Source organism: Miscanthus floridulus, chromosome 17, assembly GCF_019320115.1.
Source record: "Miscanthus floridulus cultivar M001 chromosome 17, ASM1932011v1, whole genome shotgun sequence".
Taxonomy (NCBI): domain Eukaryota; kingdom Viridiplantae; phylum Streptophyta; class Magnoliopsida; order Poales; family Poaceae; genus Miscanthus; species Miscanthus floridulus.
This window is the reverse complement of record NC_089596.1, coordinates 41,842,001-41,914,089: the sequence shown is the minus strand read 5'-3', so window position 1 is coordinate 41,914,089 and position 72,089 is coordinate 41,842,001. Positions and strand designations below refer to the sequence as shown.

Genomic DNA, 72,089 nt, shown 5'->3' with positions numbered 1-72,089 from the left:
CACTGCTTGGAGAATCGTTCTCCTTGGCTACATGTGATTTGCACTCACATACAGTTGAGAGACATTTATTTAGACCTTGCTACAAGGCTCATACTTCACCTTCCAGCAAGCTCGGGGACTACATCGGTACGATGCACCTACCGGTGCATCTCGTATCGCCTGTACGACGATTGGGTTCTCAACTTAACTGGGAATTCTTTTTAGATCCTGGCACCACGTGCCTACGTCACCTACTACTAGGCTCAGGGACTAAGTGGGCACACTTCACCTTGCGGTGAATGTGCTTGTTTTTCGACCACTACGCCTCTGATGATCAAAGATGCTACGCTTCAAGACGCACTTACATTTCTTTTCAGAAATACAAGTGGGCACACTCCCCGGGATAGAAATCTTTTTCTTTTTTCTTAAGAGCACCATACATTCTTCGGACAACCTATTTCTCCGATGATGACGGTGGTCAAGAGACATCAAGGACTCGAGCCTTACTTGTCGGAGAAGGTCGAAATGGCATGTCGCAGCATAATACATGGTGCTCGGGGACTAGCTGTGGGGGTATTAACCCCTATACCCTTACGGCTAAGCTTGGGCCGGCCCGGATCGATGGGTCCGGTCCATTCGAAAGACGACGTGCGGCCCAGCCAACCTGGTTGGAGTCTCGTGCAAGGAGTCAAGGCGGATTTGGTGATCAAGCAGGATCCTAGTCGGTTAGAATAGGAATCCTTATCCGGCCACATATGGCAATTGTAACTGACTAGGAATAGTTTTCCAGGTCTGTAACCCTGCCTCCCGGACTATATAAGGTGGGCAGGGGATCCCTCTAAAAAACATCTCTCATTAACATACAGCAATACAAATCAGACGCAGGACGTAGGTATTACGCCTTCTTGGCGGCCGAACCTGGATAAAACCTCATGTCCGTCTTGCGTCACCGTCTTATTTGTGGCTTGCGCATCTGTCTGCCGACAATCTACTACCTTGGGCATACCCCTAGGTAGACTGCCGACCATATTTCGTCGACAGAAACTATCAAGAAAATGCCTCAATCGGTCTAAAACTCCAATTTAAGGTTTATCGTGATGCTGCTTTGACCAAGGTCAAATAATAGTGTGGAAACAAGTTATGAAGTTTGACCTTAAATAAAAGTTGAAGTTTGAGTGGATTACTACAAACTTTATTTTTGGACCAAGACCTATTTCAACTCCTAAGTGGCTCAAACAGTGGTCTCAAGTTTGAATCAGCTGTTGTGTTCAGCCCCGAAAAATATTCTAAGTCTGAGATTAGTGGCAAGGATAGTTGGCATGTCGCGTTCTCATGTTTTCATTAAGCAACTTGACTTGATCCCAAAATAAAAGTTACAGTTTACATCTTGAAGAAGGACATACAAAAAGTTGGATCCAATTTGTCCATGTTTTGACCAAGTAATTTGAGCTCAAGTAGAGCAAGGCTTAACCTTTGTTAAGTCATTGACACTATCAAATTAGAACTTAATTAGCCACTAATGGAGAGCTCTAATGGCTAGGAACCCTTAATGTGTTTTGTAGATCATCAGGTGGGCTGCAACTTTGCTTTCGGGCCCAAGGTCCAAATCAGCCCGTAGCCAGCCCAATTCAGCTCCCACCTTGCCCACACCGTTGCCCGCCACGTGCTCAGGCAAATGCTCCAAAGGGCAACGCGTGCCCTGTGCGTGGTGACCATGCATGGCTCTGCGCCCCACCTCCACTGTCGTGTGCCCCTGTGGACCTATGTCGATGGGGAGATGCCCAGGCTCACTCTCTGTCTCTCCCACTCGCTCAAGCCCTCCCTTGCGCTCTCCCTCTCGTGCTGCTGCTGCTTGCGGGTGGGGGCGCCATGGCTGCCATGGTCGGTGAGTAGAGCCCTACCGCCGCTGCTCCTGCCCCCTCCATCTTCCCTTCGCCCGACTAGCTCCTCCACCGCCACACGCTACCCTAACGTGCCCCTTCTTTCGGCCTCTCTCGCCGCTGCAGATAGCCGCCGCCGAGGCTGTGCCTCTAGGCACCGCGTGCGTGCATGGCTAGGTGGCCATGAGCCACCTCCAAGAAAGCCGCCGCCTTTCGCTGGTGCATGTAGGCCCATGGAACCTTCCCCGCCATTCTGACGCTGCCACGACTTCCTTGTTCTCCACCACTGCTCCTCTCCGTCGGGCTACCGCCATGGCCCATGGCCGGGCCGAACTGGGGCCACCCCCGGCTGACCGCCACCTTTCCAGGATGCGAGCGGGCCCCTAGGTGCTCCACCGCCTCTTCCCCGCCGCCGAAGCTCCACCAACGCCCTGTTCGTCGGAGTCATCGTCGGGCTGCCACCTGCGCCCATGGCCAGGGAGCCATGGTGGGCCTTAGGCCGGGCTGAGGCCACCCATGGGCGTGTCCCACCATTACGCGGCCGTGACCCTTCCCTGCTGCTGCCGGCCACCGCCCGCCAAGACCGACCGGCCCGTCGGCCATCTCCTCTGCTCTGCCTAGTGAGTTGAAGAAGAAGAAGGACGTTGTGCTCAAATAGAAGCAAGTGCAGGGGGTTAACTGAAGAACCTATAACTCATGTGAATAGTGCCTATAAGGACCTGTTTGATGGAATCCGTTTTAGTGGAAAGTTTGGGTCCTCGGTGCAAATCTGTTTATCTTTTATGGCTGAACTTTGGAAAATTGTAATAAATTGTAAAAAAAACATAAAATAGCAAATGAGGACGTTTTGGAATCCTTGAGAGTAGATCTATGCAGTAGAGTCACAATATGATATGTGTTAGTAGTAGGTTTCTACTGCTTTTATTTATTCTTGCAAAGTGCTTTTAAAAATCCTTTTAAGTTGTCGGATGCATATCTTGAGTTATAGAAGTCCAAAAATGGTAGTTCTAGTTGTGTTAATCTTATGATGACATTCTCTAGCCAATAAAAATATTAGACATGCTAGTTGTGTACTGTTTTTATAATGTTTTGATTTAATCTTGTTAAATAGGCAATTTTAGCTTGTTTTGGTAGTTCCAGTTGTGGTGCTCCAATTGCTGTGAAATTTTTATGGTAGGCTACTGATGCTATATGTGTGTTATGGTAAAAATTTCATATTAATTAGATGCAGTATGGTTGAGTTATTGATTTAACTTTATTAATGCTTGATAAATGGTTTTAAATAAGTTATAATTTTTATGTAGTTGTAAAAATGGAAAATGTGGTTCCACTACCTTTGTATGATGTTGTGCTACCATAATAACATATAATATGGCTATGTGTTTCTAGAAAATAATGATCTTTAGATTTATCTTGCTTTTACTTGTTTTCTTGCAATAGCAATTTGTCTTTTTCATAGTAATTAAATTATAAAACCTGAGTATTTGAAATTCATGTAGTAGCCATGTTTTTATAATATCTACCACTCATAAAAGTCTCAACCCCAAACTAGTTGTTCTCATATATCACTAAAATTATATATATGTTTATTGGAAAAAAAGATTAATAAAAGCATAATTGTAGATAAAGCTTGTAATTGTATTTGGTGGTGCTTTGAGTGATTGGGGTTCAATAAAGTGTTGCTAAGTATGTTAGTGGTGGTTGAAGTTCTTGAATGTCTCATGTGTGCATGCTCTTTGTTAGCAAAACAAGTGAAACATCAAATTGTTACATTCTGAAATGGCTGCATGTGTATTTTCTGTTGTGATGATAACTTTATGGATCAAATGATACTTTATGTAAATGGGGTGAATACCAAAGTTGTAGATAAATTCCTTATATTTCTTGTACTAAAATTTCATGATTTTAGGTCTGATGGTTTAGGAGTTATAGATTTTACAAGTTTGTTGTCAACTTTTGCATGTGCTCTGAATAGATCTAAATGATTGCTTTGGTTGACTTATTTAAACATTGAATCATGTATTGTTCATAATAGGAGAGTTGTAGTTATTTTCCTAATATTTCAAAAATGTCTAATATCACTGTTTTTGGTGGTCTAGAACTCCAGTTATAGTTGTTCAAAGTGGAATGGCAGATTTATGTCCAAATCTAGACAAAGATGTCTTCTTGGTGTTGTTTAGCCTTGTTAGCTATAGAATCATCTTAAGATGATAATAAGAAAGTTATATATAACTTAATAAGCTTTCCATAAAGTTAAGAATCCTGTTTGCTGAATGTTTAGAACTCCAGTTATGCATTTCTGAAGTTAATATCAATTTTCTGTCCTTAGTTGTATAAGCTCTGCTTTATGATGTATTTTGACCTTGTTATTTGTTGAATCAGCTTTTGGTGTTAATAACAAAGTTTTATATAATTTCATTAGCTTTACAGAAAGTCTAGTATCACCTTTGTTAGATGCTTATAAATCTAGTTATGGTTGAAACAAGTGACTACTGTGCTGCTGTCCAGATTTCTATACATGTGTGCTCTTATTTGGCTAAACTTGTTAGTTCATGATTGATAAATGCTTGCAATAGCTGAACTTAAGTTAACGGGTATGTCATGCTTGATATGCTTGTCATATCCACCTGTTGTGCTAGAATAGTGTTTAGTTAAATAACTCTAGGTGCCTATGTCTTGCATAATCTTGTGCTTGTCTTGAACACTCTTATGTGATGCATCTCTTATTACCATTCTTTATATTCATGCACTTGCATCTTGCATCTCATCTAGGTATGCTAGATGCACCATGTGAAGGACATGATGATAGAGTCAAACTAGAAGACAGTGTTGGTGGACCTATCTCAAAGATAGAAGGACCCCTAGAGTACATGCCTGAACAGAAGATGCTCGCCAAGCGAGTGTCGTCTAACAAACACTAACCTAGTGTTGGATGCTAGGCAAACCTTAGGGCATTCTAAGCCTTCTATATTTTTACAAATATCACTTGAGTCTTTTCTGTTTGATGCATTAGGTTATAAGAGTTTATTGGAACCACTTGATGCATAGAACTACCTTATCTAGAAATATACCTTGAACCCTATGTAGGTCCAGGATCGAATGTATGCTTATCAATGCTTAGACTGGTAGAAGTCGGGTGATTTTCTATCACCTATGAGATATAGGTGGATACCAAAGCACGGTTGGCTATATTTGCTATCGTAGAAATAACCATGTGTTGATAAATAAAAGGAGATCGGGCGGGATTGTGATAGAGAAGCAACAAGGCATGGAGGTCTTGGTGCCTATTTATCCCCATCTGTGTTGGTTAAGGACCAATTTGTTGTACATCCTCATATCATGTTGAATGCATGCCTAGCACTTAGTTGGCCAAATAAGTCATTTCGACCACGAAGCCGAGTAGCTCAACTCAGGCTAGGACCCGGTAAGTGAAAGTGCGCACACTAGAGGTAGTAAGGATGTGCGGGGAGCCAGTGGCATGAGTCCAAGGGTAGGCCAAGCCTAAACTTCCTATCAGACTAGTAGTATCCCTGAGGGTGTGGCACTGATCAGGCCCGCAACTGTACCTAAGTTGTACCAAAGGTGACCTAAGATTACCTTGGCGCAGGTATGTCTGGGTTTGTGTTAGGAATAACTCCCTAGCTGGTTGGAATCAATTCGAGTCGCCGTCTCTACCGGATAGTGAGAACTTGACTGAGCAGCGGCAACATAGCATTAATTGATGGAATTTGATAGTTATGGTGAATATGGAAATGTTACATCGGCTATGGTTACTATTGCCTGTTACAAAATGATATTCCACATGTTTGGCACAGGTTAGTTGCTAATCTAGAGATGAATAGCTATAATTAACTTGGTTACCAAATTATAAAATGTATAGCTCAACTAGTGGCTTTTATGCAAAATTTTGTCAAGCTAGCTCCACCTATAAAGCCTTGCATGATCCTTGGAGTCATTTTATTTCTGGTTTATGATGGGTAAGTCTAGCTGAGTACATTCGAGTACTCAGGGTTTATCCCACCATGTTGCAGGTGAAGTTCTCGACCTACTAAAGACGGTGGCTAACCACCGGTGGGCTCCGTGACTCTATATTTATTTCTCATCTATATGCTTTGGTCGGAGGATGTCACTTATGCTAGCAATGTATTTAGAACTTATATTAATATAATCATTTGAAAGCTATGTTATTTTCCCTTAATTGGTTTTGAAACCCAAACTTGTACTATTATTTGTGAACCCATTTGTAATATTATTTCTGCTACAACTCTGTGTATGCGATGTGTATTTGCTTAATCATGTGATCTTGGTTATGATGTTGATTTACCGAGGTCCTTCATGACAGTCGGTGGACTACCGGGTTTATATAAGTGAAAGTATGCGCGTGTCAACATGTTTAACGGGGATAGTCGTACTTAATCTTATATAAATTGGGCGGTTTTGTCATAGCCTACATCCACAAACTCACTGACAGCATAGAGTTACTTAGCATACTTCAAACCATATCCATTAGGGTGCGATTATGCCTCTCAGCTACTCCATTTTGCTAAGGTTAACCAAGAGTGGAATATTGGGCAACTATGCCATTTTCCCAAAGGAAATGAGCAAATGGACCGAGGTTTTGTCCATATGGAGCAACTCTCCCAAAATACTCTCCTCCACGATCTGATCTTACCACTTTGATCTTTAAATTATGCTGATTTTCAACTTCAGCCTTAAATACATTGAACTTATCAAGTGCTTAAGATCGTTCACGTATTGGAAAGTTGTATCCATAATGGGAGTAATCCTCAGTGAAGGTAATTAAATAACTAAATCCATCAACTAATGTAACAGAGAAGGGACCACATATATCGGTGTGAATTAATTCTAATAGTCCTGAACTCTGTATTGCTCCTTTTTTAATTTGTTTCACATACTTTCCCTTAATACAATCAATATAGTGCTCTAAGTCAGAGAAGTCCAATGGATGAAGTATCTCATCTCTAATGAGACGCTCCATTCTCCCCTTCGAAATGTGGCCTAAACGATAGTGCCATAATTTCAACGAAGTCTCGTTGGTGATGCTTCTCTTTCGCTTATTAGTGACATCGCACACATTCATCACAGAGGAATCATTAAGAGGCAATAAATAAAGTTTGTCATGTCTAGGGGCAAGACCAACAATCTCATCATCAAACTTAAGCAAACATTCATTGTTCCCAAAGTTACAATGAATACCATCATCATCCAACACAGAAATAGAAATAAGGTTTCTTCTCATGATAGGAACAAGTAGCACATTATTCAACTTAAGAATGAATCCACTGCTTAAGAGCAATGGGAGAGTGCCAATGGCCTCAGCATCAGTCTCATGTCCGTCAGCAATTCTTAGCTTGTGCTCCCCCTTTACCAGCCTCCGAACGGTAAGGAATCCCTATGATGAATTAGTAATGTGCACGGTGGCACCAGAATCAATACACCATGCATTAGGGGAAACATTAGCATAAAGGGATTCATCAACAAAAGTAATTACATCATGAGTACCTTTCTTAGCAAGCCAGTTCTTGAACCCATCACAATCCTTTTGGATGTGCCCAAAGTCCTTGTAGAAGTGACACTTAGGCCCCTTGGTACTTGCCTCAGTGTTGGTACTTCCCTTAGCGTTCTCAGTATTAGTCTTTTTGAAGTCATGCTTCTTTGCCTTGATGAAGTTCAACTTCTTTTTAGCCTTAGGATCCCCATGGTTCCTTCTTTTGCCTTGGCCAACAAGATTGACTTGATCCTTGTTATCAGCCTTCTGCCTCTTTTCTTCCTGTACACACTTAGCAATGAGTTCACTCACATTCCACTTTTCCATTAGGAGGTTGTAGTTGACCTTAAACACCTCAAATTTGGGACTTGGAAGTGAAGTCATGATAAAGTGCACTAAGAAGTCAGAGATGGTCATATTCATGGTCTTAAGTTTTTTGGCCATATCAACCATCATCATGATATGTTCTCTAATGCCGGTGGACCATGAGTACTTAGTTGAAACCATTTTCATAATCAAAGTACTAGCCTCAGCCTTAGAAGAGCTTTGGAACTACTCTTCAATATTTGCAAGGTACTTCTTTGCATTATCTGAGGTGGGAATAGCCCCCCTGATTGCAGGAGTAATGTTGTTCTTCATGACCTTTATGGCCAACCTATTGGAGCTTCCCTCTTCCCTAGTTTTTCCTCATACTTGGCTGTCCTAGCAGCTAGGGTGGCATCATTATCACCCTCAGTTGTAGGAGCAACTGGCTCATCCTCACGTAATGCCAGGTCCAAATCATTCACCCCAAGCCAAATCTCAAGCTCCTCTTTCCAAGACTTGAAGTTAGTGCCATTGAGAGGAGTGAAGTTGGTGAGCTGACGGGTGAGAGGTGAAGCATTAGCTGAATAAAATAAACCAACACAACATTAGTAACAATTAAATAATGTCATGCATGTAAATAACCCTACATTGGTCTAATTAAAACATGAATGACAGCTCTAATTCGCATTATCGATGGGCAGAAATGAAAAAGAACCCATAATCATAATCATAATCATAAATTTGTGACATATGCATATAAAATCAACGTTGGTCAGAAAATATATACATAGGCCACACTTAAATTCAATTCTCCAATTAAAATTTCCCATTGGTTCCATTTTAATTAGAGAGCTTAAACATAATTCGTAGTGGAAAAATAACATCATTATGGGCATAAATAATCATAAAACAGTGCTGCAGTAAAAATTAACAAAATTCATAATGCACTGAAAACATCAAAGCCCATAAACATGATGAACTAGGCGAACTCGGCCCATAAAACATTATTGGCCTAGAGGAAAAATTCATTAAAATGTTAAATGAAAGAGTGACCCAAAAGAGTTCGCATTCGGCCTAGCCCACCATAGCTTCACGCGCTCCCGCATGGGCTTTCAGCAATGCAACCTGGGCCTAGGCCACCATTTCACGAGCACGCGCGCATCCCACGGCCTAGCTAATGGCCTGGTCAATCTAAGCCATTCTCACAGATCGGACGGTTGCTGTTGCACACGCCTAGAACAAAAACCAGGAAATTTGGAAACCCTAGCTCATTCTATTTCCTCTCCTCTGACTTTCATGCTCGGCCACCACCAGAGAAAGTGAGGGCGGTGGCGGTGACTACAGCGCTCGTGCGATGAGTTTTAGGCGGCACCGGCGCGGCGAGAAATGGTGGGGCTGGCCCGGGCCCACTGTATGGGGCACGCCCACGGCCATGGCTACATGTGGCGCCATCGAGCGGCTCTCGGCCGGCTCCTTCATGGTGACTGGCGTGGAAGTGAGTGCAACAGCGGCGCACGTGAGGCGTTATCACTATGGCGACTCACGACCATGAGTGCGCCTCCGTGCGGAGGCGTGATGGGCAACGACGGCTCATGTGCAGAGTCCTTCAGGCCGAGGCAGACAAGTCACGCGGTAGGCTAAGCCAGACGGCGGCTGTCCTGATGCTACACGCCGTCGTGCCAAATCTTGAGGGCAACGGCGACAATGGCCCAGGGGACATTATCCTAAGCCCGAATTAGGGTTTGATTCATGAGGATTTGGGTTAAAACGTCATCTCGACTTTTGAGATTTTGGGGATTTCATCGCAATTGAACTGATTTGCTCATCCCCTCCTTTCTGATTTCATGATCCAAAACCCTAGCCCTGAATTGCATTAAATTAGCATAAAATCGGCATGAACATGGGAGAAATAAATCATATCCAGGACTTATCTGACTTAAATCAGAGGCATAAACATCATTACCTGAAAAGAATTAGCCCTAATCATGATGATTTCGTTCTACCCGCATAACATAGACATAGATCAAAGACATAAAACTCATAAAACATGATCATCTAAGGCCTAATCATGCATCTTTATGGGTGATCATCATTAATAGTAAGTAATTAGGGCAAAATTAGATTAAAATCGACCTCTAAACATCCCAACCGAGGCAGATCCAAAAGTGATGGATCAAAGACTCGACTAATCGGCTCTGATACCACAAAGTTAGATTGAGATCAACACGAAGGGTGATCTAGCCTAGTCAAATGAACACATCACATACAGCATTATGAATCACAGACCTTGAGGTTCCGCCATCGGTGGAGTAGGGATGTGAGAATGAGGTCGGTGTGGTTGTACGGAGGTGTAGCGTCAACCTTCAGGACGCCAGTGGCACTAGCCAATCACCTTGTCCGGTGCTGGAGTCGAGGAAGAAGGGCGGCGGCCTTCGGGTCGATCCAGCGCCCTCTTAGGATCAGGAAAAGAAAATGTCGGGGTGGTCTATTTCTTAGTTGTGCATTGGACAAAGGAGAAGCCAGGCCACCCTTTTAATATGGTGCTACTCGACTCGAGGCTACAATCATTGGTTGGTTTAGGCGCTACCGATCGTCGTGCATGTGGGGTTTCCTCCGAGCCCTCGACTAACTCAGCTAGGGAAAATGGTCCTTAACCGCGTACCCCTTCGTAACAGCTCGAGCCAAAGATCACATAATTCCAACAGGTCACTGGTTGAGGCTCAGGGCCTTCTCCTCTTTCATGGTGCTACTTCTACGACGATAGGTTCGTTGGCCCAAAGAAGGCGATGACGCATGGGTGCACTTCAATGAAGAGGCGTAGCTCTCACCACCGACCAGGGCCCAGCAAGCGTAGACCGGCAGCTGTGCGGGCAGCGGTGGGTAAGGCAGGAAACGCCTCTACAACGCCTGGCCTGAAGTAGTGACAAGAAAGACGAAGGCGCATGGAAGGACCGACTCATCATGGCTATCTCATGTGTATGTCTGATATTGTGGGCTTAGTTGGGCCACCATATCACACCCATATGGCCTGTTAGATGCGTTCTGCAAGCTTTGTCGTTGTATTCTAATGGAAAAAGTCCATTTTACCTCCCTGAACTATCCTCAGTCTAGTTTTCCTCGCTGAACTCGAAAACCGGATAAACCACCTTCCTCAAATTTTAAAACTGTTTATTTTACCTCCCTGGCCCGGTTATAGGTGGTTTTCAAAGGCAATTTTGCCTTTTTCTTTTTTATTTATTCCGGCTGAATTTTAGAAAAATCATAGTAAATCACAAAAAAAATCAGAAAATAGAAAATTCAATTTTGTTAGACTCCACATGACTAGATCTACACAGTGAATATATAATATAGTATGTTTTAGTACAAAGTTTTTGCTATAATTTTAGATCTATGCTTTTCTATAATTAATTCAAAGCTACAGTTTCTATGGTCCAATTGTGGTGACATTTTTACGATGGGCTAATTATTATGTGATTGAACTGTAGTAAAAATTTCATGTTCATTGGATCATTTATAACTAAATTATAGATTTATTTATTTTTATGCTTGTTAAATAGTTTTAAAATAGTAAAAAGTGTGTAAAAATAGAAATGAGTATGAAATTTTTACTATAGTTAAAGCATACAATAATTAGACCATCATAAAAATTTCACCATAGTTGGACTATAGCAACTACAGCTATGAATTAATTACAGAAAAGCATTGATCTGAAGCTACTGTAAAAACTTTGTACTAAAGTATACCATATTATATGTTTACTGTGTATATATACTCGTGTGGAGTCTAACAAAATTGGATTTTCTATTTTATAATTTTTCTGTGATTTACTATGATTTTTCAAATATTCAGCCAAAATAAAAAATAAAAAGACAAAGACAAAACCACTTTTGAAAACCACCTATTACCGGGTCAGGGATGTAACATGAACGGTTTTAAAAGTTAAGGAATGTGGCTTACCCGGTTTTTGAGTTTAGGGAGGAAAACTAAACTTCGAGGACAGTTTAGGGAGGTAAATGGACTTTTTCCTATTCTAATCGACGGCGCAGATGCAGCAACTGCAGAGGGACTTGATGTGCACGACAGTAGAGGATCTCGTTCGTGCTTACTCATTCATCTACATATTTTAGATTGTGTTCTTTCTCGTTCTTGTATTCTTTGATTCGCAGACAGAGATTAGCTTTTATGATGAGGTCAATTAGGTCATGGCAAAGTCAACTAGACAGTAGATGGTTGATAACCAGAAAAGCTGTGGTGTTACAATTGTGGAGGAAAGTCTTCATGATTCAAAACCAGATTGTGTGTGTGACGCTTCCACCAAATCAATAATTATCTCCACCTGATAAAAGATTGGACACCCCATTTCCATCACTTTATATTTGGGATTTAAAGGCCTTGTTGTTGTTGTTGTATGTAGGGATTAATTAAAAAAACATAATTTTGAATTCATAGATATGCTTAGTACCCCCGCCGTTCAGAAAATATATATAACTCTAGCACGGTAGCAAGTTAAAATATCTTAAATTTGACTAATTATATATATAAACGCATCAATATTTATGACATCAAATAAATATCAATATATTTGTCATGAGATGTATTTTCATAGTATACTTACTTGGCGTCATAAATTTTTAATATTATTATCTATATATTTGATCAATTTTAGGCACTTCAACTAAAAATACACCTATAATTGTATATTCTTTGCTTACAAATATGCCGAGAGGGATTCCTGAGCAAGCAGAAGAGGTTTGAATAATTCGAGAATAATGTTCGTGACCACAAGAGCATCAGGCGGGAATAAAGTTGTGCTTATACCTGACAGAAAAAGAAAAGAGAAGCAGTGTTGATAGCTGACAAAAGAAACTAGCTTTAGCAAACAATAAATATTGTTTTGTTTTCCGTAATAAGGACGAAAGGTCATCAAGAAGCAACATATATTGCCCTTCATAGCTCGAATGATCTTCACATATTAAAGCAACAGGAACGTAATACAACGACATGTGTAGCACCTGATTTTAAGAACAAAACCAGATACACACCATATGTAAGCCTAGGAAGTCAATTCTCATATATAGTTACAAATAAGGGTAATATCAATAGACAATGCTCAATATATAACGTACTTAGTATAAAGAATATAACCTTAGATAGCAAAAAGCGGAAATATAACTCTGATCTTCGGATGAAGACTCCAATTCCACGGGGATAATTGACTGGTTGATCACAAGCCTAATTCCTCTAAACTCTAGCAATCTGGTACCCATCCGGGATTTTTATCTAAATATTTGAAAAGTAAAGTAAGCGTAAGTACATGTCGTACTCAACAAATATAACATGGGGTTCATGAGGCTCAAAAGGCTGACACTAGTTAACTGCGATTAGCTCTTAATGAGTCATGATTTTAGCAATAGGGTGACAACAAGTTTATTCATAAGCCCATATAAACACATGATCAGGTAAATATGAATAATGAATAGCATAAATAATTAACCATTAATGAGCATCTTTATCATCAATATCATCAGTGTTCATCATCTATTTCGTAAGGGTTCCAAGGCCGCTCGTGACCGTGAGCATGGCTGATATACCAGTTTTACACTCTGTAGAGGTTGTACACTTTCACTATAAGTCGTGATTTACCCTTTCACCTGAGGTGATCAGCCTCTTGACCCACTACCAAGAAAGGTCGGTGGGGTTCACTATGAAGCCTTTCAAAGGTTCATCTAACAAGTTAGGGTCATTAGATTCCCTCGATAAACAGATATAGGAACCTCCTTCCTAATGGCACAATGACACATAGCCTATACACAAGGGGACAGAGGCTGTCCTATACCCGATTCGGCAAGCCATTCTTATATCAATAAAGGTAACCTCTAACAAGCTAGAAAAGGTCCTCATAGAGAGCTAAAGCTAGAGCCATGTAGCCCTCACAGTTGTACTATAAGTCCTGGATGATCACTTACAGATAAGTCCTTAGGAAGAGGAATCTAGAGCACCATAAAAATAGCCCAATGCTCAGCCCCCTTGTTCCATGCTGCTAAAAAGCATCTTTTCATGTTTATTGCATATTCCATTAGTCAAGTTATAAGATCATGGTTGTAGTTGAGCACTAGCATCTTACTACCCAATGCAATATCCCAAAGGAATCAAGGTACAAGGTACAAAGTACTAGGAAATCCTTAGTGGTAGTCAAGGTAGACACATGTAGTATGAATTAAATGATATTAAGGTGAATAGGACAACAAGAAAGATCCCATGATATACTTGCCTTAAACTTAGATCCTTCTTCAAGTCCAAAACTTCAAAGATCTGCTTCTCTATTCACCACGTATAGCTCACCAACTAGACATGATCATAAAGCACCACATAAGCATCCATGCAATCATACATGAAGCAAACAATAATAATGAATTAGAACAATACACCAATTAGTGAAAAAGGATTTGAAACAAATCTACGTATTGCTACGAACACACAGACACAGAATGCACGCTAATCAGAGCAACGGTTGAAAAGATACAACTACCGAGAGATCTACTTATAAAAGAAAATATAAAACTATTAGCTTCAGGTGTTTTAACTATATAAAAACATATATAAGATATTTTATAGATAATATAAATTGAATTAAGTCAAATTTAGGTTTGAATTATAATACCAAAGTAAAACAAATCATATTTTATTTATAAAATCTAGTTGCATAATTATTATTCAAGTTAGAGTTTAAACCATGAAATTCTAGAGTAATTAACATAGTAAAAATTGTTACTAATGCGTAGATTACGTCGTTACGAATCCAACGCAACTTGAATGAGTCAGAACGAAGCTAAAACGGAGAAGTTATGGCCTAAAGAAGGTAGTGGCAAATTTGTAATTAACTAGAACTTGTTTTTGGAATAAAATAAATCAAATATCAGATTTGAAAATAGCCGGAGGACTGTGGGTAGAATTACCAAGAACTCGAGGGGCTCTTTAGAAAAATTTGCAGGGACAGCGTGCGCAAATACCCAAAAGCCGAGGGGCTCTTTAGCAAGATGACCGTCGAAAGGGTATGGCCCGATCTGGACCGCAGATCACGTGATGAACGGCTAGGGAGGATTGGGCTTATTCCACCGGCCGGAACGGGACCAAGGCGGCGGGCGACCATTAACGGCGACGAGGAAGCTCATCGGCGAAGCTCGGAAAATGGCTACGGACCACCGTTTGGCACGGGAGAAGATCGAGAGTTAGCGAGGGAGATGGGGAATGCGTCTAGGGGTCGGGAACGGCCGCGAAGGCACGGTAGTAGTGCCACGCTCGATTTGGCGGCTCAGTTGGTTCGGTGAGGTTGCGCGAGCGATAGAAAGCAAGAGAGAGCAAGTGCTGGGAACCCGCGGTGGTTTTACCAATTTATGAAGCTAGGAAGATGGCTCTTTAGGTCGGCGAAGCGACTGACGGCGGCTACGGCAGCAGCGGGTCATGCTCCAACGAGGCGAGATCCAAAAGCAGCGGCATGAGCTCGCTAGGGCAAGGGCGGCGGCTGTGGCACTCTAGGGTTGGGGTAGAGAGGCGGCGCGGGATCCTAACCGGTATTTATTAGCACGAAGGAGCTTGCGGCGCACGGCAACAGCAGAGTCAGCGCGGCTCCAGACTCTCTGGTAGAGTCCTAGGTGAACACGGGTGAGGATGAAGAAGACCAACGGTGGGGTCCCACCTATCGGTGAGAGCAGAGGAGAGGAGAAGGCCACCAGCGTGGCTCGGTGCTAGGCCTGCCTCGATGCTGAGCCTATGGGCTAGCGCGGAGAAGGGGGAAAGGAAGGGAGCTGGGTCGGGTGCGCGGTTGGCCAGGCTATGGCTGGGCCAAGAAAAAGGGAAAGAGCTGGAAGGAGGGGCTGGGCCATGGAAATGAGAAAAGAGGGGGGAGACGAGAAGATGGGCCACAGGAGAATAGAAAGGGCAGGCCGGCTGGGCCAAAATGAGAGAGGGAGAAAGGAGGGAGATGTTTACAGCAAAATTTGGGAAGAAGAACGCGGGAATTCAAAGCTTCCAAAATTGTGTTGATCAAGGACTCGAGTGCATGAGGATCAATATCAGCTGATTCAGAGGAGATACTAAAATTGGCTCTCTTTGAATGATGTCAGCAAATAACGATAATGGGCTACGGTTGGCATCGGGAAATACATATCGGACTCTACAAAAAGAGAAAGATTAGGGTCCAAGTTATCTTAAGTTAGGAATGTTCTATTTTATACCGAAGATTGTAATGAGTCGTACTTGAGTAGGATTCATGTTTAGGCTCTAGGTATAAATATTGGACCCCGGCTATTGTAAAAGATCATCCAATCAATCAAATACAAGTTATTTACTTTTTCGGCCCTGTGCCAACCCTTAGGAGTAGGACTAGAGTAGATCTCGACAAGTTTTTCAGCAAGCAGGGCTGCATTGGTCCGGCCGATCTCTGGTTTGTCTGTAAGTACCGTCATGGCTTTTACTTTGGTTTGTACGGCTGCATCGATCCAGTCGACCTCCACTACGAACTTTAGTATAAGCTAGTTATCGACTCTTGTCTAGTTTAAGTACAGCTGCATCGATCCAGTCGACCTCCACTGCTTGAACTAGATTAAGGTCAACTTATTGGCTCTATCTAAGGGTGGCGTCCTTCGGGTAGATTCATTAAGTTATCGATCTTGCTGATGTTTTCATTGTTATTAGTTTGTAGCAACATCAATTCGCCCGATCAAGATCGAGTTAGATTGGCCTTATATCCTTTCAGTCTGTTGTTTGCTTTATTACAACACGATGTTTCTTACTCTGAGCGATGGGTTATGTTTCATTGGTTGTTCTATTTTGATCTTGATCATGCAAAGTACATGATTAAGGCGTGTATGATCTTGAAGAGGTTTGTTGGTAAGTTAAATCTAGTAAAGACAGGTGTATGATCGTGCATAGTACGCGATTAAGGCGAAGTGTTTGTTGTCCTACACCAAGACATGTGACAATACAATTGTTCAGAGATATCCACTACCTAGAGTTTTGTTGCATGGGTAGACAGATGCAGATGAAGCTAAAGACAGGTATTTCTTCGTAGAAGCTGTAAACAAGTATGTTCATGACGCCATGTCGAATCATAATAAAGTTTTCTTGAACACATTCCACAACACTATGAAAGAGGTGTTTCATGGGTTTCCAGTTGATCAGGTTGGGCCAGTTTATTACAACATTCCACATCCGTCGACTCAAGGGACTAATCAAGCCGGTACTAGCCATCAAGAGACAGCACCAGCTGGTAATGATGATGTCCAGGTGGTTCAGAGCTCATCTGAGCAAGTTTAGGGTGCTAATACTAATCAGATATAGTATAATCCTGGATCGTCAAAACAGCATGTGCAACAGTCAGTAGGGCAAGTTCAGAATCAAATGGTCAATTTTGGCACATCAGGCCAGATACCATCGTCGGCTCAAAAAATAGCGCTATCAGTTCAAAGGATTCGTAGAGATATAGATCCTAACATCTACAACCAGAGACTTCAAGCAGCAAACCAGCAAAAGACCCAGCAGATAGAGATCCCACAAGGGTATCATTATGGCACAGATTACAACACCCTTCATATGATTCCAAATCTGGAGTATCAAGGTACCCGAAATTTTAATCCATAGATGGGTCAGCAATTGCAGAGTAATCCAAATTCAAATGCTGATGAGTTGTTGCTTAGACAGTCCGAGATGATGAAGAATCAGTTCGGTTTGAAGCCAAAAGGGCAGACCTTCTCGTACAAACGCCCATATCCAGAATGGTATGATTTGGTCGCTCTTTCGGTGAATTACAGGCTCCCAGAGTTTGCTAAGTTCACTGGCCAAGATAGCACAAGCACAATAGAACATGTCAGTCGGTATCTTACACAGTTGGGTGAAGCATCCATTGAAGAGGCCCATCGAGTTCGTTTCTTCTCCTTGTCTTTGTCAGGGCCAGCCTTCACATGGTTTTCATCACTGCTAGTTAACTCCATTGCCAATTGGGCTGACCTAGAGAAGAAGTTTCATACATATTTTTACACTAGGATAGGGGAAAAGAATATTACCAACTTGATGACCATAAGGCAGAGAACTAATGAATTAGACACCGAGTTTCTTCAGAGGTTCCGAGAGACCAGGAACTTGTGCTTCTCATTGAACTTGACCGATGATCAGCTTGCTACTTTGGCCGTTCAAGGAATGTTGCCAACATGGAATTTGACAATTTAGGTCAGTTGGCTCAACGAGTAGTAGCGCTCAATAGCCAATTTCAAAATATGCGCAGAGATACCCAATTCCAGAAGAGTACCGCAATTGCCAAAACTTACAATCCATATTTAGTTGATGACGGCTATGAAGATGATGAAGAAGAAGAAGTTGTCACGGCTGAATAGAATTGGGGTAAGAAGACAATAATGGTACCAAATCCTTGGGGAAGAGGAGTCGAAGAGAGCTATGACTTCGACATCACAAAATCAGACAACCTCTTCGATTTCTTGCTTAAGAAGAGACAGATCAAGTTGCCCAATAATCATGTTATGTTGCCTCCCGATCAGTTAAAGAATAAGAAGTTCTGCAAATTTCACAATGCCACTTCTCATTCTACTAATGAATGCAGAGTTTTCTGACAGCATATATAGAGGGCTATTCAGCAAGGAAGGCTCAAATTTGATACACCTCAAAAGATGAAAGTTGATGATAATCCATTCCCTAGAGATCAGAACATGGTTGATGCTAGGTTGCTCAAAGAAAAGACTAGAGTCCTAACATCAACCAGATCAAAAGAAACCAAAATGGTCGATCCCGAGATGCAAATATCAGCTGATGTATACAGAGAAATTAGAAGGCGTCGTGACCAACAAAAGAGTCGATATGAGCAGGGGGAAATGTCAAAGGATGGGGCGACAAGTCCGCGTGTTACATCTCAAATTTTGTTGAATAAATGGTAGCGGTAGAAGGAAAAGGATTATCAGCATTGGTTAGAAGAGCAAGAATACTAGCGTCAACAGGAAAAAGAGAGGTATGAAAGGAAACAAGCTAAATCACATTGGAATTATCCTTTCTTCAGACATTGCTTGAACGAAGGTTTGAAATTGCCTACCAGAAATAACTGTCCGGACTGTAGCGAGCAATATTGGGAGTTTAGGCAATCTTAAGCCAACCGCTAGTCTATCCATGCTTAAAATGAGTATCATCATAATAACATGGATCAGCGCCTAAAAAATAGAAGTGTTCATGATCGGCTTGGAAAGCGAGTTGATCAAAATTAGGCTGATTATGAAGAAGAAAGTAACGAGAAAGAATATGTTTGGTAGGAAGGCCAATGGTGTCCAGGAGGCTTCACAAGAAGCCAAAAAAGAAGGGTGCAATGCCTAAGGAACAGAGAACTAGAACAAGCCCAGGCATCTGGCAAGCCTTAGGTGTGGCGTGCTAAACAAACAGCCGATAGAGGGCAACCATTGGCTAATATTCAAATGGCTTTTCTGTTGCCATCAGAATTTAGGGCTCCAGCAGATCAAGAGGTCTATTCAGATTTCGATGAATCAGAGTATGAAGAAATAGTTGCCAAGTTGACAGTTATACAGCAGGCTATATTCGATAAACCAATCAAGCATCGGCAGTTAAAGGCTTTATATGTAAAAGGTTTTGTTAACGGGAAGCCAATGAGTAAGATGTTGGTGGATGAAGGTGCTTCTGTCAATCTTATGCCTTACACTACTTTTTGGAAACTTAGCAAGGGACCAGGAGATTTGATTGAAACTGATATGATGCTTAAAGATTTTGGGGGTAATGCATCCAAGACCTGGGGGCAATGAGTGTCGAACTGACAATCAGGAGTAAGACTCTACTCACCACATTCTTCGTCATCGATGGAAAAGGTTCATACAGTTTACTCCTTGGTCGTGATTGGATTCATGTAAACTGTTGTGTGCCATCAATCATGCATCAGTGTTTGATTCAATGGCATGGAGATGATGTCGAGCTGGTTCGCACTGATGAATCTGTGAGTATCGCAACAGCCGATTTAGTATACTAGGAGCTAGAAGACTTCGAATACTTTTCTAGCAAGTTATGGGAAGGAGGCTTCATTAAGATCAGTGATGAAAGCCAACAGCCGATCCAAGCAATCGGCTCTGAGAGTTTGTTTGAATGGATAATCATGGCTTCGCGTCGACCGGTGGATTAAGGGAGATAGACATTGGTCCTGGAGATAGGACCAGGCCAACGTATGTGAACGCTAAGTTGAATCCTGAGTATGAGCTAGAGTTGATGGATTGTTAAAGGAAGTTCAAAGATTGTTTTACTTAATGAGATGCTTGGCCTAGGTTAATCAATTGTTTAAATTTTGATCTAAAGAGTTCTGATGCAACCTATCAAGAAGCGATCAGTGGAAAATGATTGAAGGAGTATTATCTTAATGTCTAGATCAACGCTTGACAGCCGATTCGTTCAGTCATCGGCTCTAATAGCCGATACCAGAAGGGTATTGCCTCTAGTTTAAAAAATAAACCCAAAGAGGAAAAAGCTGATACGATATGTATCGCCTATAGAGCAAAAGAAAAAATGAAGACAATCATGATATATGTAAGGGCATTGCACTAGGACACGATCATGGAAGAGCAAAAAATTCTATTCATTGGTCAGTTTTGCCCTAAGTACAAACTAATCAAAGACCTTGTTCACCACATCCTGGGTAGATGTGATGTCCACAATGGCCTCCGCTGTGACGATGAATTCTTCGATCAGATCCTCATGCTCCTCGGGGCCGTCGCCCATCAGGAAGCCAATCTCCATGGCATGGAGCTCATACCTAGTCTGGACTTGCATCGTGGCCAGCGCCATCGATGCGCCATGATGAACGCCGTGAAGGGTGATCTCTTGGACGCGGGCCGAAACATCATGGAGGCGAGTGTTGATGAGGGGGCCCCGAGCATTGACGGTGTCCGTGGCCGCGTTCGCCGCCAGTTGGAGGGACTCCAACTGCACCGTCGGGGCTGGCGATCATAGAAACAGGAGAGTTATCAATATAAAGACAATGGAAGTCATAATAAAGGTGTTCCTAGAATTCATCTTACCTACCACCATGGCGCCGGACTCGGCCAGCCACGCCTAAGCGACACTGGCCTCCTCATCGGTGGCGTGAAGGGCAGCTTGAGAGACCCCAAGGCAGATCTCAAGCTGGCCATTTTCCCAAGTCACCTCAGAATAACGGTCCTGGCCGCCCTCCACTCTCAAAGGAAACGCCGAGCATCGTCGCCATTGTAAGAGTCGGAAGAATCCGACGATGAGGCCGACACAGAAGATGCAGCATTAGAGGGCTCACCGGCCCTGGGAAGAGGACAAAGACTGTCATTCAAAACAAACCTATAGACAAGTTAGAACAGTTCATCGTCATGAATAGAAGATGTCGATCTCACCTCATGCGTCGAAGGCGCTGGTTCACCAGCATATTCTCCTCCAGAATCTCCTCCACTGCACGCTTGCATCGGCTGTCCCCGCTGGCCATTGAATCTATAGGAAGGGGAAAAAGGATGCTACAGAGTTTGTGAGGGTGAAGAAGTGCAAATGAACAGGAGTGGTTGTGAGTGTAGATGTGTTCGAGGCTAGAGCCCTCGGCTGGTATTTGAAGCCACAGAGCAAGGAGGTGGATGCCTCGGGACGTGCAAAAAGCAACCGCAATTAATAGAAGGCGAAGCGCCACCTCACTAATGCCAAAGAGAATACGACACTGGGTGACTAAGGATAGAAGATCAAGGGGTTCTCTTAATAAAGGTTGTATTTTTAGACTTAATTGGATTAAAGTTGGAAGTCTAGAATTAGCTATTTTCAAATCGGCTCTTTAGCCAAAAACAAGAAATACAATGAGGCGACAAAAAGTATGGTTATCGTTGATTCGACACAAGATATATGTTGATATACAGATCATAAGTCTAGAACATCCTAGATTGCTTTCAATACTTCTAGCCAGATAGCATCAACTTCTATGATTTGTTGCTTATCTTCTTCGACTGATCTAGGAATGTCCTCGAGGCTACTATGGATGGCCCTGCCTTCTCTGACTTTGGCCAATAGTTCTTGTTTCTTTTGCTTGATGGCATCGGGTATTTGAGCCAGGTTGGACTTATGGCAATCAATGGTAGCCTTCACGTTCTCCAGCTCCTTCTCAAGTTCTGCACGCTTGATTTCCAATTAGGACAACTCTGGGTCGATCCTGAGGGAGGAGTTCTTCAAATCATCAATCAACTGTGTCAGCTCTTTAGCCTCTTACCTATTGGAGTTCCTCTTGGCCAATAAAGCTTCACGGTCGGATAGATTCCTCTGAGCCTTTTTCACCTTTAGGGCCTGATCTTCAATAATGGATAAAGGTGACAAGACTCTAGAGAGAACTGGGGATGGATTACCCTTAATAGCCAAGAAGACTCTCTGTATTGAATCAGCGTCTTGGACCAAATCAGCTATATTCTTCTCAAACATTGGCAATATATCCCTTAGCCAATTTCTGGTCTCTTCTAACAAAGCTTCCTTAGAGGAGGTGGCTGACGAGCTGATTTCATCTTCATCTAGATACTCCTCAAGATTAAAAGAGTATCTCAGAGCTAGAAGATTGAGTGCCTATGTATAAGAAAATCTTGATTAGGAGGCTTGGATCAGTTTTAACAAAATGAACAGTGAAGTGGATACAATACCTTTACTATGATAGCCTCTGTCTGAAGAGGAGGAACAGCTGATGATGCACCAATAATATTTGGTTGAATCGGCTCTAAAATTTCAATGTTGGTATCTGCAAATATCAAGGAAAATTTTTAGTTCATGATTATTGCGGAAGGATAGAAAGGATATATGATTTTCTTACCATCAGTTGTATGCTGAACTGGGGAATCGGTAGTATGAGTATCAACAACGGGATCATTCTCAATGTCAACAGGATTGTTGTCAATAGGTGGACTACCAAACTCCTGCTCTTGCATGGTGTTTCCTCAGAGAGTATCTGGTATGATAAATGGTCAGATGAAGGGCAAAAACTGAATAAAATCAAGAAGTTAAAGAAAATGCCTTGGCAGCATCAGGGGGTGAAATGGAAGGACTTACATCTTCTGCTGTCTTGAAAGCATCGGTTATTTCAACTAAAATTAGCTCCTTTTGAGGATCAGCCGATGAAGGTTCAGTTGGTGCTGAATCAAATGTCTAGGACAACAGTTCCACACCCAGAGCAGATTGGGACGCAATGTTTGATAACTATGAAGAAATGGGATTAGAAGTTGAATGTCAGTTTGAGAAGAATATGGATTATTTACCTGAGTAGCTAATGGTCTCCTTCTATGGAGTCTTTTCGTAGTAACAGCTTTCTGGGTTGCCCCTTGGACCGCCTTGTATTTTGAAGATTGATACGTCACGATCATGGGGGCAGCATGAGTTTTCATCAATTTCTTCAGTGAAGGTGTGGCCGATCCTATTCTTGAAACTGAGCATGGTGGCTGATAATCTATAGGATGCCCCTTCCTATCCAAGCTTAAAGGATCAAATTCAGTGTCCTGAAAGGGTCGGTTAGAATAGTTGGCAAGAGAATTCATCGAATAATTTTCTTAAAAAGAAATGGTAAATTACCTCTCTGTCAGAAGCAAATTCTCCATCCAGAGCTATACACAAAGGGTGGACCAACCCACAGAAAAGATGGGAGTGCCATTCTTGCCACCAGGAGTCAAAGAGAGTGGAAGAGAAGCTGACTCTGATCCAGTCATGCAAGCAAAGGAAAGGAAGATCTGATCCCAATTGAAAGACTCTAAAGGCTTCCATCACCTCACTAATACCTTCTCTTGGTTTCAATGTGTTTTTTAAGAACAATTGAGGGGGGAGTTGACCAAAACTAAACTGACGGGCTACGAAGGACGGATTGTAAAACTCATAAGCGGGAAGGTTGCCTGGAAGGAAGGAACCTGTAGCCATTTTACCATGGCCATGATGAAATTCAGCTGGAAGAACGTAAGGTTTGATAAAGGAATTAAAGATTATAGATGTCGTTTCGTCTGAACAGCCTGATTCAAATCAAAATTTGAATGGGAGGACAAGCTCATTGTTCTCGTCCTCATCATAGGGTAGCCAAGTCAAGATATCTGCATCAAATCCTCTATAAAACTTTTTGAAGAGATGGCCAACATCGATGTCAATTGTTATGGCTGATGCAGCCTCGCCATAGCTCATGCACTGACGGGCTCTTCCTTCTTTGCCTCTATATTCCTCATCAAAGTTGGAGGAAGGAAAGCTCAGGTTTCTAAGATCAAGCCTTACAATCTTGTGCATATATAGGTTCAGCCATAGCTGTATCAACCAACAAGGGCCACTAATAGCATGCACTGGTTCATTCTTCAGCAACTGGGCAACCACCTGGTGCATCAGATGATAAGCAGCTCCTAACAGATACCTTCCAAGAGGAATATCCTTGCCTACTGCCAGATGCTCTGCCATGAGTTTGTGATTGTGAGTCGAACCATAATATGACCCACAAAAGATGAATCTCTCTAGCCACATATTCAGAAAAACCACATATTCTCTTTCGCTGACAACTGATCTGTCTCCAATATGATTCAAAATGTAACTTGCCCATCCTGTGCAGTCTGATATCATGGCCAATTTTTTGGAACCAGCACTTAAGTAATCATAAGGCTGCATTGGTCTAGTTATCCTAAGGCCGGTCAACATGTAAACATCGGCCAGAGTGATGGTCATCGGACCATGACAAAAAACAAAAGCATTCAGGGTAATGGACCAGAAGTAAGATGCAGAAATCAGGAGTGAATCATTCCTCTCCATTCCAGACAACGAGAGTGTCAAACATTGATTCAAATCATAAACCTCTCAATCTCCAGCCTTTTTCTCGGACACCCTACGAAACCAGTCTCTCCATCCCTTAGGCATTTTGGGCCAATTTCTAAAGGGAGTTTTGGTGCTCTAGGAGGACGAATCCACTGTAGATTGTTTGAAGGGGATTTGGTTGGTTTCTTGATGGATAAAATCATATGGATCAGAGTCACCCATGGGCCCAAGAAAATAAACATTGGGAGCAACTGCTGATGGAATCAAGATTTCGTTCCTCATTTCCTAGAAATCGGATGAAATAAATTTGAGAAGAAAGGAAATACAGGGTAGCGACCGGTACTTGGAAGATGGAGACTTGGAAGCATACCTCAGGGATGTGGTCGCTGGTTGCCATTGCAGCCGAAATGGATTGGAATCTGAGGAAGATCGCTCGAACAAAAGCTTAATGGGGCAGAAGATTTGCCCTAGACTTTGGCGATGGCGGCGTCGGCTGTTAAGATTTACTCGAGAAAGAAGGGGAAAGCAAAAGGCCGAGTGAGTTGGAGAAGATACTATTGGGATATTATATAAGACTCAGGCCGGGAAGTCAGGAGTCACATGTATATCTCAGAATAAAACAGTTGCGGCATGGTAAATTGATAAATAGGAATTTTAGAATAAAATCATTTTTATCCCAAAATTGGGGGGCATGTGTTTACACCAAAATTTGGGAAGAAGAACACGGGAACTCGAAGCTTCCAAAATTGTGTCGATCAAGGACTCGATTGCATGAGGATCGATATCAGCTGATTCAGATGAGATACTGAAATCGGCTCTCTTTGAATGACGTCAACAGATAACGATAATGGGCTACAGTTGGCGTCAGGAAATACATATCGGACTCTACAAAAATGGAAAGATTAGGGTCCAAGTTATCTTAAGTTAGGAATGTTCTCTTTTATACCAAAGATTGTAATGAGTCATACTTGAGTAGGATTCATGTTTAGGCTTCGGGTATAAATATTGGACCCCGGATATTATAAAAGATCATCCAATCAATCAAATACAAGTTATTTACTTTTTCGGCCCCGTGCCAACCCTTAGGAGTAGGAGTAGAGTAGATCTCGACGAGTTCTTCAGCAAGCATGGCTACATCAGTCCGGTCGACATCCACTGCTCGAACTAGATTAAGGTTAAGTTATCGGCTCCATCTAAGGGTGGCGTCCTTTGGGTAGATTTATTAAGTTACCGATCTTGTTGATGTTTTCATTGTTATTAGTTTGCAGCAACATCAATTCGCCCGGTCAAGATCAAGTTAGATTGGCCTTATATCCTTTCAGTCCGTCGTTCGCTTTATTACAACACGATGTTTCATACTCTGAGCGACGGGTTACGTTTCATCGGCTGTTCTATTTCGATCTTGATTGTGCATAGTATGTGATAAAGGTGTGTATGATCTTGAAGAGGTTTGTTGATTAGTTAAATCTAGTCTATAGTTCGCTATTATGGCTGAACGATCCGGTCGATCCCCACTGATGGCATTGTAGATTTGGAGGATGCTAGTTAGTAGATTTGTTCTCGATTAGGCATGACCTTAACTGTTTGCTATGCTTGCATCGGCTAAATAGTCGATCGCCTATGCTTTAACGCCTACAGTGTGTGTCCATAATTCTGTTAAGCGTGAATAGATATGTGTACTTTAAGGGTTTGATTTGTTGTCTTTATCACGGCTGCATCGATCCGGTCGAACTCCACTGTTAGAGATAGTAGGTTAAGTCTGATGAGTCCATAGTTTGTCCATGTGAAATAGTCAATTGTTCATACGTTGTAGTCCCTTTTCACCTGAATCGGCTATTTCAGCCGATTCATCTAAGCCTTCACATATAGCATGTCTTTCGGAAAGCTTGTCAAAGTATAGATGGTTTTATGGATTCTTCGGTTTTAGTTTGTTATTATCATCATAGTTGTCATCGATCCGGTTGAAAGGTCCTAATGGCTAGAGGGGGGTGAATAGCCTATTAAAAATTTCTACAACAACACTTAACAAATCGGTTAGACAAATATGAGGCGAAGCGAGTGTTGCGCTAGCCTACTAAAAATGCAAGCCACCTACCATAATTCTAGTTTATATAGTCTCTATCCATACAATAGCTATGTCACTACACTAAGTTAGTGTGCTCTCAAAGGCTAACTAAAGATCCACACTAACCAAACTAACAAGCTCTCACGACTAGCTACACTAAAGAGCTTGACAACTAGTTTGCTGTAATGTAAAGAGAGAGAGCAAGATAGTTATACCGCCGTGTCGAGGAATGAACCAATCAATCACAAGAATGAATACCAATGAAGACCAATCACCTCAGAATCAAATGGTGACACAATGATTTTTAACCGAGGTTCACTTGCTTGCTGGCAAGCTAGTCTTCATTGTGGCGATTCACTCACTTGGAGGTTCACGCACTAATTGACATCACACGCCAAACCCTCAATAGGGTGCCGCACAACCAACACAAGATGAGGATCACACAAGCCATGAGCAATTCACTAGAGTACCTTTTGGCTCTCCGCCAGGAAAATGTCAAGAACCCATCACAATCACCACGATCGGAGCCAGAGACAATCACCAACCTCTGCTCGACGATCCTCGCTGCTCCAAGCCATCTAGGTGGCGGCATCCACCAAGCTTAACAAGCGAATCCCGCAGCGAAACATGAACACCAAGTGCCTCTAGATGCAAACACTCAAGCAATGCACTTGGATTCACTCCTAATCTCACAAAGATAATGAATGAATGATGGAGATGAGTGGGAGGGCTTTAGCTAAGCTCATAAGGTTGCTATGTCAATGCAAATGGCCAAGAGAGTGAGCTAGAGCCGGCCATAGGGCTTAAATAGAAGCCTCCACGAAATAGAGCCGTTGTACCCCTTCACTGGGCACAACTCGGGGTGACCGGACGCTCCAGTCAGATCGACCGGACGCACCCTGCCAGCGTCCGATCAACGGATGGCTGCCACGTCATCCCTCTCTTTAAATACTGCGCGCCCGATCTCAACGGTCAAGTTACGATCGGACGCAGCACAGTGTATGACCGGACCCAGGACCCCAGCGTCCGGTCACTTCCAGTAAGGTTCCACTCACGATCGGACATGTCAGTTTGAGCACGACCGGACATAGGACCCCAGCATTCGATCACTTCCGGTAAGGTTCTAGAGACGCTCAACTGCGATCGGACGTGTCTGGTCGGTCACGATCGAACACAGCATCAGCGTCTGGTCCTTCTCCTTTTCTCTGCGTTGCCACATCAGCGGGACCGAACGCACCCCGTCAGCGTCCGGTCACGAAGTGACCCAGCGTCCGGTCGAAGACCGACGCCAGCGTCTTCACTGCTTCTACTGACCGGACGCACCGGTCCAGTTGAGCCCAGCGTCCGGTGCACTTTGTGAAATCCTGTCTTTTCTGTACAGGGCGCCGGTGGCACCGACGGACTGTCCGCACTCTACGGGCGGACACTCCGCCGGTGAAGTTTCTTACCCTTGCTCAAATGTGCCAACCACCAAGTGTATCACCTTGTGCACATGTGTTAGCATATTTTCACAAACATTTTCAAGGGTGTTAGCACTCCACTTGATCCTAAATGCATATGCAATGAGTTAAAGTATCTAGTGGCACTTTGATAACCGCATTTCGATACGAGTTTCACCTCTCTTAATAGTACGACTATCGAACCTAAATGTGATCACACTCGCTAAGTGTCTTTATCACCGAAACAAAATGGCTCCAACCACTTATACATTTGCTTTGAGCCTTTTGTTTTTCTCTTTCTTCTTTTCAAGTCCAGGCACTTGATTATCACCATAGCATCACCGTCATCATGATATGATCTTCATTTGCTTCGCCACTTGGAATGTGCTACATATCTCATGAACACTTTGATAAACTAAGTTAGCACTTAGAGTTTTATCAATTCACCAAAACCAAACTAGAGCTTTCACCGGTCGAACCTCACTGTTGATGGTAATAGATTAGATTCATAGCGTTTGCAGATCTATTAGTATTAAACAGTCGATTTGTTTGCATGTTATATCTTTTTCTGATTAGATTCATCGGCTCAACGATTCATAATGGTAATATCCACCTAGCTAATGATCTCACTTACATCTACGTGTACTATATCGGTCAATATAAAATCAATCGCTACCCACGAGCTTTACAGTCCGTAACAACCGATTTCTGTGCGTATTGGCTATTTAGTCGATTTTTCCGTCTGGCTGCTCCCGAAGCGACACACTTGGAACTGTCAGGGCAAAGACCGGTATGTTCTACCTTAAATTACTGATAAACTTTCTCTTCTTGTCAATTGCAGGGTCAAATTGACTGGCACGTCTCGGGAGGAATTCGCAGGATTGGTTACCCTGCGTTGAAGCCAAGCAGATCTCCAACGCAATTAAGCAGATCCTTCCAGCTTGTCGTGTGCCGACGCATTTTCGTGCCGACAGGAGAAAAGAATTGTTTTCTTTTTTTTTCAAACCCATTTCAAAATCCAGTTCAAACCAATTTGAATTCTTTTGAACCTCTAATCAAACCAATCAACATAGAACAAATATACACCAGCATGTATGCACAAACATGTGATGATTTTATATTTGATTTTTAAATTCTATTAAAATTATTATTTCTCTAGGTTAAATGCTCACAAAAATACAAAAAATAATTCAAATTCACCTATTTAAAATGTGACAAATTTTAAGGTGTTACAACATGTAACTAAACTCAGATCTCAAGAGAACTTAACATAAACAGGGAATATGTGTTTTCTGCTCGCGCCTGTACAACGAATGCACCTTTTCATGTGGCAAAACTTCTGGTCCAAAAGCAAAACCTCGCGCAACTCGAAAGAGAAATACATCACTACAGTACATGAGGATGCACAAGTTTCCCAGACATCTTTCAATTGCAGCACCTGACAATAACAGCTTGCACGGCTCGTCCATGATGGACATCTATAGCTATTTTATCTAAATCATGGATTATAGCTGTACATACACAGCTGTTACAATTAAGTACTACTCATTGGTAAGTAGGTGTAGTGCATTCCTGGCAAAATTTGGGACATTGGGTACGTCCTCATCCAAGTCAAACTCAACCAAAATGAAGCCACTTGAATCAGAGATAGACATGATGCCTCAAAATATGTTGGTTTTGGGGTGGATGCGCATCCAATTAATCTGATGAACTCTACGACCTGCAATACCTTGAACTTTGTTGGTGAATTCCTGGCAATATTGTCCACCTTATGTTCATAGATCTTTCCATTTTTATCCAACTTATACTCTGAGGTGACATCAAAGCGACCATTGCCCTCCCACGGAACTCTAGGGATGCCATTGACAATCCATCGGACCATGATTACATTCTCTACAGGCTGCCATATGCTGACAATGTCAATCCATGCTGCCTTGAAAAAAATTTGGCCAGTAAACCGCAGTACCCAAAATATTCTTTTGTAATCACTGACGCCTGTGAAACTATTGAGAGGATCTTTGAAGATAATATCATCTCTGGCAAGAGTAAACGATATGTTAGGACAGAAAAGGTATTGAACAATAAGCCTGCAGAGATGAATATGCCAGATTATATTAAAATCTACACGGGTGCCATAATTAACTATTACAAAATACTGGGAGAGCCCAAAAAATTGCCAAAATGTTTCTGCAACAGCTAAGTCGGTGAGAACCATAACCCATACTCCTCTGAGTGCCATAGCTGACGAAACTATACATGCTAGCAATTTATGCTATGACAACATTAACAAGATTCATAGTAATGGTATGGAACTAACTATACATGTACCAGGAATAGGTAGCCCGGCTCTGGCAGTAGCACATTGTGGGAAGAGCAGCAGCACAAGATAAGATAGTTTAAGTTTAATCTGGTAGTTTGATAGGAAGTTAAGAGTTTGAGACTTTAGATTCAGTGTCTGAATATCTTTGGTAGTTGGTTTCTGTATATTCAAATATTAGGGCTGACTCTACATAAGCTATAGCATGTCATCTCAGAAATTAAGCACGCAATGCCATCTCCCTACAACCCTTTGTATCTATCTCTGCTTTTGCCCATGCCAAATTCTCATTCTTCTCTGCCACGAGCCCCATTTCTACAAGTGCCGGCTGCTCTGTTAATTCTCCCCTCTTGCTCTGCTCCATTCTACTTGTTGCAGAGCCATGTATTCTCAAGGCACACAACAATTTGGTATCCCAGTTGCTCAGAAAGGCACACAACAATTTGGTATCAGAGTCTCACCATGGCTGCTGTTGCCGACAAGATCAACAATAGAATTTCCACTCTTGTGATGAAATCACACAAAACTTTCCCTCAACAAAAGGAGAATTTCCAGAGGATGAGTACAGTGGCACTGTGTTAAGTTGTCTTGATGGCGCTCCTTAAGTTGCATGGTCTGTTACTTTACCATGGAAAAGGATGTTTTATTCAAAGTTGTCTACTTGTATACCTGAAACTTATCACATGGCATGGCTTCAGAAGAAACAGTGCTGGATGGATTTACAAGACAACAGGTGAGGAAGCAGGGTGCATAGCAAACATGGAAGAAATATGGCAGGTAACATAGGAATATGAATTCAGTAGAGATACCCCAACTTGTTTGGGACTTAAAGGCTTTGTTGTTGTTGTTGTTGTTGTTGTTGATATCGATAGGTAAGAATACAGATTTGAGAAGAGAGAATGAAAAAGAGGATGTTGTTTGTAATGTTTGCAGTAATATCCTTGGGATGTGCTTGGACAGGGAGCATAAAGTTAATTTGGATGAGTTAATGCTTAGTTCTCATGGCCCCATTGCTCTCGGTATGCCCTTCTCTGAGGAGGAGATGTGGAAAACAATTTGCGATCTGCCATCAGACAAAGCTCCAGGTCCCGACTGATTTATTGGTAGGCTCTACAAATCCTGCCGGCAGGTCATAAAAGAGAATGTTATGGCTGCTATCTCTGCGGTATGCAGTAGAAACCATGGTAATATGGGGCTGCTCAATTCAGTCTATATCATTCTTCTTCCCAAAAAAAAAGAAGAGGCCCTACATATCAAGGATTTTTGACCCATCGGTCTTGTGCATAATTTCGCTAAAGTTATCACCAAGATTCTTGCTGATCGTTTGGCTGGTTGGCTCCATGAGATGGTTTTAAAGAAGCTGGGTTTTGGTTCAATCTGGTGTGATATCCTTAGCGGGCTGCTAGCTACTTCTTCAACCAGGTGCTCTTAAATGGTGTTCCCAGGGTTTTCATCCACCATCAACAAGGAATTCGCCAGGGGGATCCCCTCTCCCCAATGCTCTTCATCCTTGTTATGGATGTTCTAAGCCACATGGGTATCTAGGGCGGCGGATGATGGTGTCTTGCAGCCCCTCTCTTCGAGGGCTCTGCAACACCGTATTTCGTTGTATGCTGACAACATTGTTACCTTCCTATAGCCTTCTGCCTTGTATATGACTATAACTCTTGACCTGCTGCAGCTTTTTGGTGAGGCCTCAGGTTTGAAGACAAATATGCAGAAGAGTAATGTGTATCCCGTCCAGTGCACAGAATCATATATCACCACTGTTCAGGAGCACCTTCCCTGTGAGCTGTTTGATCTCCCGAGCAAATATCTTGGCCTTCCTTTGTCTTTGAAAAAACTTACTAAGACAAAGTTTAGCCAACTATTGACCAGATTGCAGACCGTCTTCCAGGATGGCAAAGCTGATTTACTGACCCAGGCTGGGAGAAGAATTCTGGTTCAGTTTGTGATCACCTCTATGCTGGTTTATCTAGCTATGCCAGTGGATCTTCCCCCATGGGCGATCAAAGAGATTGACAAAATTTGGAGAAGATTCTTGTCGAGAAGAAGGAAAATAGCAAACGGTGGGCACTGTCTTGTGGCCTGGTTCAGGACTTGCAATCCCCCTGAGTGAGGCACTGCTTTTTGCAACCACAGCCACCTCATCCGGAGAGCCACAACCACCACTTGGGTCAGGATTGCAACAAACCTTGGTCATCCTTCCCTGTACATATTCATCAATGTGTCCGGGCTTTCTTCTCCATGGCGGTCTGTACCAGGTTTGAGCTGCGGTGATGGAGCTTGGCCATGAATAGAGAGGGGGCCAAATATGATTTGAAAGGAAAAATAAGCACATCATTAGAAAAATTACTAGCTTTGGGGTCCATGGCCCACTTTGGTCCTCACTAAGCTCCACCATTGTTGGGTTTCTACAAAGGATGGGGCTTCAGAACCTCTCCCCTCATCCGGGAGAATCTTCCTTTGATGACTGGTGGTCTAGAATCAACGAAGGAGTGGTTAGGCAGGTCTGGCAATGTCTCAATTCTATTATAATTCTTGTAGCCTAGACCACTTGGAATCATCATAATCGCTGTGTTTTTTATGCGGCCTCGCCAAATCTTGGGAGTATCACACTGTTGGCCATTGAGGAGATGACATTATGGGGTTTGCCAGAGGCCAACGGCATTGCTTACCTAGCTGCCTTGTCCTATGAGGGGACTTAGAGGTGTTATTTCCTCATGGTCGTGGTAGTGTTTTGTGGTGCAACATGGGCGGTCTAGTTGCACCAAGGAAGTGAGTGTGGTGCGGTGTTGGTGTATGTTTTGTAAGGGTTTCTCTACCCGGTTTTCTCTTCTTAATATAATGATATGCAGCTATCCTGCGTCTGTGTGTTCAAGAAAAAAATGATCCATTCTAAATAAACAAAATGTTTAAGATAAGATCCTGAATCTAAGTCAAACAGTATGGCAATTCATAGTCAATCTAACAGATCAGAGTTAAAGAAACTAATCAGCTGCTCCTGCAACCGCCACGATGCACCCTTAAGCAATCCCTAATAATTTAAGTTACTAAAAGAATCCTACATTTCCAAACTTCCTTCAGGAAGAATGGAGAGGATGTGCAACATAAATTCCTAGGTATTATGAGTGATGCCAAAGTGATTTCAACAAAGCTCTCCACCAAACCTGATGGGTTCAGGCTTCAGAGTTCAGACCCAAGAAAAAAGTTTGTCTTTGAATCACCTTGAACATCACATATAAGGTGCAAATCTGTTTGCTTCTGTGCGTACTCGGAATTCATAAAATTCAGGGAATAAACCTACTTATCAATAAGTAAACACAGTTACAACTCATCACAGAAAAAACATTTTAACCTAAGACATAAAAAGTGACTTCAACATAAACGAGCAAACAACTTTCCACAGACCAGAAATTTGAAAATATTGATGGAAAATTAGCATCGTCAACTTTATATCCTTCCAATCAGGATCCATGTACTTCCATAGGTTATGTTGCTTATTATTTTTTAATCTTCGACATACCTATTCAGTTAAATTATGATTACCTTTAAGAAAGAAAAAACAGTGTTGATTGCTGAAATATCATATTCATCAAGTAAGGTATAATGTGTTTTGTGCTTTTATTTATGTCATCCATAATACTTTGCATACTCAAGGTGTTACTTAGTCATTGAGTAAATGAGATCATTTTATGCCAACCTAAATGGAGTGTTACTTTTTAGGTCAGCATGTTTCTTTTTCAAGTGAAAGGATATATATTCAGTTGGTGCTCCAAAATGTGAGGGAGAAATGTGGTCTCTGTTGCTCTGCTGGAGCCCGAGGCCTCAGCAGATTGCTATCCTCTATTTCTCTTGTGTGGAAGTGAGTTGGGTTGTATGTGTTTGCTGGTTTTTCGTTTTGTCGTTCTGGTGCTGTGTGGGGGTTTTGGGATTGGTCCCTCGACCCTCCCTTTGTAACATACTGGTGGGGGGTTCAGGTTTGGTCTTTTGACCTCTCCTTTGTAGCCCCTTTTTTTTTCTTAATGAAATGACACAACTCTCCTGCGTTGTTCGAGGAAAAAAAGAGAGGCTATATATTAATTCCTGATAACACATAGTATTTCAAAGAAGATTTCCAACCTCTCCAAGTTCCCTACAACAAGAAATCGAATGAAATTTCTAGATCCAGAAATGACCAGCCATTCATCACAAGGATAAAATTTTTTGCTCTGATCCCATTTTTAATAGAATGTCTAATTATGCAATGGCTCCTTATTTGTACCTTACAGGTTACAATTTTGAATCTTGAATCGACTATATACGAACTAGAGACTAGAAACTTTAAAAGTTACAATAATAGAAATGGTCAAACATCTCAAACTTTGTATTAAAAATGTCAGTTCCATTACAAGTGTACAACCTGCTTATTGGAAGAAATAAGTTGGAAATTGTGTACTAGTTAGATGCTTACCACATTTAAATACAGCAGAATTCAAATATCACGCAACAAAGAGCCGATGTTCTACACTCACCCATGCAGGTAATGGACTGGAATTGGAAAAGATACCTAGGCTGATGGTACTTTCTAGTCTAGAACCAAATTGGGTAAAGACTGATGGGTAGCTGAAGTATGAAAATTGCGACTAAGTTAATCAAAGCAAAAATCACCATGTATAGACTAGAGACATTAGTTTCTTCAAACTTCAACAAGGGCTAGAACCAAGCATAAATTTGCCAGCAGCCAACATAGCAAGGACAGGTAACTTTCATCTACGGCTGGTTATACAGGGCCTGAAAATATCAAAACTCTTACAACCCCTTGTATCAATTAGACCTAGGAGCATCTCGACAAAGTAACCACCATTTCTTCCCTAATTCGTCTAGATGAAGTAGATGGTATTAAAGAAAACAAATTTCCTGCACCCAGTAGAACAAAAACTGAATCGAGTAATCCACCATTCACCACAATTAATAGCGACTGTCTCTGCAAGCAGCTTGAGGTAACCGAAAAGATTGAGGAAATAGAAAAAAATCGCACGAACCTGTAGACGTGGAAGTTGGGTTCCCGGTAGAACGCGACGGGGAGGTCCTCCCGCAGCGTCCGGATGGCGTCCCCCATGTTCACGTAATACTGCCCCTTAGCCTTCTCTCCGTCGTCGAAACCCTGTCGCCTTCCCTCCTCCGGATCCGGTGGAGACACCGACGGCTCGTCTGGTGCGGAGAACAGCGGCGGCGGGAGCCTCCTCTCCCGCACCGGGTCCGAGACTCTAATCACAATCTTCTCCTTCCCCACCACCCCCTTGGCCTCTTCCCCCTCCTTCACGCGGCCACCGGACGCTGCAGCATATACTGTGAATCGACCGGTGCGGCAGCTCCGGTGGACCGCGGCGGCGGCCGGGCGCCGGACGCCGGCGACGTTGGGGAGCTGGACCAGAAGGACCATGCGAGCGAGGGTGCTTTAGGGGGTGTTTGGTTACTTAGTCCAGATTTTAGTCCATGTCTCATCAAATATTTGGACACATGCATAGAGTATTAAATATAGATTAAAAAATAACTAATTACATAGATTGTGACTAATTTGCGAGACGAATTTTTTAAGCCTATTTAGTCCATGATTTGATAATGTTGTGCTACGGTAAATATATGCTAATGATGGCTTAATTAGGCTTAATAGATTCATCTCGTAAATTAGTCTACTCCTGTGTAATTAGTTTTTTAATTAGCTTATATTTAGTTCTTCTAATTAGCATCCAAATGTTCGATGTGACACGAACTAAACTTTAGTCCCTGGAACCAAACACTCCCTTACCTTTTTTCTTTTCCTTTTTCTTTTTGTTATTAGTTAGTACAAAAATAACTAAATATAAGAGACGAGAATTCCTTTTTCCTACATTAAAAGATAAAAGATGGATTCGTGGACTGCTAGAGGATATTCTTCTTCAGATGGTACATTTTGTCAATTGAAATGGTATTTCCTCTCCGGATATTCTCCACGAACTCGTGTTTCTAACGTATTGTACGGCTGATGGTCTCTTCTGCAGCTGAGCCGGCTGATAAATTCAAGTGAACAGGTTTTTATAGTTTGACCAAGATAAGAGGAAAAGGACCCATTTCATTTCAAGCATGAAATCGTGTCCAACGGTTATCCACGTGCCATTTTGGTTCTAATTCTGAGACAGGCCCGCATTTCAGAGCACTCCCTAATTTTTAGTATGGAAATAATTAAATTAATATTTTAGTATGCAAATATCTAAAAATATTAATTGGTTAGGAGCTACTTCATAAAATCTAACTGCCACCTCTAACATAAAAATGACAAAACCTTTAATCATAACTTAGTGATAAGGTTTAATTCTAATTAATTTCACTAGTTTTAGTGATTATGTGAATAATGCAGGAATATGTGAGCAAAAGATAGAGTGGATTAGGTATGTTAGGGGGTTGGTGTAAGGACCTAGATGGCTAGAGGAAGGTGAATAGCGTATAAAAATTTTCTTCTATAAAGTACAATTTTAGAGCAATGTGGTTAGTACAAGATATAACCCTAATAGCCACTACAAGCACTAGCTCTAGTTCAACCAAGCAAGCCCTACACACAAGTTTAGTAGCAATTGAATTCTATCCTAATCACTTCACCGCACAAAACAACTAGCTACACAACTACACAAGAGAGCTAAGCTAGAGACCAACTAACAACTAGTTACTACTAACAAGAATAACTAACTACTCTAGTGCTACAGCTAACACTAACTAGAGAGCTACCACTACAAGGCTACACAAGCAACAAGCACAACCCACCTCAAATATGAAAGTAAATACAATTGGTGAGCTTTTATCAAACCGGGCAAGAGAGATGAATACAATCAAATTTTCTCCCAAGGTTTGTTTGATTGCTAACAACTTAATCTTTGTTGTGGCGAGTCTCAAGATGAATGATTCGCGCACTCACTAGCATAACAAACTAGACTCACAACTTGGGTGTAGCAAGAATCATTCGGAAGAGTAATCCGACTAGCCGTGAACAATTCACTAGAGTATCCCTTCGCACTTCGCGAGGTGGGATCCAAATCTCTCACAAATCAACTTGATTGGGGGCAAAGACGGTCACCAATTTCCATCACCAATCACCGACGCTCCTAGCCAGCTTGGTGGTGGCAACCACCAAGATTAGCAGCAACACCCAAGCTTCAATGATCCACTAGTGCCACAATATGCAACTTTCAAATCCAATGCACCAGAGGTTATCCAATCTCTCACAAATGTGTTTGTAATCAACAAGAGAGAGTGGGGAGGTAAGCTCAGCTCTAGACAGATGTATGGAGTTCGAAAATGGGCCAAGGACCCCTCAAAACTGAGCACACACCTATTTATAGAAGGAGAGATGTGGCCATTATGGCCTTCCACCATAGCAGTCGAGCCCTAGCGATCCAACCACCAGGGGGTAATGGCTACTAATAGCCTCCAATGATCACTAGAGAGCTAATGCGAGATTAGTCCGATGTGTGTCATATCTGATGCCTTAATCACCAGATAAATCCAGTGTTACACAGAGAGGTCCAAAACCCCAAAACCCATCACAGACAAACGCTGTCAGCATTTGAATCTCCAGTTAACACGTGCGCTCTGCCTAGAATACACCATCCAAATAGGCTTATAGAGCATGATTTTAGAAAAAAAAAACTGATGTCATATTTTTCTGAAAACAAATTTTCTATGATTTTTAAGGTTAAATCAAATTTAATATTTTCAAATGCATTTTTTAGAAAATATATGGATTCTTTTTTTAAGAAATTATTTGTTTGACATAAAATTTAATTGGTTTTCCTCAACTATTGATAGAGTCTAATTGAACTCCTCGTGGCTAACGTGGAAGCCACATAAGACTTTTGAAGTGGCGCTTTGTCAATAAAACCCGCTTTTTAAAACTATTTAAAAAGATAATTGGATAATTTGAACCACAGTAGGGGCAAGCTAGAGACAGCTCCGGCAGCTGACGCAACATGGGACGAGCACCAGCATTGCACACGAGCAGTGGGCGACCTCTTGAAAGGGTCGAGATGGTGGACTAGAGGGGGTGAATAGTCATTTCTAAAATTAATCGCGTCGACTAATCAAAATAAGTGCGGAATTAAAACTATTGGTCTAGCCAAGACTACACCCCTCTATTTATGTTCTCTAGCGCCTTCCAAAGATACTAATTAATCAACAAAGGTGCCGGGCTAGCTAGAGCTCACCTAACCAATTCTAAGAGCAAGGTCACACAAACCTATGCCACTAGTACTTCAAGCAATGAGGGAGCTCCTACACAAGCTAGTAAGCAAAAGCACAAAACCACCTAAGCTCACTAGCAATGCTCAATAACAAGGCAACCAATGCTAAATTAGAGAGCGCAATTACTTAGCTACACAAACTAAGTAATGTGACTAACAAGGTTACACAAATCAAATTAGCCACGTAAGAGAGCTACTTCTATGCTACACAAGCAAGAAGGTAACTAGTAAGCAACACAAGCTAACTAATTACAAGAGAAACTACACAAGCACAATGTATATGAAAGTAATTATAAGCTTGTGTAACGAGGATGCAAACCAACGGGAAGAACAAGGTTGACATGGTGATTTTTCTCCCGAGGTTCACGTGTTTGCCAACACGCTACGTCCCCATTGTATCGACCGCTCACTTGGTGGTTCGGCGGCTAATTGGCATCACCCGCCAAGCCCGTACGTCGGGCACCGTAAGAACCTACCCCGAAAGTGAGGGTAGCTCAATGACACGCTCAACTAGAGTTGCTCTTCACGGCTCCTGTGGGGCGAGCACAATGCCCCTCACAAAGCTCTTCTCCGGAGCACCGCACAAGCTTCTTGCGAGCTTCGACGGAGACCACCACCAAGCCGTCTAGGAGGTGGCAACCTCCAAGAGTAACAAGCACCACCGGCTTGCAACTCGATCATGTAGTGCCACTCGATGCAACCTCACGATGCAATCGTACTAGAATTGCTCTCTCACACAATCGGATGATCACTATCAAGCATATGTGAGATGGAGGGCTTCCAAGCACTACTACACAAGCCACCAAGGCTCTAGTGTGCTCAGCTACCGGCCCAAGGCCGACCATGGCTTCTATTTATAACCCCACGAATAAATAGAGCCGTTACCCCTTCACTGGGTAAAAGTCGGGCTGACTGGACGCTCCGATCAGGTTGACCGGACGCTGGACCTCAGCATCCGATCGCTCGATGACAGCCATGTGTCACCTGCTTCAAATACAGAACGCTCGATCTCAATGGTCATATGACGACCGGACGCTGCAGCTTCAACTGACCGGACGCTGAGCCTCCAGCGTCCGGTCGTTCCAGTAAGGTTCGAGAAATGACATTTCACGACCGGACGTGTCCGGTCGATCACGATCGGACGCAGCACCAGTGTCCGGTCACTCTCCAGCTTCTACTCTGCCTACGTCACCATACGTCAGCCTTGACCGGACACACATAGCCAGCGTCCGGTCACTTCTAGAACCAGCGTCTGGTCGATTAATCGACGCTGCATGCTGCCTACCACCACTGACCAGACGCTACAACCCAGCATCCGATCACTGTGTGACCAGAGTCCGGTCCACACTGTGGGACACTGTCTTTTCTATATAGGGCACCGGTGGAGTTTCGAACCCTTGCCTCCATTCCTTCACCGAGTTGATCCACATCAACTTCTTCTCCTTTGCAAATGTGCCAACACCACCAAGTGTACACCACCATGTGTATGTGTGTTAGCATTTTCACAATCATTTTCCAACGGATTAGCCACTCAACTTGCCACGCCACTCAATCCTAGAGACGATGCAAAGTTAGATCACTCGAGTGGCACTAGATGACCGATATGCAAACAAGTTTGCCCCTCTTGATAGTACGGCCATCTATCCTAAATCCGGTCATAAACTTCTCTACACACCTATGACCAGTGAAATAAAATGCCCTAGGTTATACCTTTGCCTTGCGCATTCCATTTCATCTCCTCCAATGTCGATGCAACACATGCACCAACATGATCAACAATGATATAATCCACTTCATATCATCACGTGATCATATTGGTTCATCGATCTTGACTTCACTTGCTTTTCACCGTTGCCTTCGTCCATCGACGCCAAGTCTTACTCAAGCTTCACCACCATGCGGTCCATCGCTCCAAAGCCTCTGACTTGCCCTTCACGCTTGCAACCAGTCCATCAAGCCAAGTCTTGTCTTGATCTTCTCCACCTTGATCACATGACTCAATGTCATGTCTCATGTGCAATAAGCTCCTTCATCATCATATGTGTGAGCTTTGCAACATCTCCAAGCCATTTTCACCTTCATGGTATATGTTGCTCACACACATGTACATGTGGACTAATCACCTATGTATCTCACATAAACATAATTAGTCCACCTAGGTTGTCACTCAATTACCAAAACCACACAAGGACCTTTCAATCTCCCCCTTTTTGGTAATTGATGACAACTCTACAAAGATATAGAAATTAAGCTCTTTTGGATTCATGTTGCTTGCCCAAGCAATTTTACCATGTGAAAATGATTTTGGACAAGTAACACAAACCCGAAATGGTAGTATTAGCTCCCCCTACATATGTGCTAGAGTGTTTGTATTGAAGTTTGCACATATGCATAGATTGAAAATGTGGGAGAGTAATTACTACCGAATGATGCTAAGGTGTATAGAATAAACCTTTAAAGTATGTACCAATCGGAGTTGCACCTTTAAGTTCATCCTTAGCACCATGGTTAGCTAGATATCACTTGGAAATAAAATCACTAGATACCTTGTGAGATCAACATTAAAAGCAAGGTACTTAGCATTACTTGAAAAACATACCAAGTGTCTAGCTATCATCCTATGCATGCTAGTTATCAAATCATCATTCAAGTTCTACAACTAGCATACACCACACAAACATGCATATTGAATTTGAAAGCTTATGCAATGTAAGCAAGCACATGAATATGCACATATCAAATGCAATCAATCAAAGGTCATGAGCTTGCTCCCCCTACTTGTGTGCTTCTCTTGTCCAAGAATTTTGATCCATCTCTTTTCTTCAATGTTGCTCCCTCTTTGTCCATATCCATGTCCAACCTCTACTTCTTTGAGCTTTTATATCTTATCTCTCCCCATTGTATAATCTCAATCTCAAAGCTTTCATATCTTTGTACAATCTCTCCCCCTTTGTCATCAATTTCCATAAAAGGTGTGCTTCTCATTGATGCAAAGGTATGCATTTAGGATAGATGGTTGAGGCTTAAATCTTGCATTTTTTATGGACATCACTTGGTTGTTGGAATGACACTATTTGTAAATACCACTTGTAACTTGTACCACTTGTATCTTGTGTAGGGCTTCTTGAGATACCACATATAAGATTTTTAATCTTGAGATCAATTTGTGGGACACCTCCCCTTATGTGATAGCATAGGTCATCCATTTGATACACTTGAGCTCTTGTAGGTGAGGGGTGCATTCTTCATTTGATGATCACTTAAAGTTGAGGATCACTTGTGTAACCATCGTCTTGCATGATTGATATTATGTGTAGATGTGATATCACTTGAAAGAATCTTCTAGTATGGAACCACTTGTTGGATTTATCAATAAAAACTATTTCTTGAACATTTACTATCTTCATGAGTACCACTTATAGGATATCACTTGTAAGTTGATCTAGACATCATTTATAGATTCTTGATGAAATACTTGAGTCTAGATACCACTTGTAATAAACAAACTAGATATCCATTTGCATTGTTGTCTTGTGCTTGTACTCTTATCACTATTACGAGCTTTTATGGTTGACTTGAACTAAATTGATTTGTCTAAGCTTCCAAGTCTGGTTTGAACCAATGACAAGCTTCTTCACACCTCTTGCAAGGGTTATCTTGCCAATGTTGTACTTGTCACTTGTTAGCAATCTAAATTAGGTCAAGTACTTGGGATCACTTGCTCATGAACAAATTCATATACTAACCACTAGATCAAGTAATAATTCAAGCAATAGTGGTAAGTTATGAATTTAAACATTTCATTTGTTATGCATGATCCTATGAAGTATGAACTATATGCACTAACTGCATACTAGTAAGGGATGAAATGATCATAAACATTACAATGATACCTTTGCTATGTTGGAGTGGAGGATAGTCACATAGATTCCAATTCATTACTCCAATAGCAATGTGAAGTCCAATTATAAGCTTGGTGAAGACCAATAGATATCATTTTGAATTCCACTCTTCACCCATATGAAATGAATATCACTTATGATCAAGTGCACTTTCTTGTTGTGGTTGGCTTGCTTCATCTTTTGATCAATGCTTGCATGAGAGCATCAACGTGAGAATACCACTTGAAATATTATGATTGGCTCTCTTTTGGGTGTTGCTTGCTTTTCTTGATCAACCCTTTTGATTGCTTCAACTAAGCATCTCAAATGTTCCTTGGATCATCACTTCCATGTTAGCCTTCCAAGTACCACACTTGGTTTACCTACACATAGGCGACAAGCCCCTACACTAGGAAGAAGTGACCTCTCTCCAAGAATCATTCTTGATACTCACTTGAAATGACTTAATTGATTGATCCAAGTGATGGACTTAACTTAATGAGTAACCTTGATTCCTTCTTTAAGTCCTTTTCTTTCTACTTGTTTAAGTCATTTTCTTTCTACCAAATTATTTCCAATAGTCACTAGAATTTAAATTTCATTTTCAACTTGAGTTTGATCTTGATCTTCATCTTGAGTACCAAAAGTGTGTAAAGTATACTCCACAATCAAATGGCCTTGTACTCTTTTCTTGTCATGCTTCTAGATCATCTCAAACTAAACTTAGGTGCTTCAATTACTTATAAACATATTTCCAACTTGAGGACCTTTCAATCAAAGTGACTCTAGATCAATCCAATATTTGTTACTTTTTTGACATATTTTGTACCCTTCAAAGAAATAGGCATATTTCCCAAAGTACAAATCCAAATACCACAAAATTTGGTGGAGATGTGCATTACTAAGTTATATAGTAGCTGTAAAAATTTGAGATTCATTTGACTTCTAGATTGCTACCATATTTCAATTCTTCCATCACTGCTATATGCTAAAAACTGCTGCACTATAGCTGACAAGATCCACTCTAAAACTAAAGCATTTCTTATTCAATTCTCATGAAAATTTTACATAATCTTATACCATAAGTCTAGAGCATGTAAACTAATTTTTATGTCAATTCAATAAGTTTTGATTACTCAAACATGGCTAAGATCACAGCTCACTCAGATTTTCAATATAGAACAGATTTCAATCACTTGAGCTATACTTCATTAAATATGAATCAAACTTAAAACTAACTTGTTTGAATACTTTCACAAGACATAAATCTATTCAAACCACTTACTAAAAGTCATCTCATGAATTTATCTAACATAAGTCAATCCAAACTTGACTACTAATCAATTTATCCATTCAAACATCTCATAGCAAGCAACATTACATATTTATCCAATTCAATCAACTCATATGCACCCAAATAAAATGATCAACAAGAGATATACCTTAGTTAGCTCATGATCATCCTACTAGCAAGCTTCAACTCAATTATTTGCAAGTCATCAAATATATCCAATGAATTACCAACAACTTGAATTATAGCACTTGTATGTTGATAGCACTTTGGACTTCACTTAATTTTCACTTGGCATTGGGTTTGGATGTGCACTAGACTTCATATCTTGACTCAACATATGATGATCAATATAAAATCAATTGAATCAAGTCTCCAATACCGATGGTACCTACAATCAATCATCCACTTTTTGATGGTACCCAAATAAGTTTGGGTCCTCTCAAGTTAGGAGCAATATACTTAGGCAACGTCTTAGTATGAGTAGTAGGATGTTTTGCAATAGCAATCATAGAGGTACCATTATCATTCTTTCTAAGCACATTATTATCAACAATTGAAATAGGCTTAGAAATGTCACCTAGGGGACATGAATGTGCCATGTGTCCCCTTTCCCGACATGAGTAGCACTTTCTCTTTGCTTGAGCCTTGAAACAACCCCAATTTCCACGAAGGGAAATCCACAGAGTTGAAGTGTAATAAGACCGTAGTAGATCATATTACCCAAATCCCAGTCGAATATCACATCCATATAACGATAATATCAGAGTACAAATAGTGCGGAATTACATAAATTATTACATCGCCGCATTGGCAGAATCAAAAGTAGCATTCATTCAGAACAGCTTGAAGATAAGATCGCCAAACTCGAGCGTAGGCACGAACCCCTCAACCGTCAAACTCCTCGGAGCTATACTCCTCAGCAGAACCTGTATGCCAAAATTTATCAGTACGATTTGTACTGGCCACTCCCGACCCTATGAGCATTGCTTTGTGGAAATTGGATGCAAGTTGGATATATGCAAAAGGAACCTATAAGGCTAGGGTTTCCTATGTATTTTAGCATATCAAGTATATAACAGTATAGTCAAGTTTTAACACCATTCCCACACCTATTCCACCCATTCCCATTCTAGAGCCAGGTTTCGATCCTGGGATCGATATACCACCATCTCCACACCATCACCATACCATCGCTCAGTCGATAGGCCAACTCCCTCTCGACACTGTCTCAAGGCCCGTAGCCCCTAGCTACGACCGAACACTCACTTCCAGGGGGAAGAAAAGAAGGACTCATCTCTCTATCTAGTTTAAGCGAAACCTAGGAAAGGTCCATAGCCGACAAGTCGACACATGTATCGATCAATCAACCATACACTCTGCAGAGGTTTTACATAACCACAAGATCCGCCTTCCTTGTTGACCATCGTCAACTGGGCTGATTCCGACCGTTTGCTAGCCTAGGATAATGCCACTCTACCATTCAGCCCTGGTACACCCCAAGTCTAGTCTAGGGTGGCTAAAACTGTGAGTCATGAGCCAGGTCCACAAGGTCTCCATGAAGTCTTGGAAGGGTGTGGGGGAAATCCTCTGTGCCTCGTACCTCCTTACACTGTCCGCTATCAACCTAGCAGTAGTGGCAATATCCTACCAAGTAGTCCGGCCGTCCCGCACCATATAGGGCGAGTGGTTCGTAAGGCTTCCCGGTGAATCTGAGTACTAGTAAGTCCTTAGGGGTGACCAAGTCAGAATGTCTTCATCAGGGTTCCATTTATCATGCCACCACAGCACCTCCATCCTGGGCTCCTCCCATCACAGGTTCACACCTAGAACCACCTCATATACCATTTACCCACCATAGGTATCCATTCCAAGGGTGCCCAGGTAGCACCACACGGCATGACTTGCCCCAGGCTCGTCGTATACTCCAACTTGGTCGACACAACCCTCACCCTCCACACACCCAAGTCACACACGCAGCATTCTCCCCGTAGTCCAGAATACACCACGCATTAATGTAGTATAAGCGTAGTAGAAGTACAAGCAATTAAAATATAGCAGTAAGCGTGTGTCTAACCTAATAGCAGGGTATGCAGGGGTAAGGTTGCGTCAAGGTAAAGGCCATCAAGAAAGCATACTACCATGCAAGTCCTATCATAGTATGATTATAACAGTAAAGTAAAGCAATAGCAGTTCTACATTAGCCATGCGTAATAGGTGCTACGAGATTGGGTGGGATGTGGCACCTTTAGTGTAGTTGTCTCCGTACTCCTCACGGTACTCACGATCCTCATCGGTCTGGTGCTCTTCTGAGTCTGCAAACGATCGCATTATAGTCGCGTTAGCGACGTCTATAGAATAGCACAAAGGAGCAATGAAAATTCAAAAGAGCCAAATGCACTCAAGCTTGGGTTCATTGCATAGGGCTCGATTTTAGATGAATTTTGGCCCTAGTTTCGTATTTTTCTGAGGCCATATGAATTAGTTATGAATTTTTGAAGTTTAAATCTATTTCTGAAAATGGAAAAAGGCTGAATTAATCCTGGGCTGACACGTGTCATGCTGTGGTTGGTCCACGTGGCTTGCTGACGTCAGCATGATGTCAGCATCACGGTTCTGAGCTAACAGGTGGGGTCCCGCTGATGTCAGCATGACATCATCAACGTCGTCCACACCGACAGGTGGGGCCAAAGGCCATTGGGTCACTGACAGGTGGGTCCGGTCAAAGTCAACGTCAGTCAACGACAAGTCAACAGTCAACGATCAACAGTCACGGTCACTGACATGTGGGCCTGGTCTGCTGACGTCAGCATGACGTCACCTCGGTTGTGCTGGCTTCTGACATGTGGGTCCCACGTGACGTCATCATAACGTTAGCATCTGACGTGTGGGTCTAGGGTGTCTGTGTCACTAATAGGTGGGGCCAGGTCAATGGTCAGCGTTGACCAGTCAACAGTCAATACGGGCTAGGTCCAAACTGGGCCAGTTGGTCTTCGGGTTGGGTCGGTTTGGGCCGGGCCGGGTCAGACACGTGGCACGCTGTGACGCTGCCACGTCATGGCTATGGGCTCTTACTGGGCCTCGTGTTCAGGCTGTAGGCGTGGGCCCGGCTCACGGTGGACCCAAGTTCATGGTCCATGGACCGCAGACTGGTCTACGGTGGACCGAGTCCATTGTCTGTTCCTCTCGGCTCGGCTCATATGCACCGAGTTCATGTAGGGGTGTCAGCGAGAGGGGGAATGTTTCCCCTATCTTTCTCCCGCGGCGGCGCTCCTGCCGGTGACGAGCTTCGCTGATGAGCCTCCATGGCGAGGCTGGTGCCCAACTGGGAAGGGGAAACACTACCCTAGGTCACGACGATCATGGTCCTAGGGCCCTAGTGGTGGCCGGGGTCTTCCAAGGCGTTGGCCACAGCGGCTGGCGGCTCGGCGGTGCCCGCCGGTGGCAAGTTCGCACACGCCGGCCCTCCAGTAACTAGGCTGGGTAGACGATGGCTCCGGTGGGTTCGTGGGTGCACGACGAAGGCGTCCAGGGCTCAAGCGAGGCTTCGGACTCCCCGGTGGCCGTTAGGGGCTCCCCGGTGGCCACGGCGACCATGAAGATGACGGCGAGGCACACGGGTGCGCTACGAGGCTCCGGTGGGGTGGTCACGGTGTGTGCGTGGGTGCATGTGTTCCTAGTGGCTGAGGCAAGGCACTGGCCTACGTGCTCTAGGCGTGGAGCGCCATGGCCGACGGTGAGGTCCGGTGGCAGAGAGAGACCGGAAGAGGGGAAAAAGTTCACCGTGGGTGGCGTGGAAGACTAGATGGCGATGCTGTGTCAATGCGAGGCTGTGCAGCTCCGGTGTGGCCATGCAGTGCCGTGCCGAGCCACGTCGGTGACGAAGCATCGGCGTCGTCTTCGGCTCCGACGACCTCCCCCTCCGCGGTGGCTTCGGCGCTTTCTTCCTCTCCTTCCTTCCCCTTCTCCCTCCTCTCTCTTGGTTCCAGTGCGCAGCGTATGGCCACCAAATGGCGGTGGGTGATGGATGATCGCTAGGGCTCTGGGGCTGGGGCTCTTATAGTCAGTGCTCTGAGCTCCACGGTGGACGGCTGAGGATCGCGCCGAGCGCATCGAGCGGCTTCACGGGGCGTGGGTGGTTGGCATGGCGTTGGCGTGGGCGCTGCGCCAAGGGGGGGGGGCAAGGCCATGGCCCGGGCGTGACCCCCTGGCCCCACCCTACCATTGCTGTCGGGGCTCTGTCGCGCGGTGATCGTGCACGGCGTGGAGAAGAGGAATAGTAGGACTGACTTGCGGGGTCCAGCGGCAGCGGCTGCAAGCGGAGGCAGGGAGACGCGTGGGCGTGGGCGTCGTGCGGTTGACACGCGGGGTCCAGCGGTAGCGGCAGCGAGCGAAGGTGGGGAGCGCGCAGGTGTTGCTGGGCCGTGAGCTGGGCCGCGAGCGGGGCCACGCGCGCGCTGGGGCTGACTGGGCCAAGCTGCCTGGGCTTCCGAGGCCTTCTCCTCTTCTCTTTTCTTTTCTATTTTTCATTTCTTTTCCATTGTTTAAATTCAAATTTGGTTTAGAATTCGAATTTAAAACTGAGGTAACTTGTTCATTGGAGTTTAGGGAATTTTGTTTAATAATAAACTTTATAGAATTGTTAAGCATAACATAAAGCAATGAGAATCCAAATCACAATTTAAGTTAATCATGTATGCAACATCTATTTAATAGAAATTAATAATCATAATCAACATATGACATGCTATGCTTATGTATTGACTTAGGTTGGGTTACTTCTAATGCAACGCCTGGTTGGGTTACTTTACATGACACTCATCATCACATGGAAGTTTTGAGAAAAATTTTGTAGTTGGTATTTTTTTGGTGTGTGAATTTTTGGGTTGTTACAAGCCTTCTCTTCTTTGCTCATGTGGTGCTTCTCATTGCCTTGCCTCTCATAGATTGCTTGACCCTTCTTCTCAAGCTTGGTAGGACACTTAGAGGCAAAGTGTCCTATATTTTCACACTTGAAGCACTTGATGTGAGCATAATCTTTCTTATCATCTTTATTCTTGCTCATCATCTTGGCATCTTGAGTTTGCATTGGATGCCTTGCCTTTCCATCTCTTCTTGTTTTCTTCTTCTTCATCATCAAGTCACCACCATCTTCATGATTAATCTTGATTTGCTCTTGGGGTGTCTTCTCTTGCTCAACTTGTGGCTTTGGTTGAGGCTTTTTTAGTTGCTTCACCAATTGCTTGGTTGGGCACATTGAGGTAAGGTGACCCCAAGTGTGGCACTTGAAGCACTTAACATGCTTTAGCCTCTCTTCTTCTTTTATCTTCTTGAGCTTCTCAATGTTAGGGCAACTATTTACAAGGTGTCCCACTTTATGACACCGGTAGCATATGGTATGAGAGAGCTTTCTTTATTGTAGCTTCTTCATTTTCTTTCGCCCTTTGTCATCTTCTTCTTGAAGCCAAGGCCACACTTGTCACCATAGTTTCTTTGAGTCTTTAACATGTACTCAAAGGTGACTTTTGAGTTGTAGCACATCTCTAACTTATTGCTCAAATTCTTCACTTCATTTTTGAGCTCATTGTTCTCCTTCAAAAGGTTAGTCTCATAAGATATAGAAGTAGAACAAGCATCTATATGTGAAAAGCATGGCTTATCTAATAAGTCATCACAAGAGGTGGATACATGCTTCTTGCCTACATCACAAGGGTTAGCAATAATATGTGATTAATCAATTGACCCATGTGATGAGCTCTCACTAGTTTTAGTTTTTTCATTAGAAATCTCCTTAGTGAGAAAAGCATGGTCTTGTACCAATTTATCATGAACAACACTAAGTTCCTCATGAGCCAATTTTAGCTCCTCATGTGAACAAGTAGTAACATAAAGTAGATGCTTTTGTTGTTCACATGTGTTCTTTAGAAAAGAGTTTTTATTTTTCAATTTCTCGGTTTTAGCCATCTCTTTTTTCTAAAGCTTTGATCATGCAACCATATCTATCTAGAAGCTCCTCATATGAATCAAGATCAATCACATTTGCATTAAATACCTTAGTGTCACCTTGTGACATGAAGTAATGTGATGTAGTTGGAGAGCTTGAAGAAACATCACTCTCATACCCCGAGCATGATCCATCATTATCACCATTAAGTGTGCATGGAGTAGCATCATCATCAATCTTGTCAAGTGATCTTGTGATATGATCATTATCATCATCACTTGACCATGAGGTGGAGCAATCTTCCACAATTATCAAATTGTGGTTATGCTCAACACACTCATGTGCCTCCATCTTGGACTCATCATCATCATCGGAGACCATCCCATATTTCTCATTGAGATAACTCCAAATCTCATGGGCGATCTTCATGTCAATGATCTCTCCAAATATGTAATCATGCAAAGATCTATACATGATGTTAGTAGCTTGGATGTCAAGATCTAGGCATTTCTCTTGTGCTTGACTTAGATTATCTTCATCCAACACATGAGAAAAGCCTGCATCTACCATCCACCATATTTGAGGGCAAATAAACTTAAAATTGCATATCATCCAATTTTTCCATCGTGTAAAGTGTGTGCCATCAAAAATGTGTGGACAATCAACATCTAGCCCATAAGCCGCCATCCTCTCAGGTCGGTGAAGACCACAAATGAGAGACCTAGCTCCAATACCAATTGAAAGGGTCGAGATGGCGGACTAGAGGGGGGGTGAATAGTCCTTTCCAAAATTAATCGCGTCGGCTAACCAAAATAAGTGCGGAATTAAAACTATCGGTCTAGCCAAGACTACACCTCTCTATTTATGTTCTCTAGCACCTTCCAAAGATACTAATTAATCAACAAAGGTGCCGGGCTAGCTAGAGCTCACCTAACCAATTCTAGGAGCAAGGTCACATAAACCTATGCCACTAGTACTTCAAGCAATGAGGGAGCTCCTACATAAGCTAGTAAGCAAAAGCACAAAGCCAACTAAGCTCACTAGCAATGCTCAATAACAAGGTAACCAATGCCAAATGAGAGAGCGCAATTACTTAGCTACACAAACTAAGTAATATGACTAACAAGGTTACACAAATCAAATTAGCCATGCAAGGGAGCTACTTCTATGCTACACAAGCAAGAAGGTAACTAGTAAGCTACACAAGCTAACTAATTACAAGAGAAACTACACAAGCACAATGTATATGAAAGTAATTACAAGCTTGTGTAATGAGGATGCAAACCAACGGGAAGAACAAGGTTGACACGGTGATTTTTCTCCCGAGGTTCACGTGTTTGCCAACACGCTATGTCCTCGTTGTGTCGACCGCTCACTTGGTGGTTCGGCGGCTAATTGGCATCACCTACCAAGCCCGCACATCGGGCACCGCAAGAACCTACCCCAAAAGTGAGGGTAGCTCAATGACATGCTCAACTAGAGTTGCTCTTCGCGGCTCCCACGGGGTGAGCACAATGCCCCTCACAAAGCTCTTCTCCGAAGCACCGCATAAGCTTCTTGCGGGCTTCGACGGAGACCACCACCAAGCCGTCTAGGAGGTGGCAACCTCTAAGAGTAATAAGCACCACCGGCTTGTAACTCGATCATGTAGTGCCACTCGATGCAACCTCACGATGCAAACGCACTAGAATCGCTCTCTCACACAATCGGATGATCACTATCGAGCATATGTGAGATGGAGGGCTTCCAAGCACTACTACACAAGCCACCAAGGCTCTAGTGTGCTCAGCTGCCGGCCCAAGGCCGACCATGGCTTCTATTTATAACCTCACGAACAAATAGAGTCGTTACCCCTTCACTGGGTAAAAGTCGGGCCGACCGGACGCTCCGGTTAGGTTGACCGGACGCTGGACCTCAGCGTCCGGTCGCTCGATGACAACCACTGTCACCTGCTTCAAATACAGAACGCCCGATCTCAACGGTCATATGACGACCAGACGCTGCAGCTTCAACTGACCGGACGTTGAGCCTCCAGTGTCCGGTCGTTTCTAGTAAGGTTTTAGAATCGACATTTCACGACCGGACGCGTCCGGTCGATCGTGATCGGACGTAGCACCAGCATCTGGTCACTCTCCAGCTTCTGCTCTGCCTACGTCATCATACGTCAGCCTTGACCGGACGCACATAGCCAGCGTCCGGTCACTTCCAGAGCCAGCGTCCAGTCGATTGACCGATGCTGCATGCTGCCTGCCACCACTGACTGGACGCTGCAATCCAGCGTCCGATCACTGCGTGACCAGAGTCCGATCCACATTGTGGGACACTATCTTTTCTATATAGGGCACCGGTGGCACCGTCAGATTATCTGCACTCTACGGGCGGACACTCCGCCGGTGGAGTTCCTTACCCTTGCCTCCGTTCCTTCGCCGAGTTGATCCACATCAACTCCAACTTCTTCTCCTTTACAAACGTGCCAACACCACCAAGTGTACACCACCATGTGTATGTGTGTTAGCATTTTCACAATTATTTTCCAAAGGATTAGCCCTCAACTTACCACGCCACTCAATCCTAGCGACGATGCAAAGTTAGATCACTCGAGTGGCACTAGATGACCGATATGCAAACAAGTTTGCCCTTCTTAATAGTACGGCCATCTATCCTAAATCTGGTCATAAACTTCTCTACACACCTATGACCGGTGAAATGAAATGCCCTAGGTTATACCTTTGCCTTGCGCATTCTATTTCATCTCCTCCAATGTCAATGCAACACATGCACCAACATGATCAACAATGATATGATCCACTTCATATCATCACGTGATCATATTAGTTCATCGATCTTGACTTCACTTGCTTTTCACCGTTGCCTTCGTCCATCGGCGCCAAGTCTTGCTCAAGCTTCACCGCCACGCGGTCCATCGCTCCAAAGCCTCCGGCTTGCCCTTCACGCTTGCAACCGGTCCATCAAGCCAAGTCTTGTCTTAATCTTCTCTACCTTGATCACATGACTCAATGTCATGTCTCATATGCAATAAGCTCCTCCATCATCATATGTGTGAGCTTTGCAACATCTTCAAGCCATTTTCACCTTCATGGCATACGTTACTCACACACATGTACCTATGGACTAATCACCTGTGTATCTCACATAAACATAATTAGTCCACCTAGGTTGTCACTCAATTACCAAAACCACACAAGGACCTTTCACCTCTGTAGGGTGAGCAGGGGGTTGCTCCATGACTCCGGTAGGTCTTCCCGAAAGGGCGCAATGGCGTCAAAAGGGGATCAGCACAAGCATAGGTGCCGTGGCGGCCTTGAGCGACACCGCAACGAGAAGAGAGGGATGGGGACATACCGGCTCAAAGAACTCTGGGCGACGCGGGAAGGCGGCCGTTGCTCCTCTCCGATAGATGAGGACTTAGATCGAAGGCCCTTAGATGTGGGGGGGGCGAGGAGTGAGAAATGAGGCGCCCTCATTCGTCGGGGCTAGGATATGAGACCGGTTGGAGAACAATTTTTGTAGTTTGGATCCTCAAAATGAGATAAGAGCTTAGATATGACCTTGTTAGAGTTGCTCTTAGAAAAGTCTAATTTATAATATAATTGGAAAGACACATAAGACTTCACGGTTAAAAGAAATCCAATAGACTTTTTCCATTCACCAAATACACATGCTTTTTTTATTTCTAGCCTTGTTTATTTTCTTCTCCTAAACTTTAGTTTCTATCACATCGGATGTTTAATACATACATGGAGTATTAAATATAGACTAAAAAATAACTAATTGTACAGATTGCGACTAATTTGCGATACGGTTTTTTAAGCCTAATTAGTCCATGATCTGACAATGTGGTACTACAGTAAAGCATACGCTAACGACGGGTTGATTAGACTTAATAAATTCATCTCGCGGATTACTGAGAACTTTTGTAATTTATTTTATTATTACTATCCAAATATTTCTATGTGATATCTCCACATGACACCCAATGTAACACATTTAAACTTTCGGCCTATTCGGTTGGCTGGTTCGTTTATGTGAGAGAAAAATACTGCTGACTGGTTCATTAAAACAGTATCCATGTGAGAGGCTAGCCAGTCCAGCTAGCCAGCCAGCCCCAGCAGAACATGGCATTTAGCCTCTGGATTTAAACGAGGCCCAGTAGTGCACAAGCTTGCATAGCACACTTTTTTCGCGCCCTGCCCGAACACCCCCAAACAGGCCCATTGGCCTGATTTTATTCAGCTTCTTTTTTACCAGAACGGTATTTTTCTTCGTAATATTTCAGCAACGGCACACCGGCATCGACATCACTGAGCAGACACGTCGCCGTCTCTGCCCTAAAGTACGGACGCTGTCGGTCACACTCGCCTCTTATTGTCTCACGAGGCCCGTCCCTCTCCCTCCCCTGAGAGCCACACCGCTCGCGCCACACCGCTCGCGCTGGAGCATGGGTTCGAGCCCGATGTGGTGGTCAGGACCGCCGCCGTCGCCGTGGGGCCGCGGTGCGGGGAAATGGTGGGCGCTGGGAGGGCCATTGGTGGTGAAGGCCGTCGGGTTCCTGCTGCTCGCCGGCCTCTTGTTCCGGGTGCTCTGCTCCTTTCCGTCCTCTCCGGCGCCGGCGCTGCAGATCACAAAAGGTGCGGGATTCGATTTCTCTGCTGTTCTAAGGGTTGTTAGTTGTTACCCTGGTGCGGGATCTTAGGGTTTAACACCTTCTGTGTTTTTTTTGGGTTCTGAGATTTGGGGACTATGTTCTTGTATTTCTGAATTTCTTTTTGCTGGCATTGTATTCCTGAATTAGCAATGGTGGCGATTTCCTTTTGAATTCAATGCTGGAACGCAGCAATATCCTTATCTTACTGAAGAAAAGAAATTTGGGTCTTTATGGGGCGATCAAATTGTTAAATTAAGAGTTTGTTGTAGCTTGATCCGATTTCATGGATGATATATATTGTTTTGTGACGCGATTTATTAGGGAACTGAAAAGATTGGAGCTGTCCGTCTGAGTCTGCTGTGTGTGCCCCTGCTGTATGTCTGAAAATTTTCCCTTTGCTAAATAGGAATGAGAAAATAATGAAACAATAAAATTTAGTGGGGACCAGTGACGAAACCAGGAAAAAATTTAGGGGGGGGGGGGGGGGGGGGGCTGAACAAAAGAATAGAGGTTTTTTTATCTTCTCTTAACCTTAGCCCCTCCTACCTAATACATGTATGCATAAAATTTTAAGAGATGGCTTAGAGAAACTCCACGTGCTCAGGATGGGTAGGGGGGGGGCTGAAGCCCCCCTAGCCCCACCGCTGGATCCGTCCATGGTGGGGACTTTTTTGAAGAGCACGATTTCAGGTGCTTCATGTGGCAAGAGCGCCCAAGCTGTTGCTAGGAAGGGAATCGAGTAGCTTGGCATTTTGACCTCATCCTCGAAGAACGATTAATTATTTATACTCTACCACGTGGACAAAGCTCCACTTGGCCACGAGTATTCATGAAGACAGGTGAAAAATAATACTTCGAACCCTTCGAGAACTAGGAGCTATATTGTTTTGTCCTGCCTTGGCATTTCTTAATTCGAGTTGATTCCCCAATAGTGACAAGTAGGGCTGTAAACGGTACGGCTGTTTCCTGACCGTACGATCGACCGAGGAGTGTGGGATGTTGATTCATATATCTAGACATTTTCTTGGATATTGAATACGGATTTGGATTTTTTTCCCGGATATCGGATATGAATATAAGAAGGGCGGTATCAATCAGATATCATATATCCGGTCAGATAATTCGGATAGCTAAGTCGGATATTGGATTCAGATAGTTTTATTGGATATCCATTAGGAGTGGACTGCAAGCCCAAGATAAATTTTAGCTTAAAAAAGGTAAATGAAGTAGATTTGGTATCTTTTTCTATAGATGTCTGAAGTATGAACTAAGTTCAAATTCAATAGCACTGAAATATTTTAATAAACTCAAAGTAAGTATGAACTAAGTTTAAATTCAACTTCATTATGACAAAATACAAATGTCCAGTTAATGCAACTTCGCAATTTTTTTAAATTTGGGAAGAGCCATTTGACTAAAATTTAAACATGTGTTCTTAATATGAGAGAATTTATAATTTTTTGGTGTCTGACTAAAGTGTCTTGAAGAATTGAAAACATGCAATACATATTGTTGTTGCCTTTACTGAATATCCGATGAATTTTTTCATGACCGAAGGTGTCGGTATCCGACTTGTCTTGTTTTCAATACAAATTTATTCGTATTTGTAACTGAGACAAATCCACATTTGTATAGTATCCGACATTATTTGTACCCTACTCCAACTTCAAAGAAAAACATGAAAACAAATATGGTGTAACCGTGTAAGCAATATCCGTCCATATCCTATCCGATAACAAATTTACACCCCTAGTGACAAGTGATTAATGCTTACTGATCATATAACTAGATTTTAGCTATGTTTAGTAATTGGATCGGAGAAGAAACAAAACAAATGTGTTTTGATCTTTGCCATGATTTCAGTGAAAATCTAATAGTGCTGATGATTTTTTTTTCTGATCTGGCCATAGTCATATAAATTGCAAAATAACATGAAATTCACTTAAACATATTAAATTGCTAATTAAAGGTATCTCCAGATTCTTGTGTTTCATTTGAAATAAAAAGAGATGAATATATGCAGGAGTGCTTTCATTAACAGGGAAAAAAGGAAGCAAGATAATATGATTAGTAAAAAATGCAATAGCTGATTGCTCAAGGCTGGTTGATAAACAAAGACAAGCAGATTGCGTGTCTAGTTGTCTACTGCTCCAAGTCGTCTAGTTGTCAACAGCAGATTGTGTCTTTTTTTGTAGCGGGATCGGGGGAAAGAATGGGAAAGACAATTTCACTATATTTCTTACCGGTCATAACATGCAAATTGTCAAGCTGCTGTTATTTGCGCAAGGCTGGTTGATAAACAAAGAGAGGCAGATTGCGTGTCTAGTTGTCTACCGCTCCAAGCAGTCCTTGTGTGTGATATCCTCCCTCGTTTGGTACATGAACTTGCAAATTGTCAAGCTGCTGTTGTTGAAAAATTGCCTGTATTTCTTTCCTTCCATAGATTCATCTAACATAAACAATCGCTCTTTTGAAAGCTGTCCTTTCCTTTCTTGCTTAATTGCATGTTTTGTTTCTCTAATCGGTCCATCAAATGTAATTCCTCAAGTTGATTTTTATTGATCCCTGTTGGCCAGGGCCATCCAACTTCTACCAGATTCCAAGCTTGTCTCAGAAAAAGGCAACATTTTTACAGCTGTACCGCTCTTGCATTAATGGTAGCAGGTTTTCACAAATCTGGTCATGAGGTTGGCTTCATATGGTTAAGTTGTCTTCCATGGTGACGTTAGAATTCTATCATGCCTTAATAAGCATGTCAAAAAATATTTGTTCCTTTTTTGTTTTCCAGACTTGAGTGATACAAGGTTTATTTGCCAAATACTGTTCTTCAGGAGTCCACTTCCTTGAGGTGGTCTGCTACTCTGAAATCCGAATTAATAGCACTTATCAACACATCATTGTTTTCCAATACTTTGCAAGCGATTTAGTCCTTTCAGTTTTCCAATACCCTGACATATCTCTTGGTGCCTTGCTTTGTTACTAAAATTCTGCTTTTCTAACATCATAAACATGGCATACCTACAACCTTTAGAGCCATAGAACTGCATCCTCTTGATTTGTCACTAGGCACAGCGGATAGTCAAACTCTGGGTTTCCTGTGACATGTCTGATCATACCATAACTAGTTCAGGACTTGGCTAAAACATATTAAGTAAAATACTCACCACACAAAGCGTTTGGTTGACGCATTGGGATCTGATTTAATAGATAGTGAATCCTGTCCATATGCTCTGCAGGCTTTCCATAAGAACCCTCACCTGCTTGTTAAGATTGTGTTTTTGCTTATTTACATTTCTGCTTTTATTTTTTTAGAAAGATACCCAACAAGTGCCTCATATCTGCAAACACCCTTGCCATACAATGCTTTGAAGGCTACAATGACCACTCGTTGCTAGCAATGAGTTCTAGTAAGATAAATGATAATTGAGGACATCAACCAAGTTAATCACAGTTACTGTACAAGCATGGGACCATGAATGCTACGTGGCCTATTAAACTTTCATAAGTTAGGCCAGCTGTTCGTCCTACTGTGCTGTGACTCAGTAATATTTAAGGCTGTGCACGGCCTTGGATGTAGAGGCTGGAATGATCTTACTACATTATTATCCATAAAAGAACATGGGACCAACGAATTAGGTGAGTGTCTCGTCTTGATGAAATATGTTCCGGACATCAAAGCTGTACCTTGATCCTTCTGTCTATTTGCTATTACCATCTTTTGCTGGTGAAAATTAGATTAAGCTTTGTAAACAGCCAACATTATAGACCATAGATTTTTGCATCCTACAGTCACAACTCACAAATGCTGTTTGTAGATGGACATGGTTTTGGAATATAATTTGACAAGACTTTATTTGTGTCCTAATAAAATTATCATGATTTGAAAAATACTCTAGATAGACAAGTCAATTTCTGGGTCTAATTTTTTATTTCCATACAGTACAATTGTATAAAAGATCTAAATATTGATAAAGTTGGTGTTGGTCTAAATTTTAGTAGCTCAATTGAATGCTTTCTAATACGGCACTTATTTGTTATTGGATGTAGTAAATTACAATCCCTGTACATTACAAGTACAGGGTTACCAAGCTTTAGAATCTTGAAAGCAGAAACGGTATGAGTAAACTTGAATGTTTTATTATTTTTTGTTCTTGTTTCTAGTATTTCTAATGTGAGGTGTTACTTTTATAGGAAAATGCAATCTTTTCAATGGGGAATGGATACCAAATCCCTCTGGCCCAGCCTATACAAATGCAAGCTGTCGATTTATTGATGATCACCAGAACTGCATGATGAATGGTAGACCTGATAAGGAATATCTTCGTTGGAAGTGGAGGCCTTATGGATGTGATCTTCCACCATTTGATGCAGTCAGATTTCTAGATTATATGAGAAACAAAGCTTGGGGACTAATTGGTGACTCCATTCTTCGTAATCAAGTTCAGTCATTGCTTTGCCTTCTGTCTAAGGTAAATGCTACCAACTTTATTTTCTTGTTCTTAGGTGATGCAGTGCCCTACTTCCCGTTGACCAACATGTTCCTTTATACATAGTCCCGATGTCTATATTTGAATATGATGGGCTCTTTAACAAAATTGTACTGGAAATTCACTGTTTCTTTCCTTCCAAACCTGCATTTTGGAATAATAGATATGATGTTTTAGCTTGATAACAAGTGCTTTGATAAAAACTTTATGCAGCTACAAAAGTAAAGGTCCTGTTACCATACTTTTAACAAGAATAGCGGAAACTCTTGTTCAGTGTTCACTAAACTTCATGTGTACCACTAGTCATATGCTTCCTTCTGATGCTGCCAAAACTAGAACTGTTTGCCTCCTGCTGTTGGCTTTTGCTATTTTAATCATTTTCCTGGTAGAAATAACACTGGGATGGAAATTCCCTGATGCTCTAATCTTATTGTCTCTTCCATAACGGGAACTTGTAGTGCTATAATATCCTGAGAATATCTGCTTGCTGTTTGTTTAGGCTGAAGAACCTGTTGAGGTTTACCATGATAAGGAATTCAAAAACAGGAGATGGCACTTCCAATCCTACAACTTCACAGTGTCCATCGTCTGGGCTCCTTTCCTCATCAAATCTGATGTTTTTGAGAATGAGGATGGTGTATCCACCTCTGAGATACAGCTCCACCTTGATATACTTGATGCTAGCTGGACAAGTCAGTATGAAAGCTTTGACTATATTATTATTTCTGGCGGACAATGGTTTCTGAAGACAGCGGTCTACTGGGAGAATGGTGCAGTGGTTGGTTGTCATAATTCTCAGAACAAGAACCTTGCTGAACTTGGTTTTGAGCACCTGTATCGGAAAACTCTACAAAATGTTTTCAACTTCATCATCTCAGCAAAACACAAGCCAGTAGTTTTGTTCAGGACCTGGTCACCTGATCACTTTGAGAATGGAGAGTGGTTCAATGGTGGGTCTTGTTACAGGGAATTGCCCTACAAGAAGGGAGAGTACAGAGAGGGATACCTCGAGCGTGTCATGAGGCAAATTGAGCTTGAATCCTTCAACAAGGCTGCAGCCGCGCTTAGGGGTTCAATGGATGTGGATAGGCTGGGACTCATGGATACCTATAGCCTCTCGTTCTTGAGACCGGACGGTCACGTTGGGCCTTACAGAACACCCTATCCCTTCGCAAAGGGCAGCAGGAAATCCACGCCCGTTCAAAATGATTGCTTGCACTGGTGTGTGCCAGGCCCCATTGATGCGTGGAATGATCTTGTTATGAAGATGGCCCTGGATCAATGAAAACCTTATTATGGATTTATATGGTGTGCTCTTATGGAGTAAGTAGCAGCCAAGTGGGCACAAAAAAGTGTATCCGTTTTGGTTTAGCTGTAAAATAGAAGTACTAGCAAATAGAGAAACCTCAAGGTTGACTTTATTGCAAAGATATGTGTATGTTGTTTTCAAACTTTAAAGTTTGAACTGGGCAGTCACTGCCGGTTATTCCTGGTTTAACAGGTTGGCCCTCAATGCTGACTGCAGTTCGGCAAGAAGTAGCCTGTAATCTGCCGTTCAGCAAGGCATGACTGTTCCAGCTGACGAACACTTCTCTTTTAGAAATACTCCCTGTGTCCCATATTAACTGTCGTTTTCGGTTTTCGTGCTACAAGTTTGACTCGATTTGTAGAAAATACGTACAACATTTATATCTCCAAATAAATTTATTAAAAAACTAGATTCAAAGATCTTTCTAATGATACTAATTATGTACCATAAATATTAATATTTTGTAATATATATTTTATCAAAGTTGTTTTTTGAGAAGCGAAAGCGACATATATTTTGGGATGGAGTATATACTAATATAAAAATTGATGGAATGAAAGTGTATGAAGCTGTTTATAAACGAAGGGCTTGAGGTAAAACTTGGTAATCTCATCACTAAGTTAAGCGGCATGATTAAGGCACAAACGAAGTAGGCTCCGTTTTTTTTACCATTGTCGCCATTTCAAGTCATCGGTACGGACGTACTGTAGTGCCTTTTCCAGATTAAATTTTGTGATTTCGTTCAACAGCAATAACAATTAACTAGAATTTTTTATGTCATATCAAATGGGCTCTTTTTTCCATCGCGACGCTAGTCCAAACGGCAAGGCTACCGCCCGCATGTTCGGCCCCAGGCTAGACGCAGCTCCTATTTGCCGTGCCCCATCCCCTCCCCCATGTAAGAAGTGCGTCTGCAGTCGCCGCGCCCCATCCCCTCCCTGCGTAACAGAACTGCGTCCGCCGCGCCCCGCGTAACAGGGGAGCCCGCCCGCACGCATCGCCACACAGGGTCTCATCCTTGCCGGCCGCGTCACCTGTGGAGTGGCTCCCAGCAAGCCAGTCGTTAATCTTCACAGCCAGGTTTTGCATCTCTCTGCGCTATGCCACGAGCTTGTGCTCTAGGACCTCCGGCGGGAAAAAAATTCGGTGCAAGCTGTATCCACCGTGCCTCCCTGCATACATGCCATGGATGGTTGCCACGTGTCCAGTCAACACGATCCAACCGTGCATGGTGGAGACAGAAAAGCATCGGGCGCGGGAGGCAACCGAAACCGCATGCGGACATGCGAGAAAATCATCTAGACGTGCGGTTGGATCGCGTTGACCGGACACGTGGCAACTATCCATGGCATGTATGCAGGGAGGTGCGGTGGATACAGTTTGCACCGAATTTTTTCCCCTCCAGCGGGGGCAGCAGGGGCAGCATGTCGTAGGGGAACGAGCTGCGTACGCCAACGCGGTTGTGACCTTGCGCGTCCTCCGGTGAAGCGCTCCACTAGCTTACCAGCCGATGACGCCATGTGTCGGTGCAAAAAGTGACCAACACGTAAATATTTATAGTTTTGCTGTACGTTGTGATCGGAGGTGGCCTAGCACTCAATGACACAGGGTTTATACTGGTTCAGGCAATGTGCCATACATCCAGTTTGAGTCGATCGGTGACTTTATTCCTGAGCCAGGTGCTCGAAGTTTGCTGTGGGGTTACAAACGGAAGGGAGAAAGATGGGGGTACAAGAGGTCTAGTCGGACTCTGGTCTGAAGGGCTAAGAGTGACGGGAGCTCTGCTATGTGCTATGTGTTTGAGCGCGTGCTCGAGGTTTGAACCTAGTGGTACTGCTGTTGTGTGTTAGTAAATTGATCGATCTCTCTGTTTGGGAGAGAGCGCATCCCCTTTTATAGATGAAGGGGATGGTCTTACAAGTGAGAGGGGGAGAGTGTACGTATGCTAAGTCTTGTTGCCCACGCCGTCGGATACAAGATGATTGTAGGCGCCTATAACACTGTTAATGTCAGATGCATGTGGGAGGTCACGTCGTCTTCTTCTGGTATGGCAGACGTCGGTGCCTGCCATATTGTTGATGCCCAGAGGCATGCAAGGGGTTTTACCGTGCTCGTCCGGTATGGCAGTTGTTGCGGGCGCCCACAACACTGTAGGGCAAATGTTGACACCCACAACACTGTTCTGACATGCCTAGAAGGTTGCAGGGCACTCTTCTGACATGTCCTGTCGGTACTGTCCTGTAGGTGTACAGGGTATGGTCCTCGGTCTTGCGGTTGACTTGAGTGCCCTACCTTATTTGCTCCGTGCATTTCCTGGTCCTCACCGAACGGGCGTCCCCGGTCGGTTGGTCCCAGTTGGCTCCGACTGCGCCGGTCGGAGAAGAGCTATAAGCAGGGGTTCGGTGCGTCCCTGGTTGGGGATGAAGTTTGGAGTTTGGAAGCGGTGTTTGGTCAGGCCTTCCGGTCGGAGAGGTGGGCCGGAGTCGGAAGCGAGCGCTGTTCCTCTTTGGCTAGGCCTTCCGGTCGAAGAGGTGGGCTGGAGTCGGAAGCGAGCGTTGTTCCTCTTTTGCGGGGCCTTCCGGTTGGAGATTGGATCACCCTTCTAGTCTGTTATTTTTAGGTGTCTCGGCCGGCCCATGAGTTGCGCGTCGTTTGCAACGTCATCTGCTGGGCCGAACCTTTGTTGGGAAGCCAGTCCATGAGGGACCCCGGGTTTATGAACCCGACAGGAGCCCCTGAGCCCCCGGGCGATTCGGGTAGAATCGTCTGGGGGATTCTTGTCTTGACGGTGGGTGCGCGTGAGTGCACCCGCGGGTGTAGCCCCCGAGCCCCCGGGTGATTCGGGTAGAATCGTCTAGGGGGGTTTCGTGTTGTCAGCGGGGGAAGTTTTGTTTCGTCAGCGGGTGCGCACGAGCCTCGGGTGATTCGGGCTGAATCACCAGGGAGGTTTTGTCAGCGAGCAGTTTAGGGATCGAGGCAGTTTAGGGATCGAGCGTGACAGAGCTCGCTGATCCTGGCGTCGGGCGCACGCGTCGCGCGTAGCCGAGGCAGTTTTAGGGATCAGGTGAGACGGAGCTCATGGATCCTGGCGTCGGGTGCACGCGTCGGGCGCAGCCGAGGCAGTTTAGGGATCGGGCGAGATGGGGCTCGTGGATCCTGGCGTTGGGCGCAGCCAAGGCAGTTTTAGGGATCAGTCGAGATGGAGTTTCGTGGATCCTGGCGTCCGAGACAGTTTTTTAGGGATCGGGCAATATGGAGTCGTGAATCCTGGCGTCGGGCGCAGCCGAGACAGTTTTTTAGGGATCGGGCGATACGGAGTCGCAGATCCTGGCGTCAGGCGCAGCTGAGGCAGTTTAGGGATCTTGTGAGACGGAGCTCGCGGATCCTGATGTCGGGCGCACGCGTCGGACGCAGCCGGGGTAGTTTTAGGGATCGGGCGAGACAGAGTTTCGTGGATCCTGGCGTCGGATGTGTCGAGGCAGCTTTTTAGGGATCGAGTGATATGGAGTCGCGGATCCTTGCATCGGGCGCAGCCAAGGCAGTTTTTTAGGGATCAGGTGATACAGAGTCGCGGATCCTGGCGTCGGGCGCAGTCGAGGCAGTTTAGGTGTCTTGAGCCCCTGAGCCCTGTTGGGCTTGATAGGGGTCGGTTGAGTTTTGTGTGTTACCCCATCCACGGTTTCTCACAATCGGAGGGGCTGAGCTAACGTCGCTTGCCTTGATGGCTCGGGCTCGAGTGACGCGCTCAATGAGCTCGCTAACGGGTATGATCGAGTGAAATCCGGGCCCGTCATTCGTGACGGGGTCGGCATAGCCCTCATGTGATACTCCATTGCTCCTTAACCTACAACCCAGTAGATGCCTGGGTTGTTCCGGAGACCAACCCGGGTGGCCTGCTGGCCTCCCCTCGATGGAGATTATATGGGTTTGGCAGAGGTTAGGATTGAATAACAAGGTTGAGATGACCCTGTCTGCTTCGGGGCAGACTGGGCGAGGGCTGCTCGGGGCTCATCTGTGTTTTCTCCCCAGGCTCTGTTTGACGCGAGGTGGCCTCGAGCCCTTCGTGGGCCGGCCTTCGAACCCCGATCGGTCATTGCTCATGTTGAATGAGGCAACTATCGCCTCGTGACGCAACACGGAGCGTTGTGATGCATTTAACCGCATATGCGATGCCTTGGATGTATGGAATGAATGAATGAGTGTATAGATGTATGAATGATTATATCAAGAAATAGTGGGGTTTGGTAATGTTACCTTGATGACTCGAGTGACGGGGTTTGAAGAGCTCCAATTGGAAATGTTCGACCAGGATCCACGCTCGTTGTTCATGATGGAGTCGACATGGCCCACATGGGGCATCCCTCTGCTCTTTACCTATCTCTTGGTGTTTGCCTGAGTCGTCCGATCGACTCAGGAAGCCCGATGGTCTCTCCTAGGTGGAGATCCTGTGGTTGGGCCTTTCCAAGTCCTGCCTAAGAAGGCGGAGGGCCGCCTGCACGTGGTGGCGCTTTGGTTCCCGCACCCTGCATGTGGTAGTGGTGGGCCATACCCAGGCCACGTCCCGTCTGACCAGGTGCCATTCCGTCGGGCAGGGTGCGTCCCATCGGTCAGGGCGCGTCCCGTCGTTTCCCATCCGCTTTGAATGGGGGAAGGGAGAGGGTTTCTCGCCCCAATCCTTTCGCCTTTCCTCAACTGCTCCGCCTCTTCTTTAAATTGGGGAAGGGATAAGGAAAGGAGAACTCACAGACCCATTCATGATTTCAGAGCGCAATGTCGAGTTGGAGGTCCCCTAACGTAGATGAGATGGTGCTGGCCGCCTTCGTCGAGAAGGGGCTGGTTCCGCTGAAGGAGGTGGCGCACTGGAGGGTGTCGTACGTCGCCGGCTTCATCACCGTCTGTGAGGCTTTCATCGAGATGGAACCGCTCATGGACTCCTTCCAGCGAGTCTTCTCCGGGCGAGCCTTGTCGGAGAGGAAGTACTTAGGACTGCGCCGATGGGAGGTTTCACCCTTGCAGCTGCTCAGGTTGTCCAGTTCATAAAGTTTGATGAGACATCTTCCAACCATGGTGGCCATACCTCAGCAGGCGGTGTCCCTGCCTAGGAGCTGCCTCGACTGCATGAGAAGGTCAGGAGTTCCATGCTCTTCTGCTGAGCATCTATAGGTGCAACGCCCTTGAGGTACCTGTTGCGCTTGCCGAAGTTGAGGGAACAGAACTGGGAGAGACCCTTGAGGTACCCGTTGCGCTCGTCGAAGTTGAGGGAGCGAAACCAGGTGGGGCCCTTGAGGTACCCGTTGCACTCACCGAAGTCAAGGGAGCGGAACCGGGCAGGGCCCTTAAGGTACCCGTTGCGCTCGCCGAAGTAGAGGGAGTGGAACCGGGCAGGGCCCTTGCGGCGGTGGTTATGTCCAGTGGCATGCGCCATGGCCCCTCCTTTGGCATCAACCGATGCCGCCGTGTGGCCATAGTAGTATTTGGAGTAGAAATAGTTAGCAAATGTAATCGTTAAGTTCGTGGGGGAGCCCCATGTGAATAGTTTTTATATCAATGAATACATCAGTTCTGTTTTGTGATAGAATCACTATCCGTTCCTTATTTTTTATCCTAGCATAGTTTTGTTTTTATCCTTTCTTTTTCGCACCTGCCCATTCGTTTCGTAGGCTGTAGCTTTTAAGAACCTGGGCATGGCCCGCGAGGCTCGGCTACTCATAACCATAGGTCGTGGCGGGGTGCGCTCGGTTGGGAGTAAAAACAAAGTCACGTAGGGTAATCAAAGGAATGGAATGCGCTTTCGTTCGGGCAAAAAGTTTTTACCATGTGATAGTAAAAAGAGAGGTATGTGACAGTACAAAGAGAGATAGTATTTAGTATTGTACCCTCATGGAGCCCCCGAGCGACCCGGGCTGAAAGTGTTCAGGCTGGGGTGCTTTACAGGAGCAAGTGTTGAATAAAAGCGGTAAGACCGAATTTAGGGGAAAACGACGTAGCTGTTCAATGTTCCAAGTGTTGGTGAGAACGTTGTCATTGCCGTCCTTCAGTCGGTAGGCACCCAGTTAGATCACCTCGGTCACCATATAGGGTCCTTCCCATGGTGGAGAGAGTTTGTGTTTCTCCTTCGTTAATTGGGTCCTCCGGAGTACGAGATCACCGACTTCGAGGATCCTCCCCCTAATCTTCCTTTTGTGGTACCTATGGAGAGTTTGTTGGTAGCAAGCGGAGCGGATGACGGTCTATCGATGCAGGACCCACAGGATACCCCGCAAGGAAGAGAGAAGATCTAGTCTAACTAGGATTCTTCCCATGTAATCCTAGTAGTAATTCTACCCTGTAATCCTACTAGGACTCTACATTGTAAACCGACTAGGACTCTGGCCTCCTAACTACATAAAGGAGGGTAGGGCTCCTTGGATCGGGAGTTCAGAGAACAACAACTGTATGACACTTTACAATCAATCCAACGCAAAGGCTAACACCGACTGGACGTAGGGCTATTACTCGATCACGGTCGAGGGCCCGAACCAGGATAAATCGACTGTCTCTTGTGTTTACCATCAAGTTCGGCATACGCTGAAGCCTGAACATACTACCCCGGGTACCCCCGTGGCAGGCTATCGGTGGTGAAACATCGACAGCTAGCGCGCCAGGTAGGGGCTTTTGGTGACTTTGCATCCGAGAGCTCGACAGACCTCGATAACATGATTTTTTGAAGGGATCAACCTTCATCTTCGGTTCATGGTTCTACGAGGCAGGCGACGATGGCAAGCCCCAAGGCCGTCTCCTCGAAGATTCGGATCATCATCAAGACCTTTCCATTTCGGCGACAACGATAGATCAGCTTGCCGGAAGATTCACGCAGCTCGTGATGTCCAATCCAACTTAGATTTCGTGGCTTCACGCATTCAATTCAAATTCAAGCTCCGCGTCCGGGACGGAGTCTTATCCGAGTTCTTTCGGAAAATTGAGTTCTTTTCCGATAGGGCTCTAGAACGCGACATCAACCTATCATGAATACAACTCGGAGTACACTCAGAGTACTCTAAAGAAGATGGGTCCTTTTCCGTTCGGTCTCCGCAACATGGCAACATCTTATCAGGCACAGCTCGAAAGATCTCTTAATCCAGTGCTTGGAATGCCACTGATAGGAGCTTAGGAAGGCCTTGTACTAACCGTAACATCTCAAGACTGCATCATCCACTGGCCAGGTTCTGTTCCTGAAGATAGCAATACCTGGCTAATTGACACAACAACGACAATAGCTCTACCCTACCAAGAAGGAGACTCGATCTGCGACCTTGAAGCCTCTACAGAAGTTATCAACAACTCTGACAATACGGAAACCGCCGATGACAGAACAACTCACGCATGAGAAGTATTCATGATTTGCTATCCTTGATCACCATTGGCCCCCCTAGAAGCACCCGACATCAAGTCATCGGATGAATCTGAGTCAATATCACCCTTTATCCAAGGGCACGAAGGTGAGACCGAAAATCAAAAGCAAGCCAGAGAAAGAAAAAAAAATTGAAACAAGGACGCCAACGCCGTGCTAGGCAGCACAAGGAAGCATGGATCAGATATGAGTCAGATCTAGCTGAGTACGATAGAAGAAAATCAGAACAAGAAGTCGAAGAAAGACGCGCGGCAAATACACCCTACGACAGGATCCGAGAAGCACTAGAAGAACTCAGAGCAATCTCACATCCCAGTGAAAAACAAGAACAACTCCGGGACTATCTCTAGTCAATAGCCCTAAAGACGCACGACGAAAGAACCCGTTCAAAACCACCTGCCAGATCGACATCTCATGCACAAGAAGATCAAAATCAAAGGAAGTCTGCTTTCGAGAGACTTGGTCCAAGTGGAAGTCACAACAGGGAAAGTAGAAGAGACCATAGTCAAAACTACCGAGTCGGACAACCAAGAAATATCAGAAGCAAAGTACCCATTCAGACAGCCACGCAGAACTACTCTCAACAAGATGACAATTGGCTAGAAGGAGGTGGCGAATCAGAATACAAAGAAGCCGGAGCGCATGATAGATTCCCTTGTTTTGCGAATAGACTCGCTTCAATACGACTACCTCACAAGTTCAAGCCGTCCAACCACTCTAAGTATGATGGCAAGACCAAACCAAGGCAGTGGTTTAGGATCTACTCACAATCAATCGAACTAGCCGAAGGAGACGACGACATCAAGACCTTATTCTTCCCAATGGCCCTAGAAACCATGCCCCTCCAATGGTTCGACAAATTGAATCCAAGGTCGATTAGAAATTGGGAAGACTTGCAAAGATCTTTCTGTGAAAATTTTGTAGGTATCATTACGGACCCCATCACCCACGTAGAATTAAAAGGACTCAAGCAGAAAGGAGGCGAAAGTCTCAGAAATTACTATCGACGATTTGGCGAACTACGTGCTCAAGTACACGACATCACCGAACGAGAAGTAATCAAAGCTTTCTCTCACGGAATCATGGCTAGGTGGCAATTTCAGGATTTTTGCAAAGAAAACCCAAGAAATAATGAAGAATTCAGACGCACAGTGGAAAGAATGATTACTGCAGAGGAGAAGACACGAGAAAGGTTCCCGGATAGAAACAACCAAGACAACCCGGACAAGCGAAATCATCGAAACAACAGACATCAGGAAAGAAAGCGTGGACCAGACAACACCATAGTGACAGCTGACAAAGCAAGGAAGTTTTCCAAACCTAGGAGGTATGATGACATTGAAAACATGCAGTGCATCTGGCACCCTAAATCAAATCATACAATCGGAGAGTGCTACACCTTCAAAGATCGATACACGAGAAAAGATAGTAAGGGGAACAATAAAGAAGACAATCAGAAAAAAGATGAAGACAACCACGAAGACAAAGGATTCCAAAAATCCAGGGGGACAGTAGCAGTAATCTTCGCTGGAGCCCCAGATTCCAGAAGCAAACATCAAGAAAAGCTAGCTCTATGAACCATCATGGCAGCGGAACCGGCTACTCCAAGATATCTCAGTTGGTCATAGTATCCAATCCAGTTTTCAAGAGAAGACCAATGGACTAGCGTAGGAAATGTAGGCCATTACCCACTGGTTCTAGATCCAACTATCATCGGTATGACTGTCACAAAAGTACTAATCGATGGGGGAGCCGGACTCAACATCATATTTTCAGAAACACTAAGGAAGATGGGACTACAACTCACTGGGATGATTACACCAACAAGCACCCCTTTTTATGGGATAGTACCCGGCAAGGCGGCCATGCCACTTGGGCAAATCACTCTATCGGTTACTTTTGGAACTCCCTCAAACTACCGTACAGAGTTCATCAAATTTGAAGTTGCAGACTTCGATTCATCATATCACGCAATCCTCGGGCACCTAGCACTAGCAAAATTCATGGCAATACCGCATTACCCATACCTATTGCTTAAGATGCTAGGGCCTAACGGTGTTCTTTCCCTTCGAAGTGATTTGAAGCGCGCTTTTGACTGCGATGTTCAAGCAATCCAAATTACAGCAAAAGCACAAACCGCCAATGGAAGAAAAGAGATAGCTACTATTGCCGTAGAAATAAGCCCAGAAGAACTAGAGATACCGGCTAAAAAGCCCAGCATCCTCGCACCACCAAAAGAAACCGACGTCAAGCAAATCGACTTAGGCACTGGTGATCCCTCCAAAACGGCAACCATCAGCGCCCACCTCTCGGCAAAATAGAAACTCGTGCTCAGCAACTTTCTTCGGGACAACAAAGATATCTTCGCCTGGAAGCCAGCCGACATGCCAGGTGTCCCAAGGGAGTTGGCTGAGCACGGAATCGATGTCAACGAAGGCTCCAAGCCTGTGAAGCAATGACTACAACGGTTTTCACCCGACAAGAAGACAACAATTAAAAAAGAAATCACAAAGCTAATGGCAGCAGGATTCATCAGAGAAATCCTTCATTCAGATTGGCTAGCAAACCTAGTTCTAGTACAGAAAAAGAACACGGACGAGTGGCGCATGTTTGACTATATAGATCTCAACAAGCACTGCTCGAAAGATCCATTCGGACTACCATGCATTGATCAAATAGTTGATTCAACAACATGATCTGCCCTATTATCCTTTCTTGATTGCTATTCATGATATCACCAGATCGCATTAAAGGAATAAGACCAGAGCAAGACATCCTTCATCACTCCTTTCGGTGCCTACTGCTACAAGACCATGTCGTTTGGACTCAAGAACGCTGGTGCCACTTACCAAAGAGCTATCCAAACATGCCTTGGTGAACAGATCGGCGAAAATGTAGAAGCATACGTGGATGACATAGTAGTAAAAACAAAGAACCTGGATACACTAATTGAAGACTTAAAGCAAACCTTCAAAAACCTGAAAAGGTGGAGGTGGAAATTGAACCCAAACAAGTGTGTATTCGGAGTTCCATTAGGACAACTACTCAGATTCTTGGTTAGCCATCGGGGAATCGAAGCCAGCGCTAAACAAATTTGAGCCATAATAGAGATGGGTCCTCCTCGAAGTGTCAAAGATGTGCAGAAACTAACAGGCTGCATGACGGCCCTCAATCGTTTCATATCAAGACTCGGCGAAAAAGGGTTACCTTTCTTTAAACTACTAAAGAAGACAGACAAGTTCGAGTGGACAGAAGAAGCCGACGAAGCTTTCAAAAAACTTAAAGAATACCTCACCTCCTCGCCCGTCCTCACACCTCCAAAGAAAGACGAAGACATGATGCTGTATATTGTGGCTACTTCTACTATGATCAGCACAGCAATAGTCGTGGAAAGAGAAAAAGAAGGGCGCATATATAAAGTACAACGCCCCATATACTACATCAGCGAAGTACTGTCAGAATCAAAAATCCAGTACCCGCATGTGCAAAAACTACTCTACGCCCTACTGATCAGTTCACGCAAGCTTCACCACTATTTCGAAAGCCACAAGATTATCGTGGTGATGGATTTCCCACTTGGAGACATCCTACTCAATAAAGATGCAATAGGGCGCATATCTAAGTGGGCAGTTGAACTTGGTGCTCTCAATATCAATTTCACACCACGGAAGGCAATTAAATCTCAAGCCCTTGCCGATTTTGTTGCCGAGTGGACAGAAATTAAACAACCTATGTCAAATACCTTCCTTGGCCATTGGAAGATGTACTTTGATGGATCACTCAAGCTAGGTGGCAGCGGCGTAGGCGTCCTCTTCATTTCTCCAGATGGAAAACAACTCAAGTATGTCCTTTAGATATTGTGGCAAGCTACAAACAATAAAGCAGAATATGAAGCTCTCATCCACGGACTCAAAGTGGCAATTACCCTCGGAATCAAGCGATTACTTGTATATGGCAATTCGGCAGTGATCATCAACCAAGTCAACAAAGATTGGGACTGCACCAAAGAAAACATGGGCGCTTATTGTGCTGAAATAAGAAAGCTCGAAAAACATTTTCAAGGATTAGAAATTCTACATGTCCTGCGTGACTCCAATATTGCAGCAGACGTCCTCGCCAAACTTGGATCGGACAGGGCGAAGGTCCCACCAGGTGTGTTCATAGAGGAGTTGTTAGCTCCATCTATCAAACAACCCAGCGAGATAACCCCTGAACTCCAAGTCAAAAGCACACAGATTCTGGTGGTCACAGCATCATGGACCTAGGTCTTTATTGATTATATCAAAGAGAATAAGTTGCCAACAGAAAAAGAAGAGGCTACCCGAGTTGTTCGCAGAAGCAAGAACTACGTCCTAGTAGGGGACAAGCTCTATAGAAGAGCCGCATCATCAGGAGCACTCCTAAAATGTGTCTCATTCCAAAAAGGCAAAGAGATCTTAGACAAAATACACTCAGGTTACTGTGGGAATTATGCCGCTTCAAGAACACTAGTCGGCAAAGCATTCCGCACCGGATTCTACTGGCCAACCGCTTTGAAAGACATAGAAGAACTCATCAGAAAATGCAAA

At 43.7% G+C, this 72,089-nt stretch overlaps 2 protein-coding genes across 3 annotated transcripts; one reads left to right on the top strand and one right to left on the bottom strand.

The window, feature by feature from the left end:
- Positions 1-29,192: 29,192 nt before the first annotated feature.
- LOC136517826 (uncharacterized) lies at positions 29,193-35,752 on the bottom strand. The gene is made up of 2 exons (XM_066511471.1): positions 35,326-35,752; positions 29,193-30,020 (listed from the first exon to the last, which is right to left on the bottom strand). Exons 1-2 carry the CDS (start codon positions 35,724-35,726, stop codon positions 29,519-29,521), a joined length of 903 nt encoding a protein of 300 aa, XP_066367568.1. The 5' UTR covers positions 35,727-35,752; the 3' UTR covers positions 29,193-29,518.
- Positions 35,753-54,070: 18,318 nt separating this feature from the next.
- On the top strand, positions 54,071-60,481 carry LOC136517198 (protein trichome birefringence-like 25). Of its 2 annotated transcripts, XM_066510727.1 has the most exons (5): positions 54,221-54,318; positions 56,912-57,022; positions 57,648-57,971; positions 58,527-58,804; positions 59,322-60,481. In XM_066510727.1, exons 3-5 carry the CDS (start codon positions 57,812-57,814, stop codon positions 60,105-60,107), a joined length of 1,224 nt encoding a protein of 407 aa, XP_066366824.1. In that variant the 5' UTR covers positions 54,221-54,318; positions 56,912-57,022; positions 57,648-57,811; the 3' UTR covers positions 60,108-60,481. The 2 variants fall into 2 exon arrangements, with proteins under 2 accessions (XP_066366823.1, XP_066366824.1); XM_066510726.1 differs by lacking the exons at positions 56,912-57,022; positions 57,648-57,971 and having other exon boundaries at positions 54,071-54,318; positions 59,322-60,477.
- Positions 60,482-72,089: the final 11,608 nt, after the last annotated feature.

What these genes read in the sequence shown, in the direction of transcription:
- LOC136517826 (XM_066511471.1), bottom strand. Translation starts at nt 35,726, where the DNA reads ATGGTCCTTCTGGTCCAGCTCCCCAACGTCGCCGGCGTCCGGCGCCCG. An exon ending in CCCAACTTCCACGTCTACAG is followed by an intron (nt 30,021 to 35,325) that starts GTTCGTGCGATT and finishes TACTCTTGCCAG; the next exon opens with AGATGATATTATCTTCAAAG.
- LOC136517198 (XM_066510726.1), top strand. Translation starts at nt 54,129, where the DNA reads ATGGGTTCGAGCCCGATGTGGTGGTCAGGACCGCCGCCGTCGCCGTGG. An exon ending in GGCGCTGCAGATCACAAAAG is followed by an intron (nt 54,319 to 58,526) that starts GTGCGGGATTCG and finishes TTACTTTTATAG; the next exon opens with GAAAATGCAATCTTTTCAAT. An exon ending in TGCTTTGCCTTCTGTCTAAG is followed by an intron (nt 58,805 to 59,321) that starts GTAAATGCTACC and finishes CTGTTTGTTTAG; the next exon opens with GCTGAAGAACCTGTTGAGGT.